Genomic DNA, 72,089 nt, shown 5'->3' with positions numbered 1-72,089 from the left:
GGAGTGAATACATAATAAGCTATTAAGGTAGGAAAACATGTACTAAAAACAAGGGTGATTTTGCACACAGATCCCAAAAGTTCTCAAAGCCTCACCCGCTGCGGTGTTTCTGGCAGGGGAGAGGATATGGGGAGGATGGGTTTTGAGGAGGACGATTGTGATGCCTTTTGAATTTTAAATTTTAGCATTTAGGTCAAACTTAACCTCGGGTCTTGAAACCATCTGCTCCTGGGATGCAGGCCAAGGCCACAGGGCAGCTTTGAGAAGTAAGCAGGCACCATCTCAGGCTATAGAAAGAGGCCCTATAGAGCTCAGCATATCCCTGTGATGTGCCCTCTCCCTACCCTGTGTTTCAGGTGTTTTCCCTTTTCAGCTGCATCCTCTTAGGAGCCAGCTTTAAAATGGATGATTGCCTGCGACCGTCGCATTAAAAGCATTAATCCCGCTCTTATCAAGCAGGGAATGATGAATTAGGAGCGTCAGCTCTGGGCTCACCTTTGTTGTCATTTGAACAGAATCAAAGCTTTAAATCACAGGGCTGCACCTGGTAATAGGAGGGGGGAAGGCGTTCTAGTACTGCGTGTGACAGAGCCGCACTGCTTCCAGCTGATTTAATAAGTCCAGAAGGAGGGGGTGGAGCTGGGCCAAATGAAAATATGTGCAAGGTTTTAAAATATATGATTGCAGGATGTAATGGCAGCTCCCTTCATTTCTCTTTCCTTTACCTTGCTGTGTAATACAAGTCGGCTGAGTTTGAGCCGTCATTCAGTCATTGTCATGCCAGTTTTAATAAGGCTTTTAACAATGCAGCATTGTATGTGCCCAGAGTACGCTACTTGCTTTTTCTTTTCCAGGTGGGCCCAATGGGAATTCAAGTCCTCTTTTTAAGATCAGAATGACATGCTGACGTTTTTGACAAGTTCTCGCCTTGTTTAATCAAGGTTGATTTGTTTAAAAGTAGAGCATGTGGCAGTAAAGGAGCAGAGAACATGTATTAGTTTCCAGTGCCAGTACGGCTGAGCTGAGCAACACTTTTTACAACTCACATCAATAGCCGGTCATACTTCTCTTCTAACAATAATGATCTGATGTCTCTAAAATGTCTCTATGGTGTGAGTTTAATATTAAATGTTGAGGGGAGTTCAGCAATTGAGCATGACAAAACATCTGAACTCTAGCTTTTTGCATATTTTAATTAAATTAATGGCTTTTGAGGCAACATTTAAGCAGCTAACTTCTCTTGTTTATGGAGCGCTGCTGTGTATTTATGATAAAAACGCGTGGAATTAAGCAATTGCTTTAATCTGAAGAGACAATGTTACGTTATTATTACAATTATTTTACCGCTTTCATTTCTGTAAACTCCCACATCAAAGCAGCTCATTACATTTTGTTAATTAAACCTAGAATAATTAAACCTCACTTCAAAATGCAGGAACGAGAGAGTAGGTTTCTGCTGTTCATTGAAATATGGATTGGATTTCAGTAGCCTAGTTTTCGGCTACATCAGAGGCAGCTAAAGGTGATTTTCCCACTTTCTAAATTATATTACTATTCCCCTGTCCCCATCTTCTATACTCTTCCTATTTTCCTTCTTTTCTCTGGCTCTGTCATTTATTTTCTGAACACCCACAAGGTCTGTAAAGCACTCAGCCAGCTCAATCCATACCCTTCAAGTAGCATGGAGACCACTATCCTTTGAGTCCGTAAATGCTGCAGAGAAATATGTGAAAAGACAGTTATGTTGCAGTGAATATTAATGGCTCTTTGAGTGCTTGCACCCTGGTAAACAGAAGGATTGAGTTGACATGTAGCCAAAGACATAATTTAAATCTGGGGAGGTCACAGGAAACATTAGCAAATTATCTAGCCAATGCCTTCCAAGATCTCCCGACAGATAATGGAAAAGCCAATCTATTTGGCTGATCGGTATCTTATCGGAATAGGCTGAGAAAAGCTTGCAGTAATTTCACTTGATATGATGGAAGATTTCCCTTCACTTTGAGATTAGGTTTGCCTCAGGGGTCTGTGCTATAATTGTAAACTCCTAACAAGGTGAAACATTGGTGGAATTCACAACTATATTTTCATGAAAAATCCATAGAGAGGGCATGGGAGTTAACATGCATGTTCTGTGGTTAACGATGAAGCCCACATAACAGGATATTTAATTTAACCCTCCTATTGTCTTCGTTTCCCCCCCCCTTTGGTGTTCGTGGTGAAATTTGACTGGTCCTGTTTTAACTGCTATTACATGAACACAAAACCATTAATCATCACCAAATTTCATTTAACACACGTGTGTGCGTGGGTGTGGGTGCGGGTGTGTGTGTGTGTGTGTGGCCTAGCATTACTATACTTGTGGGGACCTAAATCTGTTTACACAGTCATGTGTGGGGACTCGCCTCCCTTATGGGGACAAATTGGAGGTCCCCATGAGGGGAATCATTCATTTTAGGGTGAAGACTTGGTTAGGTTTAGGATTAGGGTAAGGGTAAGGGTTAGGCATGTGTTGGTTATGGTTAAGGTTAGGATAAGTCTCCAGGAAATGCATGTAAGTCAATGTAATGTCCCCTGAAGTGATGTATACATGGTATGTGTGTGTGTGTGTGTGTGTGTGTGTGTGTGTGTGTGTGTGTTTTATCTGATTCGGATGATTACTAATTCGTTTTCTTTATGGCGGTCATTTTTGACCGGGAACAAAGTTGACTAAATCATCCAAACTGCAATGAAAGTGGTGATCAGCAATTGTATATGTTCAAATGTCTACTGTGAAGGATATCATAAAGCCTTAATGCAATCGAATGTAAAACAAAAAAGTTATGAGAGATCAAAGTAGCAAATCGGTCAGATTTGACCCGAAGACAACATTTATTGTGTATACTTCCTAGTTATTATTGTTATTTCTCATAAAATTAGATCTTATATTAAGCTAATGTTATAAAGTAAATATATATCATATACCTAACATATAGTTTACACGTGTATTTTTAACATACATATATATATATTTAAACTTATTATCTAAACAAAGCTGAGCTGAGTTTTTAACATCAGCATGCTATCATACTCGCAATGACAATGCTAACTTTCTGAATGTTTTAGAATCTATAATGATATATCACAGTCTAATTTTATTGTGTAAGCATACTAACATTTGCTAAAAAAAGTAGAGCTTAGGCTGGGGGGTGTGTCATTAGTTATTTTTGTCACATAGCCAATTTGTCACATAGCCAAGTTCTTCGGATAGTTTGATCCAATAGTTGCCCAAAAAAAAAAGATCTGCACAACATTACATGGCAATCCATCCAATATTTGTTGAGACAGTTCATTTAAACTCTAACTATCTATACAAATTCAAAGGATCCCCGAAGTTTTCATCACCCGGAGAACAAACAATGGCTTTATAAAATGTCATGCTTACTATCCAATCGTTTTTCTGTTTTTCTATATTATTTCTATTTGAGTCAAGCTGTGGACCAACTGTCATCTCCATAGAGCCGCACCGCTAGCATGGCTAACATTTTGTTATCTAAAACAGATGGGAAGATGGATGGATGAGAAGAGAGATGAACCATTCATTTAATTATATTGTTATCCTTAGTCCGGCAAAATTTCATAGCAATCAATATAAATTATGTTTTACTACCATTATGGAATCATTCATGTTGATAAATGTCTGCAGTTGCTGTTGGAAAAGCCGTTGTCTTTTACCTTAAAGATGTGGAAATGAGCCATCGTTGAACTTGAAGCCATCTGTTGCACATCTGCAGGTCTACTTCCAGAGGAAGAGTGGAGAGGGAGACAGAGGGGAATCTCACCTTAATCTTATGTCTATCCAGTCAGATTCCATCAGACTGGTTTCTGCCCCATATTGCTTTGCCCTCTGAGGTTTTGTTTTAGTTAAGCCCAGCTGAGCTACCTTCAGAAACGGTGGTCCATCTTGACGGGAATGTGCTCTGACAGCTGTGGCTATAAAGTGGAAACAGATCTGAAGCCTTCTCTATGGCCTCTGGATTCCACAGCTCTCTGGAGCCAAATCAGCTGTCCTTTACACCTATCGATCCAAGGCTATTGATTCCTCCGCCGATTTAATTTGCTTTCTGGCGTCTGATTAGTAATGATTTACAGAGCCCTTTGTTCTCCTCGCAAAACAATCCTTTTGATGAATTATCTATTTTTTTTCGGTGCCCTTTCATGTATGAACCTTAAAAATGCATAGGTTATGACCCCACCCACCAGAGAGGAGTGTGCTCTGCCCTCTGGTGATCAGTGGGAATTGGAGGAGCTTGTTTTCAACTCACCACAGTAAATCTAGCAGCAGAGGTCATCAACTCAAGAGGCACTCTCACGAAAACGGGCTGACAGGTTTCTGCTGCTGCCCACTAAACTATTGACAACTGCACTCTCTTAAAACATTGGTTTAGAGACTGATTATAGACCATTTCTGGATATGTAAGCATTTCTTAATAAGAAGCAATTATTAATAATATATACTCTGGACCACTTGTGGTAGATTTCTACTTGTTGTTTCTGTATGATTAAATATAACACACCATTTTAATGAAAGCTGATTCAGAAAAGCTTCAGCTCCAGTTTTGTGAAAACAAAACAGATGAAGAGAACCACTTGAGTCAACAATAATGAGTTGTTTAAAACAAAACAATAAGCTAAAAGTAGCTGAAAGCTGCAGAGTTGGGTGCTGATCCTCAGTGGGATCAGCAGTTCTGCAACCCTTTTGATTAATCATGTTACCCACTTATAGGGCATAAGTCACAATGGATAACAAATCTTTTTCAGTAACATTCGAAAAACATATCAGTGACATTTGTGAACAAATGCTGGATCTAAGAGCATCAAGAGTGAACAGAAATAGCTTGCATTACAGAGACAAACTCGACATGCCACGCTCTCCACTCGGTGTAACCTCCACCCACCATGCGGAGCAGAGAGAGCTCCGAGGTCACAGCTGCACCATGCGGGGGATGTCAGGGCAGACCGGGTGGAGACCTGGGCCTGAGAGGAGAGGCTTTGTTGAAGGGAAGATTTAGAGATTCTGTCCTGCTGTCAGGATGGAGGGCAGTAAGTGAAACTTGTACCAAAGCATCACAGCTGAAGGCCCCCCTCCTCCCCCCCCCTGCCGTGACCCACAGAGTCCTGCTGCAGTGTTTACAGCCCAGTAATAACACACAGGAAAGACTTGCATGAGCAGAAAGTATTGACATAAAAAACAGAAAGTGCAAGTTCTGCACCTCTTAGTGAGTGTTTTTTATAGTAACCATGATGTTAACATTATGTCTGACAATCTAGGAACATCCTGTTAAGGTAAAAAAATAGATGAGAAGGTATTAATCAAATGTCTGAAAGGAATTATGGACCTGCAGTCATAAGGTGTTAGGCTATGAAAACTAAAGCCTAACTATACGGCACCTCTAAGAGTACAAATTGTGCATTTTTAAGTTTCTGATTTATTCTTCATTGTTGTTACAATATGATACACAAATGAGAAATTAGATAGTGAGTTAAAGAGGTGCTGTTTTTGTGTTTTTCTATCCTTTGGATGGCGGTTTCCCACTGTTTCCAGTCTTTAACTACAGTAACCAGCAAGCTAACTAGTCTTTAACTGTATATGTCTGCTGTTTGATGCAGTGTACAGTAGTGTACAGTAGGTTTTAGAGCATTTTTCCTGAAAAACAGCTGAATTTGGTGACTGGAAACAACTCTGTAAGAGTAGTGAGAGTGAACTAAAACAGTAAGGTAACGCTTCATTGGTAAACTATCAATGAATATTCATCAAAGCAGAGGAGAGCTGCTAATTTGGATAATCATTATATGTAGGTTTATCATTATGAGTAAATTACATCTTTCAAATTGTCATTGTTTTTACATTGTCGATTGATACATTATTAATATATTGATTATGTCTGCTTTAAAGTGCAGACATGAGGTGGATATCACAGTTTTCATCTCACTCGTAAGAAAGCAAAAATAGCTTGTTCCTTAAAATGATTTCCTTCAACAAGCAAGACACTAGCATGTGTCATTTTCTGTATAAACATAAGGAAATACCTACTGTACATATTTATAAAACGGTATACAGAAATATTGTGGAAAGATAGAAAAGCTAATTGCGCTATACATTTGTCAACCAATATACAGAATGTAATAAGAATCGACTATCACCTTTACTGTTAACTCAATATAGAAAAACAATATTGAGTTGAGTATTAATAATTAATCAAAATAATATAAATGAAAGTATCAAAACTGATTTGAAAACCTAGCTGGTTATATTTGATAACCATCCCATAGTAAAAAAAAACACGTTTGAATTATTCATGTTCATTGTAATGATATCACCAACACAGATTGTAAATCAGGGCTGACGTTGCTTTAAGTACCAGTATGTAAGAGTCACATTTCCATACGGGGCGCCCCTGATGTGAAGTAAAGGAAAGTCACGTAACCTCTGGTGTGTAAATGTGAATGTTTGCCTCGAGTCATTTGCCTGCCAACAGACATGAAGACTCGGGGGAAATGAGGTGTGACACACGGGCCCACACACGCCAGGTTGTGGCAGTCGCTGCTTTGATGATCCTGTGAGCTTATGGGTCTCCAGGTGAAACGCAACTCCTTGTCCCAGACGTTGACTGTAAATATCCGACTGTTGTCTACACCACACAGGTAGGGGTTTGACTTTCTCTTCACGCCCTTTCATGTTATTTCCCCTTATGTGCTATTCCCAGTATTCCCGAGAACTTTGCTGATTTGTTGTAGTACAAAGCAGCAGCACAGTAGATTATTATCCTTTGTTTTGTGTGTGGACTGTCTGCGTAGAACAATGGGAGGAGATTGTCTCTGATTGTTTTGGAGGCAGCTGATAATTGATTATGATATTTGAGCTTCGTCTGCAGCAGCCCAGTAGATTACAGGGTCTGTTTGGCGACCGGCTTCACGATAATCCCACACCTGGCCTGATGGTGAGATAGAAACAAAGGGAACCTCAAGATACCCCAGCTTTAAATCATCTGAGGAATAGTTGGAGAAAACAAACTTCTTAGATATGAAAACATTCTGTGTTATTGCATACCCAAACAAATCAAATACCACCTATGCCTCTTGGTATGTAAGATCATGTGCTGTGACATTGCTGAAAAAGCCAATTTGTTTTCAATCAGAGAGAACATCTTGTTCTGAGATTCCTCTGTGTTTTTGAAAAACAGGGCTTGATTATTGCTCTGCCCTTGCCTTCAAAGTAAGCTTCAATAACACTGCCTCACTCGCAGGTGTCAAAAGTACAAGGCCTCCGAATTCACACTGTCACTTTCTCTCTGTCTGTTAAATTATTTCTCTCTATCTTCGCACTTTGTTTGCCATCAAAAAACATCAAGCAGGGGGCCTGCATGTTGTTTTCAGACTTCTGTTTTTGTTTGTACATGTGATTGTGTGAGGGGGGCATTTTATGTGCACAGTGGGTGTGTGCTCAAACACAGGCTGATGATGGCTTGTGACGGTACGATTGATTTCTGTCAAAAATAAAGCAAGCCGAGGCCGCACGGAGACAGCAGGTGGAGATTTCTGTTAATGGCAGAGCAGCTCAGCCAGACTCCACTGAGGCACCTGGAGTGAGTAGAGTGCTCTTAAGGTCAGGGAAAGGTGTGTGTGTGTGTGTATAGAGTTACATGAGCTCATCTCGATGTTTCGATTGTTACAGGAATCTTTTCTTTATATCACATTTTTGTAATACAAGACATTGCATTTACTGAACAGGAAATAATAAAACAAAAACATAAATAGTCAAGGCAGGTCTGTTCCTTTCGTTATGTCCACAAGGTAAAACAGCAAGCATGGGGCTGTAGAAAAAGAAAGATCAATTTAATAAGAGTATATAAAAGAGTTTGGATGGTGGTTTCTTTTTTCAACTTTTCTAAAGTTTAAGGAATTGATTATGGATGATTGTGTTTGTTTGCAAAGGTTAGCATGTACTGCTAACTAGCTGACTAGTACAGTGATGATAGAGGGTATTATTACAAGACCTCTTCATTAGGTTATTACATGTATTGGCTAACATCACTTAAAAAAAAGCCCCTCCACAATACCCTGGGGGTGGCCTAATGATGCCGACTGTCCTTCTTTTTATGGGACTTGGGGATATTTACACTTAAGCAACCACAGCCAGGTTATCCAAGTTAAATTACCATGCGGGGGGCCATCTTTAAAAACCTGCGTCAAGAGAATAAAAAAATGTCACAATTGATGGCTTTGATAGCTTTGGTGCAGGATGTCCTATGATACACTAGTGATGTTTGTGTCTGTGAATCAATGGTTTGCAGTGTCTTACCACCACCTTCCAGCATTGTAAGTAAAAAAAAAGCCAGACTTTCCAATAGCAAACAAAAAACCGAACATTTTCCAAGAGAGTTGTGTTGGCTCATGCTGTGCCGCCACAATGCAGTAAAAATGAAGCCTAAGAAGAACACTTTATGCCCTGTCTGGGTGTGAAGCTGCTTCCTGCATCCACCCACACTTTCCCCCTCTTTTATTTTTCCTCTCCTTTGCTGTGGTGTCTGTGGCCGGGTGTCCTCTCACCTCTCCTCCCCAGAGGGTCCTCTCCCTTACTCGGTTCCCCCTTATCTGCCACATCAAAGGATCTCATTACAAGCTGTGACACCAGCCCCACCCTTAGCCAACCTGTTCCTACCATCACATTTAAATAGCTTCACATTGTATTTGTAATAGGTAATGTCATGCACTGCGGTCTCTGATGTCTCGCAGATCCTTTCCTTTCTACTTCTCTCTCCCTGTTCCAACCCCACATGCCCGACAGACGCCCCTCTATAAAATTCTCTTTTATTTATAGCTTGTTTGCTTTTTATAAGGCAGCTGTGTAGACCAAAGTCGCTCGTCTTGTTTGATGTGCACATCTCTCATCTGTGATTACGAAGTGAATCTAAAAAAAAGGACAGGCTGTTAAATGAAACGACTGGAGAGGAGCCTCCTTAGTAAAGATTATTCTGCAGGCATTTTATTTGCCTTCTCTCCAACGACAGCACATACTGTAAAGTGTCTGAGATCATTCTTCCCCTGCACTCTTTCCATCAGACAGACGTTTGGCAATCCCACCTGAAAACGTCACTATCCCATACCCTACCTGTTAGTTAAGGATTCCCAGATCTACCGCCAAGATGGTAATTAACAAAAGTGGCGTCCCACACTTTCCGCCCTCATTTACCCACTTCATTTATTTACTAAACAGAGCAGTGCCTTTGGCTCAGCATCGCACATGTTCCCGGTAACGCTCCACACCGGCGCGGCTGTTAAAGAACCAAGCAGAGTTTTCCTTGTGTGTCGTAAATAACCTCCATGGCAGACTTTACTGGGGCCACTGAGCGCAGCCCGAGATGAATCTGATTATAATAGCGGATGGGGAGCTGTCGTGAGCTGCATTCATCATGACCAATGTGAAGACAATAGAATCCAGCGAGACTGATGGATCTTTAACTTTGTCTCCTCTGCTCACTAGTTTGACAGATATCACTCATTCCCCACCAACAGGCAGCCAATTAAATACAATCCACCCAAATGCTTTCACTCGACTGACCCGCTACAGTATGTATGTCCGCTGTGTGGGTGCAGTATTGGTAGGGGAGCGGGCACATGCAGAGTTTAGGCAGAGAAAGCACACCTGCAAGGACAACTTCTCCATCTCTTTCAGACATTTATCTGACACTTGAGAGTAATAGATGAAGGTTGTAGCGTTTTTAGAAGGGGATGCCAGAGTTTTATTTCACAGGATGCTTTGTTTTTCCCGCAGAGGATTTATTTTGGCAGGGCTGTTACTCAAAAGCACTGCTCTTTCCTCCCTCCTCTCTTCCTCTCTATCTATCTCTGTCCTCTCTTCATCTTCATCCTTTATACCTCTCTGAGGCGCTGTCTCTTCCTTACAGCCTCCCCCCGTTTGATAAACTTTTGAGATTTTGTATAACAAAGCACACAAGAAACGGCAGCCACAAGGAAAAAAAAGGACAATCACACTGTCAAGGTGCTTTGAAGAGCAGAGCACTGCAGCAGCAGATTAATGTCCTCATAAAGTGAGGGAACTGATTTTGATGGAGGACTTTATAGATTTTGTAGGTGGACCACCTCCTTTGGGTGATATTTCTTTTCTCTTTTGTTCTACATACTTAAGTTAAAAAAGAGAAAGGGCGGAGCAAGCTCAGGGGTTGATGGTGACAGTGGCAATAACCAGATCAGCTGCACAGTCAGTCATGGATATGAAAATCTCCGCCCTGTGGGTGAATGGAGCACCGTTTCAATGATTATTACCTCTCAGGAACAATAGACGGTGTGTATCTCCTTTAGCTTTGCCCTCCTCACACACTCACAGTTTTCAGACAGCTGAACATGTCTACTGATATTGCACCATTAAGAGGCAATTGTCCAAGAATGATTGGCTCCTTCCAAACAATCACTAATTACTACGGAAATAGAGTCACGGAAAAGAAGAACATCAACAGCTATTGAAGTGGGCAGGTAATGAAATGATAATACCTTGCAGATGGAACGGTTGTCAAGGAGTCTCTGACCTTGTTTCCTTCCAGAGTTGCTTTCTGTTCCCTCTGCTCGGGGTTGATAAGAGCAAACACGCAGCATCAAAGATCTGTCAGATCAACACCTTTGTCTCACTACACATTTAATATGTAACACAAATATTTCATGTCTTACCCAGACCATGCAATGTGTATCTGTGTTCGATGATGAAAAACAAATGTGAGGGTCTTCAACTGCGGGTATAACTACTAAAGTGTGCACTCAAAATGGGGCTTTTTATACAATTTTAACAAACAGCATCCCTTCCTGAACATCGACTATAATGTGATTACATATTCGTCTGGAGGGCAAAGTGAGAGTCTGTGGAATACAAAAGCTTCATGCTACATCTTTCCTTTTGTGTTGATATTTGTTGATGAAATTCAATGTGATGGCCCAAACAGCAGAAAGAGGAGAGGCTTGATGGAGGGGAGACTCAAACCGGGGTAAGGAGACCTCCCTCTGGGCCCGGCAGCACAGTCCAGTTTATTGATTTTCTGTCGTCTCTTTCCACATCTGGAATGCGCCATACCCAATAGATTATGACAAACGTGCCCGCCAGAGACCAGCGATCCTCTAATTGAACTTGATGGAGTACGGTTGAAGATCAAAGGTTGGGAACATTCGGTGATATAGCAGGTTTCACTACTCCTCCCAAAGACACTCCTTCAAAGTCTATAAAACAGGCCGGGGAGTGTCCTCCGTCCGACTGTCTCTCCTCTCTTGTCTTCTCCATGGCAGTGGACAGCTAGACTTTCACCGCACCGCTGAGCACAATGGAGTCAGTGCTTTACAATAACAACCTCCTGCCAAAAGCACAAAAAAACAAGGCAGGAGAAAAGCTCAGTGCTCTATTTTGATGAAAGTAACAAGCACAGCTTGTTGTAAATAGGCTTTCTGAAGCCTGAGGCAGCTTTTCTCCCCAGGGGACGTGCTTTCTGCATCTCTCCCAGGGTTGCTGTCGCCACAAGGTTCTCTCTGTAAGGAAAAAAGAAGGCACAAACAAGAAGTTGCTTCAGCTCCTCTGGCAAAAGGAAATCATCCCTCAGTAGGGCACACAAACTGGGATTTACCATCCATTCAGATTAGGAAGAAGATGTTTTGGTTACAATACACGATTGTTTATGGATCTTTTTGTTAGCTGCAATGTTAGGATTATAGTCCAGGTGCACACAGACATTGTTAGTTGAGTGTGGCGAGGTGTTGAGCTACTGAGGAAAGAGGTAGCACACTGTCTGTCTGAGAGCTCTTCCTCCTGATCCCTGATAACTCGGATGTGTGCTTATTCAAATGGCTTTTGCTCCGGGCACCCTCTTGCAAATCAGGTGCCATCCGCAGTGGCATTGTCACACAAATTAGAAACGGATGTTTTGGGCAGAGCCGAGGTGCAACCTCTGTGGACATAGTTAGGCCCGGTTTCTTTGACGTGTTGGTCTCTCTTCACACCTCCACAGGGGGCTCAAGACTCTCTCTCCTCTTTCTCCCTTAAAGAGGGAAAGGGGGACGTAAAATATGATTGTCTCTGACTTGCCACCCACATTTGAGAGAGTAGTTTTTTCTTTTAATAAATCTCCTCAAACCTCTCTCTTCAGTTACTTTCCTCCCCAATGCCTATAAGCCCCTCTGATCCTTTCCAATAATAATGGCATTGCCAGCCAATCTCTCTGAAAATGGGTTCAGCGCATACCTAATCCCATTTAATTACTTAGACACACAGGGCTCAGGACACACTCCTCAGGCGGCGGCCCCCCCTCTGTAAGCATGCCCTGTTTGCACCCCAACCACCTCTCCTCATGAATTATGGATCCCTGGCTGCAAGGCGAGGGGTGATCATTCCACCTGCTCTGTCATAAGGCTCAGGGAGAGCCTTAGCTCAATGTAAATAAGGTGGCTGTCTGGGGTTGAGGTGCCCTATTGTGCGTGGTATTAAAAGCTCACCACTCTCCCTCTCAGTCCTTCCACTGCTGCAGTGCTCACGGCAGGGGGGCAAGGGTAATCGCACAGGCCTTCCAGCACTCTGCTCAACTGCAGCCGGGCTCACGCTGACCAGCATTATGGCTGACAGTCATCTTACCTGAGAGCAGGGGAGAAATGAAAAGGAGATGGAAGCTGAAAACTGGAGAATGGGCTGAATCAGCCCAGTTTTACTGTTGATTTGTCAGCACAAATACCGGTTTACACAGTAAGAAAACATCAACACTTTCAGTGTGATCGAATGTCATAGTCCGCCCGACCCTGTTCCCTGGGTGATGTAACGGTGATATGACTTAAACAGACAGTCCCTGAATGATAAGGGTTTCTAAATGCCAGGCAGTGGCTGTTTGCTGTTTTAACAGGGACATCAGTATGCTATCTGAACACTGCTGCTGCTGTTGATTCCAGTTGCTGCCACAGCGTCAGCAGCTGAGTACAGCAGAGGAGCACGGGATAAATCATGTTGTCCATTCCTCATGTGCTCAGCTGACAGGATCAGACCTCTGCTTTTCCAGCTACTATCAGATGCTTCAACCGCAAACACTTCTGGGCGTGATATCCCATTCTCTTGTGACAATCCGTAGTTGGAAACATCACAGCACGATTATTGAGAAGGAATGTCTACTAGAGCCTTCATCAGGGTTGTGTACGTACCAGAGCTAAATAAAGTACAAAATCGACCCCTAAGGATACTTTAATTGGGAATGTCACAGTTCTCCCCTTGCCCTAGGAAAAGAAAAGAAAGATGATGTCTGTGTCAGCTCTGAGATGGTTCGATGCTGTCTGTCAGGGCCTTGAGCACATTTCCCTGAGCTTGATACAGACAGGGCTTGTCTCGCTGCCCTCAGCAGCAGACAGACGTCTCATCTTTATCTCTCCAGATTTCTACCTAATCTGTTTCTCTCCCCTTGGCCTCTCTTCATGAATCTGTCATAAATCATTTTTGGATTCTGGCCCTGTGTGCACAGACGGTTTCATAAAGGGAGAGGAATGGGCATCAGATATCCGGACTAAATAGCGATCAAATTACACGGGATATGAAATGCTGTAGTTTGGAATCCATTATACTACTAAGAGTCTTCTCTCTGTAATATGTCAGCTCTGGCCCTGAAGGGACAAAAGCACAGATGGTACTGTATATGTGCAATATGCATATGACTGAACAGTCTAATAACTATAGTTGACAGCTGAGTGAACAAAATACAAGCTAAGTGTTCACAAGTTGTTCAAAAATACAAGCCTGCCTCAGTATTACTTTTATACATTCAAATTGGCCTGATTGCCACACATTTTGTATATTATACAAAAGAGCAAAACATTGTGTTTGTTTTGAAACCGCCCACACCAGGTGCTCTTATCCACAGATGAGGATTCATCTCATGCCTGACCTGCTCATTGGTTACATTGATTTTGCAGGTAAATAAATGTTTTTATTTCAAGGTTCACATGAAAACAACAATTACATTCAATAACAGAGTAAATTGACAATCGTGCTAAATGGACTGGCCCTATCTGCCTCCATCTGTTAAAACCACTGGCATTTTTTAAAGGGCTCTTCATTTTGACAAGTATTATTGATAAAAGTCTGTCTCCATGGCAACAGCAGACTCATTACATTTAATCCACTAATTGCTAACTAGCTCCACAATTGGCTGTAATTGCTTTGGGGACACAGTTAACCCCTCGGTTGGTTTGTAGAGCGAGGCTACGTCTGCCGGCGTGGGACAAAGGCCAGAAATAAAAGATAGTGCAATGGGAACTCCACCGACAAAATCCAACAACCCCCCCCTTCCAAAAGACAAAAAAATCTGTGCACACTCGGCCCTCATCATCCTTGCATTCCTAAATCTCCTAGTGCAATATTAATTAATGGGGAAGGTTGCCATGGTGATTGATCACCATATTCTCTGTCAGCAGTATTTAGTCAAATGGGCCCTAATGTTGTTTGTTAATGGAGCAGTAAACAATACTGCTGGAAGTCTTTTTATTACCTCCTCAGCAGCTCTGCTCGCACCTGGGCCATTCAAAAGCAAACTGTACACCCAACATCAAAAGAAAGACGGGAAATCTCGTCTCTCTGATACATTATTTTTCTCTCATGGTTAGTGATATGGGGGAACAGAGACTGATCGCAACCTAACATGACCATTTTGTAGTGCATATAACACCACTGAAGCCATTTATGCCTACAGAAATCCTACATGTAGTGACATGGAGCAAAAAGCTAGTTACAATATAGAGGACGTCACCTTTGCCATTTGAACCAAAACACTGTTTTATTAAATCAGTAATCTTTCAAACTTCTTAGGTTTTGGAGTTATTGAGGTTCAAATGAGTCATGAGACAAGTAATGATGAAAACATATAGGGTTACCATTGTGAAAACTGCTTTTAGGTTTACCGTGTGTGAGTGCGTTCACATATTGGTGTTGGAGTATGTTTTAGTGTGTGTGGGTGTGTGTATGCCTATGAGTCAGGGCACTGAACAAACCCAAACCCCTTTGAAGAGTGAAAGGCTCAAAGGATGGAGAGGCAATCTGAGAACTTCACAGGCGCAAAGGGGAAATTGCCTTGAACCTTGAGGTGTATGAAAGTGCAATTTGTGTCCCATCTGTTCTGCTTCCCTTCCATTAGGAGGAAGGGTGCTCTAAGGCCACCGAGTAGAAAATGCCCCTGTGAGGGTCTCTGGTACACAGAGGCTCTCGTAGATTTAATTTTCCAGACTAGCCCTTCCCGTTTCCTCTCTGTGTGATTAGAGCTTTGAATGTTATTACCTTGGTCCTCTTTGTAACATGAAAATGAAAGAACAATGCTTTTTGATATTGGGATATTGAGAATGTACCTGACAGAAGTAGCTTTTTGATTCATGTGTCTGCGTGAGCCAATAAGCGATTCCCACTGTAATATGCCACGCCATATTGACCGTCTTTCCAAATGGGGGGTAAGAACATTGGAGAAGGGAGAATGAAAATGAAAGAGAGACAAACCCTGCAGCTCTTTTGAAACAGGAGTCTCTCCACCTTCAGTCAATCCTAACTCTGTCATACCACTCTGCAAAGTGGCCCAATCGGCTTCCTTAACTTTTTTGCCCTTTCTTCGGAGGGATTTGCATGACAGAAGCCAGGAGTTTGTTGCCCGGGAAACGGATTGCCTCCATTTGCAGTTGGAGCAGGTGTTACTAGAGGAGTTGGAAACTATAGCATCAGAGATTAGATTAGAAGAACATTGTCAGAGCGAAGGTTGCAAAGTGGCACCAGAAAGAGCCACTTTTATCGATTCACATTTTAAATATAGAGTCGGAGGAGAGAATCTTTGAAGTATTTCTGCTGCATTAAGGTCAACTGTTAACCATTAGCTGGCAGGGATCAGCACTGGCATTTAAATATGAGCAGGATGTGTCAACGCCTTACACTTTGAACAGCATAACACTATGGGATGTAGCAGATTATTTCTGAAGAATCTATATTTTCTTGCATTAAATAGAAATAGTTCTATATGATGCAGAATTCAAAGTAAAAAACGAACCAAAAACAGCTTTTAAATAATGAATGGCCATGTCTAATTGTTGGGTTTATTGTCGTAGGACTTTTATGGCAGGTTAAGGCCAATGCTCTCTTGTGAATTCCTGTTGGGAACAAAGGAGAGCTATAAAACACTTAGAGGGCTATACAAGACCTTTCAGCAATATATTCTTTTCCATTTCTATTACCCTCCATTATTTTGTTTCCCAGCCAATTAAAGCAAAACATGTAACTATTTTTTGAAAATCGTTCTGTACATAATCAGGACAACTTGTTTTGTAGTCAGCAAGGTGAGGTCCCTTTGGTGGAAAACCAATTTAAAAGAAGCAAGGTCTTAGATCCAGACCCCTCCACCGCTTCCCCGCTGATATCCTAATGGCACCTTTCTGTGAAAAGCTTGTCTTGACAAATTGATTTCAACGTGTGAAACAAAGAACTGTCCCCGGAGACAACAGCCCCTAAAACCCTCTTCACACTCATACGCTGTTCATTTAGAGGAAAGAACATAAAATGAATATGAAATAGAAAATGTGGTTGTGTTGCAGGGGGGGATATTAACAGTGGAGGGGCGAAGGGGTGCATGCATTTGGCGATTAGCACCACAGTTTGTATAGAGGAGAGTGTGCACGGTCCCTGTTGCAAACTGTGAAACAAATGGCATCTAAATTGAATAATTCAGTCTGGGGGAGAAAGACATGGGATTTGCACACAAAGACTGACTGACAGATGGAGTGAGAGGAGAGGCAGCCAACCTTTAACTGAGCTGGAGAGAAAAGACAGTAAATGGCAAGTTAGATTAATAGATTGGCAAGGTCTCACAGAAGATGGGATAATAATTCACCAAGCACAAGAAAGGCAGCTTTTTCTGAGGTCAGAGTTGAGTGAAAAGGAATTATGAAGATGGAAATATGAATATTGAATAATGTAGTCAAGATCCTTCCTTGAAACAAAAAAAGGATTACGAGTGGTAGGAGGAGTCAAAGGTCAGAAGCAGCTTTGGAAAAAAGATTGAAATGAGTCATGTGGGTGTAGAAGTAAAATCTGTGAAGCATAGTAGAGACGGAGCAGTTGAAGAAAGAAGAGAATGTCGTGTTGGACGAAGGTCAAGGTGCTTTTATCATTCACATCCAGCATCCACTATCTACCTCGGTGCACCTTTTAACCAGCGGCTGACATGCAGACATGGGAACGGCAGACAGACATGTAAATGAACACCTGGATTTTCTCCGAGCTTCTTTTGGATTCAGTTTCTTACAGAGTAATTATGCTGAACAAATACAAATCACTTCAAGTCAATTATGTCATGGGGAAATGGGAAATGGACTATTTAATTTTTACAAAGCAACCTCTAACTCTGGCTAATTGCGTGCTGCTTATTCCAGCTAGTTTCTCTTCCCATGTGATGTTTCTATCCTGCTCTGGCTCTCTGCCCCCAGCACCTCGCTTTCAGATTTTTCTCTGATCTCATTCGTACTTTGTGCTTTGAGCTAAGATGTCCTGCTGGGTTTGTTAAGCAGCTTCCAAGACAGACTTTTAACCTGCTCTCTCATGTCCAAACCCATTATTTCTACCGGGTCTTCTTTGTCTGCTGATTTTTTGACTGACAGTGTGATATTGAAAGTGTTGCTCAGTCTGGCTTCATATGCAATTCTCTTTATTCAGATGACGTTTCGGCCCTCAGGCCTTTTTCAAAAGCAACAATTATGACAGGGGAATATAACTGATGGATCACATGGCTGCTTATCCATCAAAGGGGAGGCTTGTAGTGATGAACCCACAGATAATTATTACTGACTCTGCAGTTCGCCCAGCTGTCTGGAGCCTGTTTAGCAACTCTCAGCTTATTGTTTTGATTTGGACCACGACTGAACTGTTTACTCTCACTGTTCTCATTGCATTGTTTTTGGAGCTGTTTTTGACTAGCTGGTGTGTGAACTCTATATCAATGCTCATGTTTTACCTGCAGGACATGTTCAAATAAACCAAGTGTCTGTTAACAAGTTAGCCATATCACATTTCAAGCTAATGTTGTGTTTTCATTTCCCCAACAAGTCAGAACTTGTATCTTTAGCCGTACAGCAAACACTGTGGCCACAAGTAACACATGTTATCTTAAGTTTGTTTGTATTCGATAACAATATCCTCTAGCTACTGGTCAAGCCAGAAAAAGTTAGCAGCAAAAGATAAAGCAGCAAATTCCTGAGTGAAATTTAATAAGCTAACTGTGTTTAAATGCTTACAAACAGCATTTATTTTACAGTAAGACCATTATATTTCTTCTTAAAGTAACAGATTTCCTTTTTTTCTATGATTTATACATATTTTCCTTTACAAAAAAGCGTTAAAAACAAGCTATAGCTACAGTACATGAAGGGTAAAGAAAGCAAGCTAGGAAAGCTTCACATTATTATGGTCCTCCTTTTCATTATTATAATAATAATTATAAGTAGCCAGGTATTTAGCGGACATTTGAACCGAGAACATCTGAAAAATACAATGTAAATAAACGCTTTTTTTCGTCCAGTACCGTGTAGTTTTGAGTAGTTGGTTCATCGAGATTAGCAATAGACTGGCACCATTTGTCAAATCGTTAAACCATTATACCATTCAGTTGACGTCACAAGCTTTACATGCAACATTGTTTTTTTGCTTAATCTGTTCCAAATTACTTTTTCAAATGATGCTATAATTGAACACCATCTTTTCGAAAGCCTCATCTAAGAGTAAACACTTTTTGGAAAATGCTTCTTCGGTTTACATTTTCCTGCAGTGTATTTTCTACTCCCCAAATGAAACATGTTGAGAAAGAGAGGGATTTAAATGCACATCCTGTGGTTAAAACTTCTGAATTTATGGTTTAAATGTCTGCAATAATTTCACAATTCAGTCTCATCGAGGACAACATAGTTAAGTAATTGGACCGAGAATCCAATGAAAGAGTTTCAGCATGATGATTGCTTCCAGGAGACAGTTGTGCTTGAGTGTTTTGGAGAGGTTGTCTCTAATGTGATTAGCTGTCTGTTTCAAATTAAACACAAGCCAATAATGAAACTAGGGACAAAGTATCCCATTGTCCTAAGCATCGCTACAGATATCCTCACTTCTCTGCTTCTTTCTTTGCCTTGACAGCTTTTGTTCTGCCTTTCATTTCCAGCCCTTGTCCTTCAAGAGATAGACAGTAGAGAAGAGGTGAATGTGTGTGTGCGAGTGTGAGTGATTTTGTATATGTGTGTACGTGTGTTTTGGGGGTGCAGGGCGGGTAAAAGGAGGGAGCACTCAAATCCCAGTGGCTCTGGGGAGCTGTCAGAACTGATAGTGCTCTATCACTTGTGAGCGGAGGTGCAAAATTGGGCCAAGCTGAGCACTGTGCACAGCAGAGGATGATGGTCCCTCTGTCCACTGGAGCCTGACTGACTGAGATGGAGAGACATGGAAAGTGTTCAACCAGCTGCCTCACAACTTGAAATGAACAAGCCTAAGCAATTTAAAATACAGCACAGGGAATTCAGAATACAGTAACCGGCAACAGGGGTCACAAAATCCTCTGAATTTTCTAATATGTTTTATCCAAAATGCAAAGGAGTGACTGTGACGGCTAAGTTAAATTCTGCTATTGACATACTCACTTTTTTGTTGAGAAATTCAACACCAGTCTTATATCTGTAGAGTAAATAAGTAGATACTGAGCCATGAGATGGTTAGCTTAGCTTAGCATAAATCCTGAAAACACTGGAATACACAACAGCCCATATATATTAATATCAAAAAATTGTAAATGGGGATTAAGTAAGGTTTTTTTTCTGATTACATTTTCTTTTTAAAACAATATATAGAGTGTACCAAAGTATACAATCTACTTGTTCTGCAGTGGGTATAAAATATAGGGAAATACTAACTGGTAATGGTATAATATACGAATTATATATTTAAAAGCTGCTTCCATTTCACATGTAGAACTTAACAAAGAGGAGGCTAACTATTCAGAAAATGACCCTGGAAAAGCTTATAAGTTGACTTTGATTGCTTTGTAAAACTACTATTTCCAAGGTCAAGAATTTCTAAAGAAATCACAGCAGTTACTAAACTGCTCTTGAAGCTATTCACATTTGTTTTATTTGTTTTCTTCTGTAAGCAGCTCCTCAAGACTTGTTTTGCATTGCATTGTGGGACAATATCATCCTTCAACTCCACACTCGACAATCAAGTCATTTAGTATTTTTAGATTTTACTTAATTGTGACACTTTTTCAGAATAAACACATGACATACTTGAAACCCAGTTAGAATAATGTATCGGGAACTGGGACTCTCTTTAAATTACAGTCACATTTTTCACAAGATTAAGATATCTAATTAGTGCAGAGATCATCACAATCTTTTTTCGCTACATATTGGGGAGATTTCACTGCAGCATGGGTGGAAATCTCTGATTCAAATGAACTTTCCTTCATGTTGTGCTTGGGTTTTAAACACATATTGATTATATGTGTGCTTTTGTTATAGCTGTTTCCTGAGGGCATCTGTTATTAAGGTGCTCTTAACCTAAACAAAGTGTATTCAGCGGCCTCTTACTTGTCACAGACACCAGTGCTAATCTGATTCTGTCTTGTATTGTATACAACAAGTGAAGCTCCCAACCAACAGAACTGCCTCAACCAGCTGCTGTAAGGAGTGCAAGACTACAGCCTAAATATTGTGTGCGTATGTGTGTGTCTGTCTGTGTGTCTTTGTGGTTATCTGTGTGTGTTTGTGTGTGACTTCTGGTTGTTGTAAAATGTTGACGTTTCATATTATGATGAAACACTTTAATTTGGTGTGACATAGTATTTTTATTCAGCACAATTTCATTACTTGATAAATAACAGAAACATTTCTTTTTTTAATATAATACTGGGAGCTGCGGCTAACATTAAGGTGCTGACAAACAGCGAGTAGGTGTTAAAAAAAGTGCTTTATTTTCTAACAAGGTAGTGGCAGCTGGGTGAAAGACCTTCTGCTTAAAGGCTTTCCAAATACTGGAACATGACTTCCTAACAAATACAAATAGTTTGGGTGTCTTCTTAGTTTGTCTCCTTAGTTTTTTTATGAGGAGGAAGAGCTGCCATGAGATTAAAAAGGCCTGTGTGACCGAGGTCAAACTATCTGACCTCCCACCACTCGATTTAATGACGACACATAAAAACCTGACATTTCATCTCTGTTAATGTTTTGTCTCAAGTAAAGATGATACTAGAAATGCACAAATACATTATTGGCCTTCCTTATCACACTTAATGCAGTTACAGTGTTTGATTATGTTGTTTTTTAAATTAAATGTAGGCCTGAGGAAGGGTCCCCACCTAAAAACACACTGATCCCAAACATGAAAGCCACAACGTAACCCAAACTCAGCCTGTCTGCAACAGCTTCCTGTGTGTATGATGAGGCTCCGGGTGGTGTCTCTTAGAGACTTCTCTTGACTGGTCACACACAGGAAACCAGATGCTCTCAAGGGTTGAACCAGAACACTGTTTAAGAAAACAGCTTTCTGAGACATAAACAAGTGACAGTCTTTGTGTCAAGTCAACTGAGGTTCACTTAAACTGCACCTTGAATAGAAAACAAGGTTACAAAGCACTTCACAGGAAATCACTCTCAACCAAGCTGTTCAGGAACACCTTGTCTTTTTAAAAATATAAACTAGTGTCAGACTTCCTGTTTACTTAACTAAATCTGTATAACACATTTAACACAAAACACTGGTGCAGAGATTTAAAAAAAGAAGTAACTAATACAATAGGAACCATAACATAAAACATAGGCATACTTGGATAAAATGGTAGAAATATCACCAACTGAGCGAGGCCATAGAAAAAAATGTGTCTTATTGGTTTTCTAAAATATGAAATACCAACCTTTTTATGAAGGTTGCTACGGAAGCAGGGGGCCACGATAGCAAACACACACTTCTCCTTCAGTTTCAGTGTGGACGTGAGATTGCAAACAGCCCACTGAGGAGCGAGAGAGATGTTGTAAAGATACCAAAGTTCAGGAGTAACACTTCTTCGTCTGGGTCTGCGTGGCTGCTCTGCCCTCTGATCTTTGTCCTGGCTTCCCCTCTTCTCAACAACATTTGGCTGTCAGTAGAAAGTCTCTGGGGAAACATCTATTTGCCAATTGCTGAAACTTAAAATATTGCAAAAGACATGTTTCTTGTCAAGCCCTTGCAACAGCAGGATTTGATAAATGCTTACTCACAGTATCATTGTAGCCAACAGCCTTTGACATCACAATGAATAAACTAAAGTTGTTGTGCGTACATGTCCAGGTTATATTCATTTAAGATGATGATACTTTCAAGAGGACAGGGAAGTCTTGAATTCAACTGGTGTCTTGGTTGATGGCTTTGGCTTCAGGCCTTTTGCTCAGCGTTCTGCTTTCATGTTGATCTCTTCTCGCTTCTGTCTGAGACATTTAACGCAACACTTTAGAGACTCAACCCTGCGTAGTGTCGTTGCCATCCTCGCAACATCATCCCCTCTCATCAATCCTTTCTTCCACTCCTTCTTTCCGGTTGATACTTCATGCCCTTGCTCCCTCTCCAGTCTACTCTTCCTCCCATGCCACCTCTGGCTGCTCCCGATCTTATCCGCCACCTCTGTGTCCTCCAACCACTTGACACCTTTTCAGATTCCTCCCCACCAGTTGGCAGACAGCGTGCATTTCACCCAGAGGGCACAATGCAGCGATCCCTGGGAATCAATGGCAGATAAATCAATGCTATCTCTTTTTTCCATGCCTCTGCTGCCATCGATTTTTTTTCCTGTTACTTTGCTGTTTGTGGAGACTTGAACTTTGCTCAATTAAACTGAGTTCACTTTCAGGAACAAATTGTAACAGTGTAAGGCTTTCAGTTCAGAGACAGACACTAATGTTGGCTCTGGATGGGGGCATACTAGAGCTTTATTTATGAGATGCCCCATTCAAACAGAAGCAGCAGTGGTTTTTACTGAAGCTGAACCTGGATTTATTGGTTTTGTAAACCCTCTTTCAGATGAAGCATGCCAAAGGCTTTGCTTAATAGTGAGGTCTTTCATTTTCATGCAGAGCTGATACCTGAATGGAGACAAAGCAAATATCCTTTGATCATATTTAAGAAAGAAGAAGGCCCAATTAGCATGTGAATAACCCTTGCTTTGGTGTTTTAGTAAATGGTTCCTAGGTTTCTTGGCAGGGAAATATCTAATGTGATTTCATATCCAATCTCCAGGCTCTAGATCCTGTCATTGGGAATGATTTCTGGGGAATGCACAGACTCAGACATATTATTCAGAAAACTGCATTTAATAAAGCCGACAGAAAATTATCCCCCGTGATATTTCGCTAGTCTCCCCCATAAATAATTCATTGTTTTTATGTGCCCTCATGCTGCCTTGGGGATTGGAACAGCTGAGTGTTTTCACAACGTATTTGTGTCCAATCTTCTGCGTATTGGGCGTACTCTAATCAAACCACAGTAAACATGCCTTGAATGTTTGTTGAGTCATCTGCTTATCAGCTAATCAAATGGCTTATTTGCCTGCCTGTCTGCCTCACTGGAGCAAAACACAGCTCTGGTTGAGTATTTTTCAATTAATTGTTCATCATGTATGATTGACTATGCAGCTGCACGGCCTAGGTGATATGATTGAGCTCTAATGTATGCTCTATAGGTCCACTGCAGCACTGAGGGGGAGATGTGATTGCAGTGAATACATTTAAGGGATTGACTAAGTCAGGCATCATCATTTCGCCTCCCCTGATAGTCAGTTTTATTGTTGTCCTGTAGGTGTAGGACCACACAAAAGACCCCATATATTATGTACCTATTTTTCTTTCAAAGAACTAGCATGAAAGTGCAAGTCATAGAGAGAATTTCAAAGGCAGTAGCAGGACAGCGACATGGAGCTGCCAGGGATTGGTGAGCAATCAGATAGGGCAGAATTGATGACCTGGCTCAGGATGGATTTCTTGGAGCGGGCTGCCAGACCGAGGTAATACTTTCAGGCTCTTATCAGCACTGGCATAAGCTGAGTGCTGCATCACCCACTTCCCAGCGTCAGCTTATTATGAGAGTCCATGATGTGTGATTCCTTGTACTACCTTTGTGTGTCCCGGGGTCTGTGTGATGCACCGGACACAGTTAGTAAGAAGAAGAAGAGAACAGCTTAGGGCCTCTGTCAAAGAAAAACCTCCATTTCCTCTCGGTTTGAATGACATTTTGCAAAAGTAGGTGTTTTGCAAGGTTCCCTGTGACTCATAGCTGGAAGTGTCAGTAAAGACATTCTGCTAAGTAAAAGATTGTCTGGCTGAAATATATGTAGGTGTGTTGTTGAAAGACATTATCAATGTTGAGTTTGAAGAGATGTGCATGATTTCCCATATGGATCACTTTAGATATATGAGCTCATACAGGACAATAAATTCTGATCACACATCAGGCAATCTTTTGATAGCATAAACTGATTTTTGCCAGGCTTATTATTTATATTATGTCTCCTTTAGGAGTTTCAAACGCATTTTGCAGTCACCAATTCATGAACAGCAGATTAATTCTGCATGCTTATCACTTTTAATTGTATTCCTGTTGCCTGATAATACTTTAGTTCTCCCTGTAGACCAGCTACAGAGCAATTTTCCTGCGGCTGGATGTAATTCAGTCTCCTGCTCAAGGGCACGTCTGCAGAGCCTGCAGGTTTGAGTCTCCCCGTGAAGGGATGCTGCCTTTAACCTTTAACTAGGCTGCTGATAAGGATGAAAGCGTGATTAAAGATCTCAATCTGCATCCTGCCACGGCAATTTATATCAGAACGTTTTTTTTCTTTTTCCGCGAATAAACAACGTGGTTTCAGACGCTTGGACGCCGAGCATCTCTATGGTAACAGTCCTCAATTACTGATGATTGGCCAACCCGTGGGAATGTTTCTATTCCCTGAGTGCAGTGATTGGTCGGTGGGCGGTCTGCGCAGCCTGACTGTCTGCAGCGTTCCGGGTTATTGTCAGTCTCGGCAGCTCGGCACAAGGGCAGGACCGCATCCCGAGCCGCCTGCTCTGCTAGCTCTAGAATCAGACGTAACCATTTCTTATTTGGTTCATACACCAAAGAGAGTATCTCGGACCATTGCTATCGGGGTTACTCCACAGTCTGAGCTGGAAATCTGAGTCTGAAACGGGAGGCAAGATATCTCGTTTCTTCCGCCACCACGGAGAAAGTGACGGACGGAGCAGAGCCTGAACACCGGGATTTTATATCGCTTCAGTTTAGGATATTTCAGCCACCTCCAGTGGCCCAGCCTTGATTTCTTTCAGGGCACCTGCTATTCCATAGAGAATATTACTAGCAGTCGTTTGAACATGTTGAACTAAGGTTGTATATTGAACAGGCGGACCACTTTAAACCCATGCGTAACAGCGGTGGATTTGGGAATACTGCGTAGCCGTTCAACCAGCCAGTCTTCAGATAAGCTGTTCTGTTATCTGGAGGTATCTACAAGCGCAAAGAAGAGCAACCAGGACCTTTTACTTTGTTCCGGAGGCTAAACGTTGAAAACCCGAAGCGCTCTCGGTGCGCAGTCCTTCCGAGGACGCTCCTGAAATTGCCGACCTGCGCTTTTGCCCTCGACACAAATTGGCAGCCGAGTCGAGAAAAAGGGCAAAGCTTATTAACTTTGCATGCTAGAGGCTAGAGTGTGGAATCTAATTCACGGGGTTACCGGTGTATTTGCATAACATCGGAAGAGGAGGATAAACTTAATCAACATTTGACATCGACAAAGCGGCTGCTGGATTTTGGAGAACAGAATGAATCCTTTTTAATTTGGACCACAGAAGTATGAGGCAGATTGCTCAGTGAATGCTACAATCTGCATGGAGTTCTAGTCTGCACTACGGAGCAATTTATGGTAAATATATTTTACGGCCATTTATTTTTCTCATTTAAGTCTTGCAGATTCAGAATGGTTTGGGTCAGTTTTTGTATCCATTAACGTAGTTACAGGCATAGACGTGCTGAATCCTTTTGGGATGGTAACGAGAAGAACAACAGAAAATAATGAATGTTTGTAAATGTTCCCTTTTCCCAGGATAATGCCAACATAACGATGTCTCAGATTTAAAGCCTTTGTTTCCATGCGTGACCTACAGTAAAGGAAGTGTTGTAAAATCGACTTGTTAGAGAGCCGCTCCCGAATGGCTTTAGGAACTGCTTTGATGTGTAATATTGGTCTTTTCAAGTATGGGTAGCAATTAAGTGTATTGTCGAGGGTAGCGCACCGCAGGCACCACAGGCAGGAGTGTGTGCCACTGGAAGAGTTGCTGCTCAGAGCAAAAGGTGCGAATTTATCATCTGCACGCGTCACTGCGTGTGGGGAGGGTGGCTAGTGACTGCTGCAATTAGTGAGTTTTCACCCTGGAGTGTTAATGATATACCATCCCTTTTTATAGCGGGCCTGTATATTGTGACAGGCTTTAATCTAGGAATTTACACAATTCCTGCAGATGTGTGCTAAATGCTGTACAACTTTTCACTTGGTGCTCGGCGACATGGATGATTCTCTGTGCTGCATTGAGGTCTGGAAGGCAATTTGTCATTGTCCTGTGAATTCTTTAGCAAATATGTCTTCTGCAGCCATGGGTCTTGAATGCAAATGGGAAAGTCTGGTTATTTTAGTCCATGTTTATTTGAATATACTGGTTGATAAAGTTTAGGGCTGTTTCCACTCTTGTGAACTTTGAGCCTCATGTTGCTGAGGTTGCTCTGCAATATTTAGCTTCATCGCTCACACTGCACATAAATGAGCCTGCACATTATGCTGACTGTGCAGGGAAAGAGCTGCACACAGTATGTTTTATCATTAGACTACAAGCATCCTCAAAATGTATCTTCCTCCCTGGCTCCAGTCACTCTCTCTCCAGCCGCCCCGCAGACAGGCAGCTCTCTGAATGTAATATGGGCCCCTACAGCAGGGCAGGCGCCCCCACAGTCAGGGCACCTGCCATCCTGGCTGTATTGAATAAAACATCCAGTGATGTATGAGGCAGGGGCTGCACCCGAGGGGGCAGAACTGCCTCATTTACTTCCTACACTCTGCGCCTATGACCTGCTGAGCAAATTGTGCTCATATTAGCTCTGCGGCTGCTCCTCACCTAAACAAATAGTCTTCCCAGCATAATGCTTCCCTTAACTCAACATGAAGGTTGGACAAGGCAGAGGAGAACAGAATGGTGAAAAAGCTATAATATCTGGGTCACTGAATCACCTTTAGGAGTTTGTAGCTCTTGGTTTGCCTTTTTATTTTCTAGCTTGCTGTTAAGTCCTGTGTTTTCTAGTAACATTGGACTTTCAAGTGTCCTGCTACAAGACTTTACTCACATTTCATCTTCCTCTTGCTTTTACCATGTTTCCTATTGCTCTATGCTATCATCTGTCCAACAAATGCACAAGTCCACAAATGTACTCTTGCAAAAGTATTTTGTGTTGCATCAATCCTGATCACATCAGCTCTTTCTGCTTTACTTGTGAGAGAAAGCATTACTAAAGTAAGATCTAATATAGTCATTTATACCAGCAGCAGCTGTGAGGTGGAGAACATATTCTAGCCTCATATTGATGAAATTAAAAGCCAACACCAAGAGAAGCTATGCATCTTTAGCTCCAATTCCATATCAGCTTGATTGATTGATAGCGTTTTGGTTCCTTACTGTATTCTTCGCTTATTAAAGCGCCAGCCTGAAGTGAATAAGTGAGCCTCACTCATGAATACCGCTAAAGTCGCTGAAGTTTAATTTCCTGCGCTGTGTATTAATCTTCTTTAATCCCTGCATGGTTTGATTGTCTCAGCACCTACCCAGAGGCAGCAAAACTCATTTTGGCACTCAAGATGACTCAAATAGTAGATTCTGTGTGTGTGTGTGTGCGCGTGTGTGTGTGTGGGAGAGAGAGTGTGTTACTAACGATCTTCCCATCCCTGAAGTGTCAGCATGTCCGTTCTTGTGTGGACTCTAGTAATAAAAGCACTTATTTGTACCCACACAAATAAAATAACCACTTTTTATAACCGATTTACGATCCGCTAACTCAATTTCTAGAGAAAATATACTGGAGATGTAAATAATAATGAACAACATTTCCTTCCCCTGTCAAAGAAAAGACTGGCGTTCTTAGAGTATTTGATATCATGGAAAAGCACAAAGCTTCTTACTTCCTAATATCATCGGACACTTTAAGGAACACAAGCGTTTTCTCTCAAAGCCATGTAACCAGCAGCTCATTAGACGCCTGATCAAAGTGTATCATTTCAGGCAAAGTCTACAATAGTCCTTGTTTTAACACTTTTCATGTGCAGGCAAACAAAAGAGACGTGCCCTTCCTTGTACCTTACAATATTACATGATTTAATATAAACTCTGATGTCCCGGCAGCGAGATTTGTCTTGCACATCAGTACTCAGGATGTGGAGGGGGAAAGAGTGAAATAAAACAAAGGTATTACGCAGAAGTAATTGTGAATAAACAAACACACCCTTCAGCCAGTCAGTGTGAATGAATCGAGGTGAAAGCTGAGTTCAGTTTCCAGCAAAGATGATAGTGTTGATTGGATTTGACATGTGGAGGCAGGATTTGCTGGAAAAACATTTGGTTTGAAGGTAGCAGTACAAGTTCTTTATGCTCAAAGTAGTTAGCTGCTACAGCAAATCAAACTGCACACCACTGCTGTGTGATTGACCCTAGTGTGATTAGCATCATGTAACAGAAAATAATCGCATCTTCAGTAAATTGACTTGCATGTCATTCTACAACTTTAAACACAGTGCAGGCATCTTGTTTTCATAAACAACTATGCATTTCAATTCAAGCATGTTTGATGTGGAGTAGCGACTGAAATAAAGCCTACAGGCCTGTGATTGCACCCCTGCACCAGTGTTTCTGATGAGAGCTTCATGGTAGTGAGACGCTGTGTGGTTCTCTGCTCGTTACGCCGCCGAGGACTTCCTGTTGTTCAGACTGTAGGAAAAGGTTCACCTGACCACAGCCCTGCTCAAGTGATCTGATCCGCTGTGATGGTAGACGTTGGCAACTCTTCATCAGGGTTATCTGCAGCCACTTAGCGCATGACGGACAGCGGCGATCCCCCGCCCTCCTCCCCTCTCACCCTGTCAGACTGAGTGGAAGTCACGTCTCACAGGGCCCCCGAGGTTAATGTATAGCCTTTAATTTGGAAAGGTTAGGGCGGTCAGTCCATTTTTTTACGTCTGACAATGCCCTTGTGCGTGTGAAATATAGGGACTGTGGAGTTTATATGTGGTTAATGAGTACAGTAGTATAGAAAGGCTGAGTGCCGTGCATTTTATAGTTTACTCCATAACCCAGCCAGAGACGTGTGGGGAGGCATGCTCCTTCCAAAGTGTTCTTGGTGCAAGAAAGAGAATAAAGCAAATCTGACAAGCTCTCCAACAGCGAATTTGCTCTCCTTAAAAACAATGCCGCTCTTGCCTTCCTCATGGTCACATTGATTTGTTCTGGGTGACAGTGCAGGCTGCTGTGAAATCACCCCAGCGCCATTGATCTCAAGTGGAGGAGGAGGAGAGGGAATGAGAGCCTGGCGACAGTGAGCAACATGGGAAAATCCTCAGTGCGCCCTCTTCAACCTTAAACAGTAATAAAATGAAGGCCTTGGTTACTATCTGATCAGCCCCCGCTGTACTTCTTCAGCCTCTGTATTGCAGCCTAGTCGGCGCTTTGATTTGTTTTGGAGGCCTGTGCATGCTGTTTGATTTGCTATTGTGCCTCGCCATGTTTCACATTATCAGCTGAACTCTTTATTGCCACTGTTTTCCATGCCAGAAGCAAGGCTGTTTTTTATCTCATGCAGGCCTCTGATTAATATCCCCCTCTATGCTGGTGTACTTTAATCTTGAATGGAAGATATCTGATTCTCCTCGGCTATTGAGGAAGATCAAACTTTAATGGAACAAGGAACTGCACATCATCCTAATCTCCACCTCCCTGCATTTTGCTTGACTGCTCTCCCTCGGGCAGGAAGCAGGAAATACATCAGACAGATAAGGTATGTTCTGGTCATGCTGTGGTAATATATTCCCTGTTGACAATGGTCACTTTACATCTCAGATGGTTGAATACTTGGTTGAAGTAACAGTGGGTAAAAAAGCAAGGAGAATTGATTGATATTAACTTACAAATCCTGTATAGACTCAAACACGGAAACTTTTCAACAAGCTTCAATAGAGGTTTCTTCACAGTTCATTCCGCAGAAACAGAAAATGTGTTCGCCTCTGTATTTATCGACATGCTACAGATGAGGCCTTTTTTGACCCATGTCATCCGTCTATAATAGCCTGCAAGAGAGATACAGTCAGCTGTATGGATGTATGCAGGTTCAATGCGTCTGATTACATGACAGCCAATCCAGGAATTAGCTATTGACTGCTATTTCCACCGCTCACTTCCTCCATATCACTGAATAACGGTGCATTATGCTGACCAGCATCTGGACTGTGACTGACTAGATGGTTATTGTTGCAAATGGATAACACGTATGGAGTGTCACACCTCCCACAGACAGTTTGTGTCTCTGACAAAAAGAGACTATTACCCAATTCTAAGGCGGTTGCTGTAAGGTAATGAAATTTCCACTGACTGGAGAAAACAATGTTGTCTGGTCCTGGATTGTAATTGCAGAAGCCACCTCACCATTTTCCTGAGTTCAGCATGAATGCAACACGATTTAATAAAACTCTGGAGATTTTTATCATTTATTGCCAGGCCTGGCAGCCGCATCAGGGGGAGCAAGCTGAGGCGTGCACAGATAAAACTCATTCAATTTACTTGTTGAATTTTAACCAAGCCGCAGACCATTTACAAGAGAGCTGGCATATAAGCCATAGGGAAACGTTTATGTGTTGGTATAGGGCTGCAGCAGGTCAGCTATATTGTTAATATAAAGCAGCCATTTCCTTAATCTAAATGGAGGAGTAGCCTGGAATTTCCGTCATTTTCTCCTGTGTTATTATTTGTGTCAACAAAGGGTTGAAAATCCGTGGGATATTAGGCCCTGAGGCCAAAGGGCTTCTGTGTGCCTGCCTCCACTCACATACAAAAACATAGGCATATTGACATGAGGACATGTATGGACACACACACACACACACACTCTCCCAGCCCTGTTTTATTACCTCCTGCCTGCTGCTGGAATTGCTTTCCTCCCTCGAGTGAGCCAGGCAAAGCCGGCTTTATTGTGTTAACCTATTTGTGTGTCAAGAGCGATTGCAGCGTTCTTTATCTCTGTTTGTATTCGGACGGGGAGACGGCAGAGAGAGAGGGAGAGCAAGCGAGGAAGAGGGAGCGGGAGTGGCGGGGGGAGAAAGGGGTGGGGGGGTTTGCACAGGAGCCAGGCGAGCCACCGGAGTTAGACGGATGGCCGGTCACCTCGCTCCACTCTGGAGGATAATGACTGGTTGCTTAGCAATAACCCACCCCCACCCACTTCCAGACTTGCATCCAGAGTAATCACTTTTTTCCTCCAAAAGATTTCATATATAATTACTAGCCCACTGCCGGCCTTTGAAATCTGCCTAATGGGTCTTTTAATTTATTTAGCAGAGTGGGTTGAAGGTTCGAGCTGAAATTTGAAATGTGGTGTGTGTGTGTGAGGGGCTTATCATCTCCTGGTTACTGTAGATTTGCATTTGTGTTTGTCAGCATGTGTGTGTATCACTTTGCGTTGAGCTGTTGGTGGAGTTTGACCGGGATTACAACAAGGCCAAAGATATATTTCTGCTAGATAGCTGCTGCTACAACCTTTGACCTGTGTAATGCTGCAGTGGCAACGCTGCATTTAAACGGATGCATCTGCACACACAATCACATATTTCTGTTTTTAATGGCCGACCAGAAGCTAGAAGTGCTTCTTCTTGTGAGCTCTTAGTTTTATTAACATTTTTATTGAGTTGAACAAATTGCTGACCTTATAGCATAATTAATGGCCCGGCCTGCTTAGGAAAAGAGAGTTTTGGCAGAAGTGACTGGCGTTAATCCAAGCTGTTTATCTCAAGATTTGCAGTATGTTTATTCAGCAGGTGACAACATTTAATACTGCCGAGTGTTTTCCAACGTCTAAATTATTTTCAACTGTTTTTCTCATTTATTACTCCCCAGTCAGGATGTTAATCTACAGGCTGTCTTTAACCTGCACTGCTCTGCAGCAGGTCTCCATTATTTTAGGTAACTGTGTTTTTAAGTGGCAGGATAAAGGTATAATATCTGAACATGACCCCAATTTAAACTGTCTTTCATCACCAGCAGGCACAAAGTCCAGAGTCGTTTTAATGCTCAGCCAATTATCCTCTCTGCTGTTGAAAATAAAAAAAATGATTCTCCTCTTTTATGAAGAAGTAAAAAATGAATTTGAAATTCCCTGTGAAGTTCATATTAAACTTTGACTTGTTTATAATGATAAAAAAAAGTCACGGCTGCTCAAACAAACCGCGTGGATCAAATCAAATGTTTTGACTTATGCCAGTGTAGCCAGTTGGTGTTGCATTAGACTGTTCATATTTGGATAAACAAATTACTCGAAAAAACGAGTTTTGTTAATGGAGCTTCTTCAAATAATGTCAGCCGTGTCTGATATTTTACCATCTGTGCTCTCTCTCCATATCGCGTTTGGTGCCATCTTTCCTTATCCAGGCTCATGCACCATTGCTAAGAGTGACAGCTTTGCACGTCCTGGGAACTTCATACAGATACACTAAACATACAGCGCTATCCCCACCCCCATCTCCGTGGCATGCTTCTGTGGCTGCGTCTATAGGAACAGCTGTCCAGCTGTCACCGCAGCCAGCCAGTCAGACGCTCTCCGAGGCAACATCTGTAGAGACTGAACGCACAAGGGCAGTCTGCCATTCTCTGCTCGTCCCAAAAGACCATGAAAGTATGTCAGGCCTTTTGGCTGCACATTACCACTGACCAGATCAACCGTATCACTGGGTTTTGATTGAACGTAATCTGCTCCTGTGCCACTTAAATAGACTGCGGGGCTTCAAACCTTTATTTTGTCACTAACTTTTAGTGATCTGTCACTGGAATGAGTCAGATGATAACAACAGTTCTTTAAATGTGACCGTAGAGCCGAAAACTCAAACCACATTATCGTACCCATTAATAGTCATCTGCTACTGCATGGGTATGTGTGTGTTTGTGTGCACGCGTGTGAGTGTGTAAACAAAATCCCATCGAGCAAGGTGCAATGGCCTGGAACTGACGAGAGCCCACTGGGAGAGTCTTTCCTTGATGTAGCCCCCGCTCCCCCTCCCCACCATCTCTTCCTCCTGGCAGCGGAGCGGCGGCGGCGGCGGCGGGGGGGGGGGGGGGGGGGCACAGAGTCGTGAGAGTGGGGAGAGAAGCAGAGCCGCGGTCCCTCTGTCAGCCTTAAACTAGGATCAGGGAGATCGCATGGGACTCTCTTGGGATGAGCAAAGGGAAGAAGGGAGAAAGCAGCTGTTCAGTGTTTTTTTTCTCACTTCTTCACCAGCTTTCTGTTTTTTTTTTACTCTCTCTTTCTTTTTCTCTGGGCTATCATTAGCTTCTGTCATGCTTCTTTCTTCGGTGGGTTTGAAGAAAACGCTTAGAGTGTTGCTGTAGACATGGTTGAGATGGAAATGTGCTCTTTGCCATTATCATTCCTGTGCCTCTCCTTGTTGTTTTAAGGAACTTTTAAAGTACTTGATTTCTTCATCAGTGCACTTGATAACTGAGGGCCTCTCAGGCATACTGCCTCTCCCCACAGACAGCTGCAGACTCATACAGGCTTTGGGCGAAGTCTGATGGATCCTGTTTACTGGAGCTGAGAGAATGCCTGGGTATCTCAAATTAAGTGTCACTTAAAGCTTGTCTTTTAGTCAGCTTTCCATTTTGTTCCCCCATCTCCAGTGACAGCACTGTGCTGCCAATTGTAACAGGGATTGAGAGGAAGACATTTGGTGATTATACATTCTGTCATGATTGAGGGGTGAAGCCAGAAACTCGAGGCTAAACCAAATTCCGTATGGCTGCAGTGAAATCTCTCCACCCATAGTGAGTTACACTCAAACAGCCCTAGTCCCAATGACAGGGAAATCGCCTGCTCATGACTTATCGTTTTATCATTCAAATTTACCCCATTGATGCTGGCTGCTGTGATTGACAGCTGGGCTTGAAAGCCACAGCTACCTCAATTGAGCTGCGGCAGCCAGTTGGTAACCGTGACAATGGTCTCTCCTCTTTGCCTTGTTTTCACACTTTTTCTGCTGTCACAGAAACCTCACTGATTGTTTCTCTGCCAAGACAGCATCCTATTCATCTTTTAAATAAGGGCCTCAGCCCAGCAGTATTGTTTGCAGAAAGCCAAGAGGACCTTGTGAGACCACACTGAAAGGGAAAAGGGGGCAACTGGGGCTGAAGCCACCGCATTGTGGCAGGAAAGCCAAGCCTCCTTAAAAGCAACAATATTAGAAATCTAATAGCTGCTGTGGAGATAGATGGTGCCGAGGTCTGAATGCAGCCGGTGCTCTTTGGCCCCGCCTGATAACTCTGAGCTCTCTTGTCTTCCTGTGCTCTCAGCTTTGCTCTCCAGGTGCATTCTGTGCTTTCATCTGCATCGTGGCACTCTGAATAAAAGCCTCTGTGTGTTTAGGGCCATTTTCTCCTTCTTTGCACTTATTGATCCCTTTCAGCGCGGTTAGAATAGGCTTTATCTTGTTTTCAATTCTGGGCTCAAAAGCATAACAGCGGCATATTCTGAAATGGCACACCATTTATGTATTGTTGTCTGACCTAGGGAAGGAATAATTACGGCCCTATCCTTTGTCCCTCTGTACTTGGCAATTTCTTTGAAGTAAACAAACATGAATTTAATTACGGTGTCCTCGCCAAATGTATGTTTCTTACGACCCAGAAAAACCCTCTCACGCCTCTGTCTTGAAAAATATTTCTGCACTCTGATTTCAAGGCTTTGTGTTTAATTAGGTGTGATTTGTGAACATTTCCCATGTGGTACGAAGTCTTATTTGAGTCCCTGTAATTTCTTGTCAAGCGGTTGTTAATGGGAGTATTGCTGCAATGCTCCCGACACCTTCTGCCTCGTAATGAGAGCCTTCCTGTGCAAAATAGCCCCATAAACCAAACCTTTCAGGGATGAGGAACATGTGGTGGCAGTATTTGTCAGCTTAGTAGTTAGGATGTTAACGGAATATTATAGTGAAGTTATAGGATCTTTCTATACCTTCCTTGTGTCTTTGTCTGGTTTTTGGACATGGAAACCCAGTGAGGCAGGGCAACCTGGATGACTAATTGACTGCCAGGACAGAGCCATATGATAGCAAGACTGCTGGTCAATGGAAATGGATATACTTTCCCCTACAGGGAGCTATGACCGCTTTGTGATCATCTGTGTGATCACGTACCCGTGCATGCAACTGCATGAGCATTTCAGCATGTTGCTATTCATAGCTGTTCGGCTCTTTGTCCCACAGTTACTCCTCTACTTTAAAAACACAGCAAATGTATTCCTTTAATCACAACTTCAGAAGGTTATAACACATCTATTTGTATAGACTTTATTCTGGCATTTGCTTCTGCTGCTTGAAAAATATTGAACATTTGAACAAAAGGAAACAGTCAGGTGAAGCATTCATTTTTTTTGATGATATGCTTTAACAAATGGAAATAATTGTGGCCTGATTATGTAATACCCAACAACAGTAATAGGTGTATCCACTTGTCCTAAAAATGTCCTAAGGGTGCTGCAACAGTTTGTGTCAATAGCAAAGGTTTTACTCTCTGTGGATAAAGCCTCTGTGCAGTGCCTTTTAACAACAATGAAGTTCTCTCTTCACAAAGACAAGTGTCTGTCACAGATGGTCCTTGAAATGTGCGTTAAACTGCAAGGACTATGTTTCCTCTGAACATGCAAATGTGTGTGCGCAGGGATGTCTTTTTGTTGTTGTTTGCAGGTTAAACACAAACACTTCTGTCCCAGTTTCACACACAAGCCAGTTTCTGATCCTCGGCAGCCGGCCACGAGCCTCCACCCGTCATCCAAAAAAAAGATCCGCTCAGTTCCTCCAGATTCAAAGAGCCCACATAACTCGACTGTGTCGAAGCACGCCCCCCTTCCCTGACCCCTCCTTCTGGAGACGGCACTCTTGACCTGCTGCCCCATTGTTTCCAGCGGGGATGGATGGGGAGCCGCCTCTGCCGGCGCGATCCTTCACTCAATAGCCGCTCCATCTGTTGACTGCGTGACTCTGGGTTACAAGCGGGGATTTTGCTCCGTCTGTGCAGGGTGTGAAAGGAGCTATCTCAGGGGGCTTCCTGAATAGGGGCTTTAAAACCGCAGTAGCAGGGTGTTGTGATGCCCCTCACACCCTGTCCCCCCACCCGCCATCAGCCCCACACAGCCGGCTGGGTGTGTGCAGGATGAGAGGCCTTCATTGTGCCTGTTCACAGGCCCCTAGGCAACAGGGTCACCTTGTCCCCTAACAAATGCCGCCCTCAGTGGGATTGTTGGCACTGCATGTCTGTGTTTCTTCGTGTGTGTGTGTGTGTGTGTGTGTGTGTGTGCAGGGGGGAGTGGGTTTTTGAGTATAAGAATGCATCATCAGGAAGAGGGCAGAGGCCTTAGCTGCAAGGACATTTATCTAACATCTCTGCCTTTCACATCAAGGCCTATTCAGTGGAAGCCGTCTGCGTCAGGCTTTCAAAGGGCATCACAGATAGAGAAACACTCTGTGCTGCTTTAGGTCAAACTGCTCTCACTGAGCATTTAGACCAATAAAGCGGCTAATGTGATTTCCTGTGTCTCTTGTCAATTCAGCTTAGAAAGAAAAACACTTTTTGGAAACATTATCAGTTTTTTGTCTCTCCTGAATTTGAGTTTCCATATCCTGAAATAGTGAGAAAGCGCTGCCTAGGCTTTTAAAGATGGTCTTTTTGGGTCCACGCTTTAGTGTTTGTGAACAAAAACTAAATCTGCGGCTGTTTTGACTGCTGGTTCACTTTCAGTAATTAGTGTTGAAATTGCATTCTGCCAAACGTTTGTGCTGAGGTCCTCTGTCTATATGCGTAGGAGTCGTTATTTGCCATTTTCTCTAAAGTGAAAATGAGCAGGATACTGCCCTCTGGGATCCTTTTCTTTCTCCTGATTAAAATGTTCATCAACTAAAATAACAACCTGTGCTTGGGATGAAAATATTGTTTTAACTCAATGCAGATTCAAATAGTTGTATTTTTATTTATTTCCTGCCCTTTTATGAAACTGTTTCTCTGTTTCATGCTTTTGACAGTTCAAATAAGTCAACTGCAGTTTAATTGAGCTCACTTTCTTTTGGTTGTATATAAAGGGGGGTCTTACAAGCACCCTTGTCTGCTCTGTTTCCTGTTCTTTCCCTTTATCACAGAGCCACAGTCAGCCACAGCTCCACCACTGGGGCCCAAAGCTCTTAGCTGTGACAGGATGTCCCTAACACACCATTACCTCAGCTAAGATGATTAAAGTAGCAGGATCTGCTCTCCTCATGTCTTTGGCACATGTGTTTCACCTCCACCTTTCTTCTCAGCTAAGTGAGCAGCAGAACCGGGCAGAAAGCAGGCCTGAAGCCCCCTTACCAGACGAGACAGAGTTAAAGGAGGAGGGGGCTATTGAATTAAATGAGTGGAGGTAGAAAACTGCAGTGACAGCAGAATGAATAAATTGAAGAATTCTCTCATTGTAAATTGTCTATCGCTCGTGACAAACGATCTGATAGGCGAGCGGCCCGGGTTTCCGACGCATCCGTCCCAATAGAGCTGTGAATAACTGGTCTATCTCCACACTGCTTAGCACTGGCCCCGCACTTAATAATTCATACAGTGTGAAATATTTTCCCCGGTACAGATATGCCAAAGAGCTGCCGCCAGCAGGCGAGGGGGGTGGCGAGGGGGGTGTCCCTGCGGTGCTAATTTGGGGGATGGTGACGTGCATAGATTTCTAAGGGGGCTATAGTTTTGAAGAGACGGCTCAGACACATTTGCTCTCCTGTACGCTCTGTTGTTAGAGCTGAGCTGGAGATGCAGAGTGAGAGTGCAGATGACATTTAACTCATGGCTGATCTGCCTGGAACCGGGAACAGTGAAGGGAAATACATTTCCATTTAGGCTGACTGAACACAGTTATCAGTGACTGTGGGGACAAAGGCAGGCTGTAAATTTGCTAAGTAGTTTTTGCTGTTTGCCCTGGCGAGGGTTGTGGTCACATCAGTGGCAGCAGGTGTCTATGGACACCTGGTCTACAGTATGTCTCCTGTTTCCATCAGGTGACTCCTCCTGCCTCAGGCTCTCATGGTCCCTGACCTTATTGTCCCCTTTATTCACAGCCCTGAGCTCATACCCTTATTCTCCACGGCAACGAATCCAAAGCAATAATGCCCTAACTTGAGTGTGCGCAGAAGCTTGTGTGTTATGTGCTTGTGTGTGATGGTGTCATTCCACGTGTGTCCTCTTATGTGTGGGTTTGCCTGGCTCGTTCCACAGCGCAGTCCAGTACAAACTGGGTTTTATGGTTCGCATTCAGGCCCTGATACCAATTATGCAAACTATTAAAAATGTAAGGAGGACAGTCTTTTATAATTTAATCCTAAAGTAATAGATTCTATTAAAAATGCATGAGAGGAGCTTTATAGATGGAGCTAGAGTTAGTGTCTATCAAAGTCTCCAGTCAAGGATGCAAGGGGAATGGGCGGCAGGAGTGGTGGCATTGCCTCATTATTAAAAAAGGATATGATTACCATAGAGCAGGAGTCCCTCACAGCTGAGGTAGAGCTCGTCGGCCAGGAGTCAGGTTGGACTCTCCCCTCTCCTCGTGAAATGAACCTACATTTCCTGTTTCAACTTCTGCAAATGGGATTCAAAGTGACACGTGATTTGTTGTGGTTTAAAGCATTCTGACATCGAACTACTCTTTGTCTTCTGGCTACTCCTCCCTGGTGTTTCACTCAAGATTGTTTGGTCTTGTCCTTGCTGAGAGCATGTAGAAAGTGTTCAAGCATGAAAACAGGAAACCTGCAGTGTTGTAACTTAATGGCTCATGCAGCAAGCAAGCAAGCAAGCAAGCAGCAGATCTTTTACTGGCCTTTTACTGTTCCTTGGTTTACCGCACAGAGCTTCCTGGACAGGTGAAAACGAACCAGTGTGACGTCTTTCCACAGGACTGGGACTGGTTTTAACAAAGCACATATATTTGCACTGCTTTACTTTTCATGAATTGAATTCTCCGCTTTTCCCCCACACTGCATCGTAGGTTTAATGGAGAACAAATAGCAGGTGAATTTATTAATTACAGGTAGGAACTGCAGTGATTCAAATAGCCAAACAGCTACTGAACTAAAGGCTCTGTGCTCAATAATGTGCTGTGAGATATGTTTTGAAAAAGCCAATATAAATTGGAACCCTCGTGAAGCTAAATTCTGCCTCTGAGGTAAATTCCTTGCCTTTTTGATGTCATGGTTGCCTGTTTATGGAATAAATCCAACAGGCTTAATCGATCATCTCCGTGGAAAGGTCAAGAGGAGAAGCTATGGTGTTTGAAGTGCTTATCCCATGGAGGAGTGCCAGAAATGTGACACCTCCTTATGAGTAGGCGGCGGCAGGCAGATTAGTGACGGACAGGGTGGCCCAGGGGGATGATTTAGGGAGATTCAGCTCTAAATACTCTGTGTATATCAGAGGGAAAGAGAAACATTATAAGCTGCTTTCCCACAATCTCTATTTTCAACGGAAAAGCATATTAGTAGATTAAAAAGAACATTTCCAAAAAGAGTAGAGAGAAAAATAAAATGAAGGGGGGAGGGGTTCACAGCTGGTGGTGAAAGGTGAACAAAAGTGTATTGGTTTTAACCTCCTGCTCATGCTTCCTGTGTAATGTTGCTTGAAGTTACCAGTCGGTTTCATCCCTCTGCAGTCTAATCTAATCTGGAGTGGGTGGCTTTGGGCAGCATCTGTGCTCTGAGTTGAAATAGGGCTTTCTCTCTGCCTAATCCTCTATCCAGGGATCACTCAGTAGGGTGAAGACAATTACCAGCCTGGTCGCTCATGCTAATGGAATCTCTAACTAGATCTTACAGAAAGAGGAAAAAATAGACGGCGGAAAGAAAAGAAGCAGGGACAATGGCGCAGAAAGATGACCCAACTAAAATGGGTTTTTAGATTACCATTTAATTATTGATAGAGACCCAGTTGTTAGGCCTAAGGTCAGGGTTTGGAGAGCATTTTCTGCAAAGGAGATGGACAAGGATTATTAGTTATTTTGGTGTGTGTGTGTTGGGGGGTGTCGGGCCAGGAAGTTGCTGAGACAGGACTGATGTCACTGACATATCAGCAGCTGTGTGCCAGGTAGTCTGCCTTTCACCTTTTTATCACCTGCCTCCAGCAAGGTGTCTGGAGTGGTTTTAAATTGCATTAATATGCAGGAATTTATAGATTGCCTCCCTTGGCGTTTCAGCATGGAGGGGATGAGAGTAGTACAGTCTCCATCTGCACTAATTACTGGGTCTTGGCAGTGTTACCTGTCTCTTGTGAAGGACAAACCAAGGCACAGAAACACACAGAGCAGAAGGATCTCATCTGCTGGGGAGTCTTCAGGAGGAGGCATGTCTCCAGGGCGTTTTTAGTCTCATATGTTTGATGTGTTGGGAGTCTTGACTACCATAAACAATTTCTGCGAGCAACATCAATAGACTAAAGGACTTTGTCAAACTTCCTTTTTTCTTGCTGAGAGAGAAAAGCTAAAAAGGTCTGCACCTTATTTTAGTGACAGTTACACTTGCTCACGTACGTTTGCTCTAACTGGTGTGGTTAAATATATCAGCATGTATCTTCTGTTAATCCCGGGGGGAACTCAAATTGACTGTGTGTCAGAAGATTTAAAGTCACGGCAGCTCAAGAGTAAATCTTAACAGGTGGAGACCGGCCATGTTCTCTTTTAAAGTGTAGTGCTGAGAGGTGAAACAGGAAAGCAAGTCTTTGGTCTAACAAATAAATCATGGAAGCAACTAAATGTATCAAAAATCCTTGAGAGGGGACACGATAATCAGTCTTCACATAAACTGTTATCTATGCGATGACCTCGCTTCTCATTTCTCTCCGTGGCTGGTCAAACTCGCTGATAACAGGATCCCTTATCGGGTGCTTTTGTCATGGAAAGCATCTACCATTTTTAAATCATTACAACGTGGCTACTTTTTCACTTTCCCAATCATTGAGCAGTGACACCAAGACCTTGCCTTGGAAATCGATGCTTTAACTCTTTGCACTTCAGGCGGCCAGGCTTCTGCATCAAATCTGCATTCTGCGACTCGTCAGCCGGCTGTGGGTTTCTCAGGTTGTGTCTGTCAGGAAGACTTCTTGGATTGCTGCTGCACAACAACATCTTGCTGATGCTTGTGCCATCTGTGCCTCTAGCCAGCAGGTGATTACCAACCGCAGACTCCACTGCCACTCTGTCCAATAGATTCCTCTGCTGGCATGGTCAGCTTTGAGAGGAAGCAGGATGACAACAGCTGGATAGCACACATTACAGAGTAAGGGAAAAAGGCTTGCTGAGTCTCGGATGACAGAATCTGCAATGAGGGGAAAATGTGTGGAGAAGAATGCCTGCTTCTTTTTTGCAGCAAGCTTAGCTGTGGAGAACTTGTGTCATCCTCTCTTTTATAGTCGGTAATATCCAGCAGAGCAAAAATGGCTTTGTTACACTTGAGATATATCAAATGAGATCAGTGTCAACATTTCAACAGTGCACTATTTGATTGCCTTGTGGCAAACTAATGTTATGCATGACTGACTATTGGATCCATGACACCCTCCAGTGAAAGAAGGCGAAGTCGTCTTTGGACCATGGGGATTGGGGTCACCTTAGGCCCTGCAGAGAGCGATGTTTGGAGTCAGGCTTCGGCAAGTCAGAGAAGAAATCACATCGTTTGAATTTAATTATATTCCATTGATTTATTGAACACCCATTAATAAGCATACATTTTGAGGCAGGGCCATTTTGCATCAAGGTTTTCTCTCTCTCTCTTTTCTCTCGCCTGCTCACTCCATTTCATCATAAATTGACATAAGCCTTTCTTTGAAGTTCAGGAGCCAAGCTGAGAAATGACAGCACAACAAACAATGAACACAACACAAAAAGACAATGAACACTGTTAGAATATTCAAGTGAGCCTCCATAGGATGGGTACAGGGGAAAGAAGAGCCCTTGTTTTATTGTTGGTTTGTTAAGCCATGAATGGACCTGTCTGAGACAATAAAGGATTGTGTCACATAGGGATAAGACATGTTGCAATATCAACAATGCTTTACAAATGGGTGTGTAATAAGGTTTACTTGGAAATATGATTCCTGAGAGTGAAACCAAGAAAGCTCAGCTCATTTTTCACATTTGGTGGAAGTTAATTTGGAGGGGTTTGTGATTTATATTCAAAGTTCTACTTGTGAGGTTGCCTCTGCAACAGAAATATGTTTTTAGGCTTGATATTTGTTTTTTTTAATGCAGCCAGATGGTGGTCATTTAATTTAAATTGTCCTTGTAACAGAGTATTTCTCAACAGCAGTCCTCTGGTGTATCTGCGATCCACAGTTCAGTAAAGACTCCACAGCTACCCTACACATCTGTTCAATATGTCACAACATTCGCAGGGCTTCTGTGTGAAAGTGGTATTAGATGACAACTGATGCTGCTGCCTCGCAAAACAATGCAACACAGGCTGAGGCAATAAGCGGAGAAGAGGATCTGTTTCCCCTGTGGTTTGTCTGACAATCTTAAGCCACACTCTCATTGCTCAAAGTCCCTCGCTGGCATCAGCAGAAGCACCGAGGCTCTGTCATGTTGTAAGAGCACCGAGGATGTACTGTGCTAGAAACCAACAGATTTTACTGAGGGGACTCTCCCAGTGCGACATTAAAGGCATGTGTTGAGTTTCAAACCCAATGTGAATTGTGCACAGGAATAAGGTAACATGATAGGTGCAGGAATAAGGCCCCTATCATGCCTTATTCCTGCACCTATCATGTTGCCTGTCGTGGTGTTTAACATCTCTTTGCTCTTTGTTAAAATGTTACCTTTGTTATGGATATATCTCACATCTCAGACTGGTAAACATCTCCATCTAGTGTTATTATGGCATGGCCTTCCAACAATAACACATATTGTTTATACATTACCCATATATGCTCAGGGCACATTTCACATGTGATCAAATCATGTGATTCAACTGATTCTCTGCTGAAGCCTACAAAAATGACTTCAGAGAATTGCCATATCTAGTTGGTTCTTAAGATTCAGTGTTTTCCTCACAGGCTTTGGTATCCACTGTAGAAGAGGAACACGCCCGATACTATGTTAAAAAAAAAGGAAATGAGTAGTTTTTCTAACTAAACAAGGTAGCAGAGTATGTTATTCATGTGGCGGAAATAGTTGGGTCTTTGTAGAAATCAAAATTCCATTAATCTCTACATTTTTGACTTCAGTTCTCTGCATTTTCTACATTTTGAAATTCATGAATGCATGCCGCCTTCTGAGCCTGTTATTTACCATAAATGAATCCTCGCCCAGCACAAAGATGCAGCATTCAGATGTAAAGTCAATTAGTCCTCATTGCTATAACAGTGTTGACATTAGTTTAGGCAGGCATGTTTTGATTAGAGATGACAGACAACTCACTGCTATTGGACTGCCAGACATTCCTCACCCTTCTTCCCATGGGTGAGCTATTGAAGCTGACTGAAATATATAAAGCTAACAGCTCAGTGTTTTTTTGCCAAGGTGCCCGTCATCTGCAGAGAAACCTCTTATAAATACGACAACACGGCATACAAGGCTGTATAAGCCCCAATAACAGTGACATGCTGCATCGTATATATAAGAATCGGCTGCCAGTATGTTATTCCAACGCTGTATATCATGGCAATAATGCCTAAACTGTAGGCTTTTACACACAATGGCCTTTTGTTGTGCAGGTTATTTATTGTGCTGGTGTGAGGTTGTGCAGAGCTGGTGGGTGAGTGCATCCAGGGGCTTGTATTGTTAGGGAATCAGTGGCTCTTGTTTGTGGAGCTGGGAGGGTCTGTTAACAATGCCTTTTTTATGTCCCAGAGTGCGTGCCTGTCGGCAAACGTCCCCTCAGAATTTTTGTTTGTGTGTTTTGTTGTGTGTGTGTGTGGATCAGGGACGGCGAACATAACCCTCTCATTGTTTGCCACGTCCAAGTAGACCAGTTTTATATCAGGCACATGTGAGCATTAGTTTGTGTGTGTGTGTTTTGAATATACTGTATGAGTGAAAATTATGTTGTGCCGATGTGTGGAAAGTGCCGAGCTGAAGTGGTTTACTGCCAGTCTTTCCTAATGGGGCCTTTCACTATCCCTCCATTCATGTGACGATATGGTGACGGAGAAGGGGGAGCCGGGGATTAAGGGGGTAGAGGCAGTGCCTTGTTAAAGAAAAAGAAAGGGTTTGAGTGTGTCGATTGGATTAACTTGTTTGGGCTTATTAAGAGTGGAGACACAGCCGCTTGTTAAAAGCACTGCATGGGGCGTCCTACAGTGAGACGGCAGGGTCACCATTCAATTAGGTCGAAGCCCCGCCTCCTCCCCTCATTGTGTAGGCTGTCTGCCAGGACCTCGGCTGCTTCTCCACTGGGAGGGGGGCTTCACTGGAGACCCTTTAACTGAGATAGTCAAGCCTCCATAGGAGCTTGGCAATTGGTTTTATATAAAAATAACTACGGGATAATATTAGCTAGGACGAGATGTTTTTGCTACAGTATGCTGATGAAAGACTTGAGTTTCTATGTCAATGACAAATTATTAACTTTTCCAGCATTGTACCATGGTTTGTAACACATTTAACACCAGTTGTTATCTGTTATCTGATTCTGCAAAACCATAGATTGCAGCTATTTTTTTATTTCTTATGCCTATGATTTGAATGTGGAATGTGGAAGGCAACTGTATGATAAAAAGATGTAGAGATTATCGACGTCATTGTAAATAAACCTTGGTGGAGAATGGCTAGGGTTAGGGAAGTTCATGCAAAACATTTGTTGCAACAAAATGTAAAGTCCAACCTCCTACATATACATTAGGGCACACCACAGGACACAGATCCTGTGGTGTGAATATGTCTAATATGAGCAAAACTCCTTGGTTCACTTTCCTACAAAACCTTATTTAATTTAACAAAAGAAGCCAAAGTTCACACATTTGTTATGCTTTTTAAACACAAACAGCCTTTTCAGAGCTTTGCATACACGAACAATCTGATCAAAGAATAAGCAAACAAACTATGAATCTGACCAAACATTTAACCCATAGCTAAAATGATTGCATATATTCTGATGTTTCAATGCCCAGCGACAGTATCTGCTGCTTTATTCTTTATTTTACCTGAAACATGTAGTTTAAAACACACACAAACACACACTCCGTTTATTCACCCATGACCACCCTGCAACACCCCGCACTTGGCAGGATGCTTATCTGGGCAGACAGCTTTGGGCGCGGGGATCTCCTCTGATCTCCTCTGCCGTTTAAGAACCTTTTAACTTAGAAATAGCCCTCTGCCAAGCCCACCGCCTCTTGATTCCGGCTTATTCCCTCATCTCATGGGACTGATCTTCCACCCCCATTGCAAACCCTGCAGCAGCGTTAGCAGAACGGGAAAGAGCCAATAGACATCCTGGCTTTTGAGATATCCCCGCACTGGTGTAATAGGAGACCTGTGAGTGGATTTGATGAGTGAGTGAGGTGCAGGTGGTTTTTTCAAGTCTGTGTATGGCAGTGTGAGTGTGTGTTCTCACACCAGCACCTTACAGGGATTGACCCAGGCATAACAAGCTTTTTTGCGGGCAGCTGGATGATGGGTCACAGGGTTTTTGGTTTAGATAATTTCCTGCCTCTGATAGGTTATTCTACTACTTAGTAGATGTCTAATAGGAGGAGATGAGGGGAAAGGGAGACGTGACAAACAAGACAAACAAGCCAAATACTTGCTCCTTTTGCCTCGCTCTTAAAGTCCATAATGGGAGAAAATTGGTTCTTGAAATTGAATTGAAAAAAAGTGGGTCTCTTTCAGCGAACTCTAATGCCTCCGAATACATTTGGTGAACAGCAAATGGAGGGTAGTTACACGGTTGTCTTTCATTTCACTGAGGGGAAAACTGTGGAGGTATCCCCCCGTTAAGACTAGCTTTTAGTCTCAATCTACACCACGTGTCCTTTTACTCCCTCTCAACCACTATCTTTTCACAAATGGGCTTTGAGGATGGGGTCGTTGTGAAATTAGTATCCTCACAGAGAGGACACAGAGAAAGGATTATGTGAATAGCCAGTAATGAGCTCAAAGTGCCAGTGTGTTTGGGCCAGGCCTGCCTGTGTGTGAGAGGAAATGGCACTGCAAGCGACCTTTTTTGCTCAAGCACCTGGCGAGAAATAGAGTGGCCTCTCTCTTCCATCTGTGTGTGTGTGTGTGTGTGTGTGTGTGTGTGTGTGTGTGTGTGTGTGTGTGTGTGTGTGTGTGTGTGTGTGTGTGTGTGTGTGTGTGTGTGTGTGTGTGTGTGTGTGTGTGTGTGTGTGTGTGTGTGTGTGTGTGTGTGTGTGTGTGTGTGTGTGTGTGTGTGTGTGTGTGTGTGTGTGTGTGTGTGTGTGTGTGTGTGTGTGTGTGTGTGTGTGTGTGTGTGTGTGTGTGTTGTGTGTGTGTGTGTGTGTGTTGTGTGTGTGTGTGTGTGTGTGTGTGTGTGTGTGTGTGTGTGTGTGTGTGTGTGTGTGTGTGTGTGTGTGTGTGTGTGTGTGTGTGTGTGTGTGTGTGTGTGTGTGTGTGTGTGTGTGTGTGTGTGTGTGTACTATTTAATTAACAAGAAATTCTGAGTCTAAAGATTTAATGTACCTACATTTATCATGGAGAAGCAGCATTTTCACCATGTCAGATGTTTGTGCTAAAAAGTGTTGTATTTAGTTGCTTCTAAAACGTTTTAAAAATACATATTTTTGAATGAGAGTGTAAAGTGTGTTATACAAGCATCAGGGTCTGAGGTCAAATTAAATGTTTTGTTAAAAAATATGTGTATGAGTGAAAGTCTTACTTCTTTGAACGGGTGCTGCTTTTTTCTGTAACACCTGCTTCTAATCTTTTAACTATTCAGAACAGGAAAGTCATTCAACCTTAATTATAGGCAGTAAATTGTGTTGTGGTAGTTTATCGTGCTTCCTTCCTCCATTTCTCAATCCATACTCTAGCACTTTACTTAACACAGCATCTGTGCAGGGAGGGCTGTTACATTTAGACAATTCAGATATAAATTATATTTGAAATTGTATTATCTGTATATTCACATTCAGTGGGTGCTGAATTCTGACTAGTGAAAAGCAATCATTTATAATAAAAAAAAAAAACCCATCTTGAATAGATATGAATTGTTTGGTTCTGTGCACTAACATTATATTAAACTGCACATACACATATCCTATAAATGTCAATACTTTTTGTCCATTATGGTTTCCGGACTAGATCCGTTATTTCAGGAGTATGGTTTGTGCAAAGGTTAGTTTGATTGAACGCTTCTATTAAGGGTTTAATATATTTGATGTTTTCACTTGTGATCCATAATTTGCTATATTCCTAAATTAGAAAGAACAGGAGCTGGGGCTTTATGGACTGCCATTAATTTATCTCGTAATCATTATAATTGCTTTCTTTAAATGATAATCTATAAAACTAAGTAATGGACTGATGGCAGGTGGCTAAATGTTCATTTAGTGATTCACCGAGAAAATAAATAACAGGGGACAAGCCCGTGACAGGCGCATGAGAAATCATTTTTTCAATAATCTGACACGCATCACGGCTGGAGACGCTAGCACTGACAGCACGGATGAAATATTCGCCTCCTTTGTTTTAATATGTGAGGAGACCGGCCTAGATGGATACGATAGTGTTTCATATCGATGCATTTTGGACAAGAGACTCAAACACAAGCAGAGCTAAGATTAAAGCCACAGAGTTTCAAACAAAGACAGCCATGCTTATAGGTGAGACTGGGATTCTGCTGCGTTGTATTCAGGACAGAAAGAGCACGTTGTCTTCCTGGAAACCTAACAATATGCGCTAAGTGAACTATAGAGGGAATCTCGATGCTTATCATATAAAAACACTCTCTGGACCCAAATGGTTTGCTTCAGCTCTTCTCATCTGGCACATAATCCAAGTAGAAGATTTAGTAATCAGTCATCATTGTGCAATGTGACACTGGTATGTCGCTGATGAATGATACCTACCATGCTACTCGATTGTTGAGGGTTTTCTGTGAGGGAGCTGTGGGTTTTCTTACATATACATATAAATATATATATCTTTGTTTCCACTGGGGCTGTGATGGGCTTTTTGAGAGGAAACTAGCAACAACTGCCTCCGTGTTCCTGAGTGAAGGTGGCTGTGGGGAAAAGGGGGAGTGCAGAGCTGGAGATTTATGTCCTAGAGGGAGATTGATTAGTGCCGTCACGAGCCCTGATGTACGGTTGGCAGTCTCCCCCTCCCAACCCATCGCATTTCCCACAAACACACACACATGCAACCATACGGTTCAACACACAGCTACACATACATCCCGACACCGCTCAGTCCCCCAGGCCTTCCCTGACAGTCCCCCAGAGCTGTTGCATGTTAAGTTGTAGCAGACAGACTGCCGTTTTCTCAGCATTACCATTTTTTTTTGCCGTCCATAGATAACGCCATCAATCACCACATACACACTGCCCTGGAAGGAATGTGTCTGAGTGTTGCTACTTTCTGTGTGTGCCCGTGTGTTTGTTTTGAGGATGGTTTCTAAGACGGGAGATGCGGTTGAATGGCTGTGTGCTTGTGCTGTTTGAAGCTGCAGAGTGACTGGCCTGGACTGTGCTCTGAAACCGTCTCAACCGTGCTGTCCCAGTGCAGGTGTGTGTTTATCATTCAGCACACACAGCTGAGAAGCAGGCAGCTGTAGGCATGCTCTCCCAATTAAATCCTGGGTGAGAAACCTAGTCCATCTAGCCCTCAGCCAGATCCTGCCGCTTTTACCAGACACGGCATGGAGCTTTGACCTGGAATCATCCTGCTTAACTCACTCTCTTTATCTTTCTCTTTTCCTGCTGCAGGTTGGCCGCAGAACTCCCCACGGCTGTAGAACTGTGCCCACCTCGCCATGCTGGCCTGTCTGCAGAGGAGGCAAAACCCTCCACCCCAGCACCCGGTGTGTGCCAGCAAAACCCTGGAGCCCCCGCAAGCCCTTGGACGGAAATGTAAGTTTAAAAAGTGACAGTGAGCGACGCAGGTCAGAAGTTCAGCTCACCCAAAGCTAAGGAATGAGAGAGGCTTGTGTTTGTCGTTTGTATTTAATCGGTCATGGTGAATGATGGAAAACGGGTTGTTAACCCCGACTGTGAATAAATGAAGGAAAATAGACTTTCCGGTTCCTGTTGTTTGTCACTTGGTTCCTTACTCTGAGGAATTCTAAACAGTTTCATTCGCTCTGCACTTAGACCTTGGATTGCCATGTTGTTTGGCTACTCATTGTGAGGGGGGCTGTTTAGCTGTGCTGATTGTGCAGTCGTGGCAACAGGGCTGAACAGACAGTGTTTAACGTGCCTCACTGGCCCCGGGTGACCCTGAGGGTCTGTAAACATTTACAGTGTCTGGCCCTGGCTGTGCCGGCCGCCTGTAAAGCATGACAGCTGCTCTGTTTGCTCCCCGAGCACCACCCTCTGTCCACTCACAAAATGGTGTAAAGGGACAGAGATGAGCCAGGGCTGAAAACTGTTATAGAGCTGGCAAAACTAGTTTCAACCAGTTTTGGATTAGAGGGCTGCAGCAGTCAGGCATCTGGAAGGTGAATGTCCCCCTGATTTTGTTAAAGCTTTTGGATAAGCTTTTTGATGAGGGGAAGAAAGACCCTTCCTCCTTATTGAATGCTTCTAGAGTCTTTAGTTGCTTTTGTTTACACGGCCGGCCTACGAGCTATCCTCAAGCCGATTAAAAGGACTGGCGGGTGGAGAGCACTAACCACCCAGTTTTCACCTGTGCTTCTTCGTCAGTGGGAATGATATCAGGCCTGTAACCATCCCTGTGAAAGGCAAAGAAAACACGTTCTTTCTCAGCTTCTCACTGGCCAATTAGCTACTTCTCAGCTCAACATCACACTCCAATCGCCTCCTGTAGGAGACGGAAGTCACAAAAACAAGGTGACTGTGAGCCACCCCTGTCCTCAGATCTGGAGCTGTTGTTTTGCAGGTCTGTATGGATGTTTCATATGGAGCTGTATAGGTGTGTGTGTGAAACAGAGAGGGAACAAGAGACATGAACAGAGCTCTGAGTGCATTTGGAAGGGGAGCTCTTCAGCTGAGTGGGGTTCAACTGGGCCCACTAATGAGGTTTAGAGAGGTGAAGTGAAAGGAAGGACAAAGAGAAACTGCACAAAATAGAATTAGAGAAGATGGAAATGAAGGGGGGCAAATAGAGGGAGTCCTCAACAGTCGTCTTAATCGATTCCCTTTTCCAATTTTGCAGGATTAGCCCACTTCCTCTTTATTGAGGAGCAGCCAGTGGGAGTCAGGACTTAAATCAATAGAGAAAAGAACAGTCTCCAGTTTTCCCTTTCCCTCTTACTGACCCTCTCTCTGTTACTCTCCCTTTCCCTCTCTCTCCTTCTCCACCTGTTTAAAACCTTTGATTGAAAGACTACCACAGTGACTGAGGTTCATAATGAGGATGTTTGAACATAATAGCCTCCTTTCTGTCCTTGGTGGAGGAGGGGGGAGCAAGTGTTGGATTTCCACCACTGTGCTGCTCCTGGCCTCAATACGGCAATTGTTCATCCAGGCCCAGCAGGGGTGCAGAAAGGCAGACAGTGGGTCTGGCTGCACAAGTGGGCACACTCAGGTCACCGTGCTGAGCAGGTCCCCATGATTGATTGTTCATGTCCAAGTTTGTGCCAATGTGGAATGGCGGTTGTGGGTAAGGTGACCTGAGCTCTCAACAGGCGGCTGAATACCAGAATACACCCTCAAAGAGAGAGAGAGTGAGCGAGAGCACAGGAGGGGGATTACCTGGCAGCAAGGCAGAGGTGAGCTTTGTCATCTGCATCTGCTGTCCTTTACACAAAAAGAGTGTGTGTGTGTGTGTGTGTGTGTGTGACGACTGGGGGGGCGGAGCAGTTGGGATGACAGGGCGAGGAGGGTTTTAGCAAAAGTCTCTGCATGCAGATGCTGAGTGGCTGCACAGATCATTGATGTGACTCCCATTAAAAATCCCTCATACCCTCAATAAAAAAGGACTTAACTGGCTCTACCATCAGCTGGAAGCGTTCAGATCTGCTCGCCAGACAATCAATTTCCCCCAAGCGCACAGAGCTTAGCGGGAGAAACGGGAGGCGGAGAGCGGGATGTTTCCATTATCACAGCCCGCTCTGTGTCTGGACTCGGGGGGGCTGGGTGAGGTACTGTAGAGCGGGGAGTGCAGGGTAGAGAAAGGAGCGAGTGCCAGAGGGAGATGGGGAAAGACAGACAAGTGGAAGAGAGAGATAGGAGTCGAAAGGGAGACGGAGAAGCTGGCTTTTAAAAAAAAAAAAACGTTGACCGCCTGCCCTTAAAAATATCATATTGGATTAGCCTCACAGATATTTTTTTCTTTGGATGTAGAATTAAAAGGAGTGCAGCACATTACTTGAATTATAAATCATAGGCACTTGCTTTCACTAGGTCCAAATTCCGCGCATATGTGGCTGCACTCTCCAGCGCCAGCCCCTGTCATTTTTAATTAAATCCCCCCTTATGGGTGACATTTGTAGCTTGCCCCCTCCTCCGTCCTCCGCTCTCTACCACTGCCCTAGATGGAGACATGAAAGGCAGAGACGGCAACGGGCCTCTCATCGTGTTGTGCCCCAGAGAGAGGGCACCCATCCAGACAGATGAGAAGGAAAGGCCCTGCGAGGGTAGAGGGCTGAATAGATGCCACTGACCCCGGCCCCCCACAGCCAGCGGCACCCTCCCTCCCTCCCCATCGCTCTCCTTGATTGTCGTCCTTCACTGTGGGTCTGAAGGTCCAGGGAGCAGGGGTGAGTGGAGCAGGAGGTGCATTGGTCCAGTGATGAGTAACACTGAGATGGCTGGACAGGAGGCCCAGCAGCCCCCCCCAACACCCTGCCTCCTCCCTGGCCCAGACAGCAATTACTCTGCCACATGTCAGCTCAAGAATAACAGGTCCAGAATCCCTCAATTGACTGGCTCATGGGGATATTTCTTCCTGGCTATTTTCCAAAATGACGTCTTTCAGATTTCAGCAGGTTTTCATTTGTTTAATCAGAACTGAGTGGTTTCATTTCAGCCATGCATGACATTTTACGAGAATGTCGTTGTCACACTGGCTGTCCATGTTTGTCCTTTTTTATTCAGACCCTCTGTTGTAACCGCACAGCTTGCTGCCCCTCCCATATTTGTCCTATGATTGGATCAGACTTTGGGCTAAACCTGGGTGTTCCCCTGTGTCTCTAACACCAGCAGGGCCAGGCTGCAAATCATAAACACACACACACACACACACACACACACACACAACACACACACACACACACACACACACACACACACACACACACACACACACACACACACACACACACACACACACACACACACACACACACACACACACACAGAGAAGAATCAATTGTTGTCCCCAGTTGAATGTCTCCTTACATACATGACCTGCTCACATGTACAAACACACAAGCACACCTGCAGCCATACCCTCCCGTGACACCACCCAGGAGGCCCGAGGTGCCAATCAGCCAGGTGTAGATGAGAAGTTCCCAGAAGGCCTGATATCCCAGGTTCATGTGGTGCGGGGCAGGTTTAGCCCTCTTCAGTCTTGATCGACAGAGACAACCTGGGCATGTCACACGCAGCCTCAGGACATGACATGGGGGTTCACCTGGGGATTGTAGTTTTCCTAATAGCCCTGTGCCTCTGCCGGCGGAGCTGCCGGAGCCATTAGTTTGCTTTGCTTTTAGCAGCTTTTCTTCATAAGCCACCACACCACTGAGAGGGAATATGCTCAGGTAATGACCTCTTCCACCTCTCCTGCACTGTTGTCTGAGGCGGCGCGAGACATAACAGGGGAATTAGCTGGCCATATCAAATTGCAGTAGGAACGGCTGTTAGGCGGCATGGAAAAAAACACGTGGGGAGGGTTTTCAGTTGAATATTTAAATGTGGCCACGAGCAGCAGCAGGAATAACAACCCTTCCCCTGATTGCCTCAGTACCCTGGAGGTGGAGGGCATAAAGTAGGACTGGGGGAAAGGGAATGGAGATGGAACGAGGGAGGGAGAGACTCTGCATGCACTTGACCTTTTCCCACTGATTGAACTACCTCGTTCCTAACTCCCATTTGGAATTCCACAGAGTGCCCACAGAGACTGTCATTATTCCACAGGCTGCAGCAGGGAAGCAGAGGTCATGAGGTATTTTTCATAGTGAAAGGTGATTGACAGCTATCCATGGCCTGCCTTCTCCTGGGTGCCTGCTTATGCAATCTCATTTTGGGCATGGTCACATGACAATAGCCTTCATCACATTTATATACTGCAGATACAGGATATTTAATCGAGGTTTGCTTTATTTCAGAGGGGCAGTCCTTTGATATTTAATGTAATAGTCTTACCTCCTGCATACTACTGGCTCTTCTGTCATGTTGGCATCTCAATGCTGGCACACAGAGGATCATTTCCGGCTGGTGGAGTCCCACAGAGCCCTGCCTTCCTTCTGCCCTCTGCCTTCTGCTGTGAACACGGGGGGCGAAGCAATCTTATTGCCTTTGGAGGTGCGCTCGAGGAAGAAGCGCCCTGCTTTAGTTTTGGTCACAGCGGGACTTGGGTTGAAAAACTGGTTCCCAGTTCCAAAGTCTCCAAGCTGGCATTTGGGCGTCCCAGGTGCACGGTATCGACACCCTCTGTCTTCGCCTGCCAGAGCATGGGGGTGGGGGAGGTGGTGTGAGCGAGTACAGAGAGTCCGCAGCCCCTTGCTGTCCCACAGGAAATGACACACAGCCTGGGCTATCTCAGCGAACAGGCGTTCAGGAGGGGCTGCATACTCCTGGCACGTTCCTAGAGTTTTAGACGTCTCTACGATACCAAAACTCTAAATAAAAACGTAGATTTCGGGCAAGAGTTGGACATAAAAAGTGTGACAGTAGGAAGAAAGGTTGAATGCCCCTTTTAACTAGATTGCCAGCAATTACTCTATTTGTGTCCAGTCAGTCCATCCAAATTGTGAAGAAAGTACAGCACATTTTACTCGATGAATTACATATCTGTTTTATAACTGCAACATTTAAATTGTTTAACGTTCTTTTGTTAGAGAAATAAATATATTTTACATTCAGCCACTTTGTGGTAACACTAGGTTACACCCTTGCCCGTTTATTGTTTAATAAGAAACAGCTACGATAGCTATATCTGTTCATTTTCTATTTAGTAAATTGTCCCATACATTCTAACCTCTAGGCCTTGATTGAAATTCATAGCAGGTGAATATTGACCAGTATGTTGTAGCTGGGGGTCTCCTTTAAATAGTGCCCTTACTCTAGGAACATTAAGAACATAAAAATGCCCACAGCAGTTGAGTTTGATGTTTTCTTGGAAACCCACTTATGAACTTCACCAAACTGTAATACCAACCCTAGCTGTGGTTTTTCAGTCCACTCTAATACTGTAGAGTGTTTTTCTGAGAAAGTATGGGAGTGTAAACTGACCACAGCACAATGTTGAAATCAGCGCTCCTGTGGGACATTTTACTACAGTTTATGTGGTTTGCTCGTCAAGCCCCTTCCCATGAAGACCATCTTCACATGCATTGGTCCCATCGCCACTTTAAGTCTTGAGAAATACTGAATCACATTTGCTTGGCTTTAAGTTCAGAGGTACTGTAGGGCATGTTATTATGCTGACCTCTGGCTGCCAGTTCTTTCAGAAAACCACTTTTCACTAACCTAACCCTGGAGGCCTGCATCTGGCAGTTCCATCATGGAGCTGCAAGTTTCTCATTTGTAAAGTTGTTTTTTACTTTCTGATGTTGCTATCGGCACTGAAAATGGAAGCAAACGTATTACTAAGTTTGTCTGTTTTTATGTTCGTCCACAGTCCAATAGACGGATAAAACATCTAATGTATTCATTAGAAACAGATTTACGCTTGAAGCAATAATTATAATTAAACACCCTGCTTTTGTTAAATCCCTGCCTCAACAACTCCACATGGAATCTTAAAAGATCATTGTTCCTCTTACTTAAAATATACTGTATCTCCTCTCCTTTATCATCCTTCGTTCTCTTATCCACTCTTCTCCTGTGTCCTTCTCTCTCCCCCTCTCTTATCTCCTCCTCTCCTCTCGTTGGCATGTGTACTGCAGCCGAGTGCCTTGTTGTCTGTGCAGTGTTAAATATTAATTGGGAATCAGTGGAGGACTTGTCTCCTAAATGATAGAACAGAAGGGCCCAGGCTTGCCTCAGGCAGCCTGCGGGCGCCTTTCTTCTTCCATTTACCTGCAGGCCTGCGCTCCAGCACTTCCTCCGGTCTGACAGGCCTGCCCAGGCGCCTCCAGCCTCCCCCTCTCTCTCTCTCTCACTCCCACTCTCCTTTTTTCTTCCTTCTCTACTCTCTTCACTGGTTCCTTTTCTTATCTCTGTGTGCGTTTACAATCTCTACCTCTGGGGTCCCTTACTCCAAACCTGTGTGTGCTTGTGTTGTTACTGTGTCCATTTGAGTTTGTGCATGACTGTGAATGCAGCTTGCTCTCGGCTGTACATGTAGCCCTTTGAGAAAATAATGTCACAGCGTGGCATATTCTCTTAAAACAGGACAGGGAGGGCTCGACATGAATCTTTCTGGTTAGGATTTTAGCTTGTTGGATTTCTTTCTTGGCTCAGCGTACCGTGTGCTCTCCTCATCAATAGTTTAATCTCTGCTTCTTCTTCTTCCCGATGTTTCCACATAAGTTGCGTCACTGTTGGTCTTTCTTTCTTCTGTGAACTGGCCTTTGTTCCTCTCAATCAGCCTTGTCATCTGGATTAGTGTACCGAGACAAAACAACCGGCAGCAGCTGCTTCTTGATGCACCGGCTAGCTCTAACTTGTGGGTGACCCTTGTCGACTTAGTTAATTAGGCTGTGGAGATTTGTTTTGAAAATCAAACCAGCCTAACCTGTTGTTGTATTTCAACTCTGTTTGTGTTTGCACTGGAGCACAGCTTTTCACAAGGTTCAGTGAGGGAACATCATGGAGTGGCAGGGCTGAATGTGAAATGAAAAAAGCCTCTAAATGTAGTAGAGGGCAGCAGAGAGGCAGGGATATAACTGGAGGATAGTCGGGGGGTGGGGATGACTTTGATGCCACAGGAATGAGTTCACAGGCCCATGAGCACAGGCCTAATCGCACATGACAATATCGGCTGGTGTGCCAGTCGCAACGCATAACCACCCCGCTGCTTGTGCTGACTTGGGGGTATTTGCTGATATAGCTCTGCTTTCTAGACCATGCTGTATGCACAATGAGGGTGGCCCAGGCAGGCCTGAGGGGAGGCTCATCGGGGGCCGGGGTCCCCCTATCTATACAGAACTGTGCTCTCCACTAAGCCCTTTGGCCAAACTTCATTATTAAACAGAGAGCAGTTTTGTGATGAATATAGTTATTTTTTTCCCATTTATAATCTATAATGTTTTCCATCCAGGCCCATCAATTATTGCAAATGTAGAGAAACCAATGCTTGAAATGAGGTCGTGGCTGTGTTGACGGCATGAAATATTCAGGGTTGATATTTTTCTATTGAAATGCCTTTTTTCAGGCTGTCATGGGAACAAACATGGAGCCCGTTCTTTTTTGTTTGTCCGTTTTGTTTATGGAGTGCAGTGTGTAATATGAGGTAAACATGTTGCCCCAGATTCTGTGTTTGTTTGGGGTACGGCTGTCCCACAAAAGGCCTGACACTGGCCCGCATTCCTCTGTGGCTCAAAGAGGACATAAACTGGTGTTGTTTTCCTGGACAGTCAGCTAGATCATCAGTAATGAACACTTCCAGTCATCCGCTTTGAATAAGAGGGGATCCTATGTTTATTTCTCTTTCACTCATGCTTTGATTTGCATTGAACATGACATGAGAGGCAAAGACTGTAGGATGTCTGCCTAAATATCGTAGCATTAGTATCTTCTTAAATGCTATCTTCACAAAGGTTAGTGCTGATAAGGTTTTTAATTCCAGGGAGAGGCAGTAGGTCTCCTCTGGTGATGCTAGTGGTGTTAATGGGGCAGGAATGCAGGACGAGTGCTTTCCCACGCTGTTAGTTTTCTTCTGCCGGGCGCGTTTGAGACAAGGCTCTGTGCCGGCTAGGCTGCGCTAATGCAGCCAGAGTGCAGACAAATGGAAAGTGACACTTGTGTGTGTAGAATGGTATTTGTGGTGACGCTTTGACTACAGATAATAAAGTGTTCGCCCTGAGGTGATTTCGCCCGGCAAGCACCCCAGATGAAACTCACTTACTCAGAGAGGGAGACTGTAGACACTGAGTGGGGGATGAAGAGACAGAGAAGGGGGGCTGAAGCAAGAGAAGAGACATAGAAAATAAAGAGAGGAGGTAAAGATGTTAAGGAAAAGGGAAAGCAGCAAGAAAAGGGGATGAAATTCATCCCGGTTTTAATTGTGTATCCACCTGATTTTTTTTAAATGAAAGAACATGTATGGAGCTTCTTTAGATTAATAGACTTTGACAATTAATGGTTATTGATGTTGTATATCTGCTAAAGAAGAAAGATGTCAGGTTCAAATGGAGGGTAACATGTTTGGGTCAGCTGTTATTAGCAGGATCTACGAGTCTGTGTGTGTGTGTCTGTGTCTGTGTGTGTGTGTGTGTCTGTGCCAGGCCATGTGTACAGAAGAGTCCTTCAGGATCAATTAATTCTCAGTAATTTCCCCTACAGCTCATAAAAGCCAGGTCTGTCTGGAAGGAGCATGAGGTTGCCACATCAAACCAGCTAATTAATTTTCATGGCTGATTCAGGAACATCTGGCTTTAGAGATCAATTCTAACGAGAAAATGTAAACATGACAGTGTCCTGGTGGTATAATATTTCACGTTTCTTGGGAGGAAATCTTAAAAATTGAACCCTAATTAGCTGTTTTGATTTGACACATTGTCCACAATGTATTGCATATATGTTAATCAGTACAATTATTATAATATTGATAGACATTGTGCAGGAGGTGAACATGGATCTTGTTTTGCCTCTGTCCTTCCTAGTGTTATCTGTACCTGTAGACCTTATCTCTGTCTCGCTGCACTATATTAACCGCACACGCCTCACTGCAGGCTAACTAAATGACCTCATGCTGCAGTCTGTGAGGAGGAAGCCCAAATTAGGCACTCAATTTAGTATTTCTTCCATCTGCTTGTGCAGGAAATAGATGGATTAAATCTGAAATGAGATTGGTTTTAATGAAATAAAAGATTAGATTTGGGAGTTTTATCCAACTTTCCTTCTTTTAAAAAAAAATCTCTTTTAATGATTAAATCCATTTTTGACATTGTGCCATGTCTGCGTGCCTCTGAAGGATCAGTGTGCAGATTGCTTTAACATTCTCATTATCCTTTTTGCTATTTGTGAAACATGTTGGCAGGTTAAAAGCCCAATATGTGATTACAGCATGGCACCCCCTGAGGAAAATGTTGTCCAGCTACGGATTTTATTAACATAGTGATTCATTCGAGTTATTTAGAGTCTGATTTGATTAAATCGTAACAATATGTGACTGTGAAATATACAGCTTGTTTACTTCACAAAATACAGGTTTTTGATTTAGAAAGTTACATTAAAAATGGCATTAGATCAGTCAACCCCTTCTGAAAGTTAATGTATGGATGAGTTGACTGCATTTTCGTTTCCACTGTCTTACAATATGCATGTATTTGATGATTATGATGACACAAGCAGCCGTGAATTCAGACAGCTCTATCCTTTGAGAAATCATTGCAGTTTGATTTTTATCTTTGCAATTATAGATAGCAGAGGCCTGACAAATAATTGCCTTGATTTTTTTCTCGCTGTGTTGTTGCACAAAAAAATCAACCTTGAGATGAACAGAGGGAGATGAGTGTTCCTAAAAATGGCTTTTCTGATATCAAGCAAGCAGCAGGGTTCCCTTTCCCCTCCTGTACACTTGAATTGATTAGTACTCTGGCTGAGGGCATATTCAACATGTCTGCCCCCCTGCGAGGCTGCTGTACCCTGTTGATCACTGGCTCATACATGTGCTTCCTCTGCTCCCTCGCTCCTCAGGAAGCTCCTGTGGGGCGCTGGGGCTTTGATTGACTGGCGGCTGAGTCCACAGGACGCCTCTATTATTATCATCTCTACCTCGGCAGAGGGGTGGGGGGCTATGTCCAGGGGGTCTGCCCCACAGCCCCTGCTTTGTGTGCCCGATAGTCAATTAGAGGCAGCGCACTGCCGGAGACGAGTGGGATGCAGGGTTAATTGCAGAGGACCAAACAGCTGGCTCTATCAGGGCCCATTGTGTTTGCAGCAGTTGTCACGGCAATTGAGGCCTGGCTGTAATCGCTGACTAATCAGCCCTGTGCCAGATGACACCTCCATTAGCACAAGGCAGGTATTGTTCAGGACGCGAAGCTGCCTCTGGCTTCCCCCCGCCTTCCCGTTCCTTTTACAGCAGGCGAGCAGAGCTGGGGACAGGACGTCATACACCCTGATCCTATCAGCTAAGAGCTTAACAATAGCCACAGGTCAAGGGTCCCTCCGTGCAACAATGCTGTTGAATCTGCTCTTTCTACAGCAGGCTGCTACACATTTGACAGGTCAGACATTTTCTGAGCGGGGGGATCGGAGACTGTTTTATCCATGAATTATTAATATGAGTAACTTCATTACAATGAACTTTAGAGCAAAGTAGTGGAATATGGTACGTGTGTGGATAATAGAGGCAATCTGTTGGCCCGTGGTCAAAAACACACGGCATATCATTTAACAATTGTCAATTTCAAACCTGTGGGGATCCTTTGTTGCATACAATTCTCTCCCCAAAAAATGACTTGATCTATCTGCGGGACAGGACATACACCTTTACTATGTGATTCTCCATTAAGAGAGCGGATAGGTTTAGGCACCAACACTAAATGATAAGGTTTGGTAAAAAACATCATAATTTGTGTTAAAATATTAAAAGTATGTAACGACACAACATTTATCAAGGGAATGTGTTGTAGTGAAGTGGGTGCGTCATGTAGCCGGTGAGACTGCAGTAAGCCTTTGAAAAATAAAAATAGCATGAATAGCTGTATGCAGGTTGAAAGGATGTATGATGAGTAGAGCAGCTAATGTTTCCTCTTAGCTCAAACACATTTCACTTTGCTCTCCTCAGGGGGAATAGTTCCCAGTGAGCTGCTGTTGGACTGAAGCTGACCCCTATTCTCCTCTCCTCCTGTTGTTTGCCCTCAGCTCAGACGGCTCTGTTTGTTTGGCCAAAGTTAAACGTGCTATGCACCCGTAGTTCCCTGAAAACGTAATTGCAGTTCAACCAAACAGTCCTCTCCCTTCGTTTAAACAAGCAATTTATTCCCACCATTCACCAATATACATGGTCAGGGGGGATCAAAACATGTGGTGAGTAGGCATACAGGCTTGCAGTGAGTGAGGGAACAGTGAGGGGTGTTTGATGTGTCGGAGCGTTTCATCCACTAATCAGAAGACACTTCTCCAACCTGCTCATCATTTTAGAACACTTGGAGCACTAATACATGGAGCAAGGGCATTTCAGGCAGTTCTTCAGACTTTCCCCTCTGCTTATTCATTTAAACCTCTAATTAAAATGCAAAGCATTCTCATGGTCCTCTGGATTTGGTGCTGCACTCTTGCACCGCCTCTGACTCCCTATCTCCTCTCCCTTTTTCTCCACTCCCCTGCTAACCCCCACCCTCCTCTTTCCACCTCACCTAACTCCCTGCTCTCATATTCTCTCTGTCTGCCTTTGCTTCTTGTGATCAACACAATTTGACCTCTCACTTGGAAGAAGTGCACAGAATTTAATGGATTTTTTACAGTCTAATCTAACCAGTTCCCTCTTTATAGCTGTTTTGTACCCAGTGGACCTCATCTTTACCAGCCCTCCACCACCTCCTCCACCCTCACACCAAGAAAATTAGTTCATCAGAATTCAAACTGTACTGCCGGCTAATTAAAGGAGTGTTAATTGAGTGTTCAGAATTGGGTACCCCTTTCACCAGACGCGCACACACACACACACACACACACACACACAAGCACACGTGCAATCACAGTAACGGCACTGGGTACACCAAGGACGTTGCGCTTGGGGAGTTTCATGCCAATCAAAAATGGAGAGAAAGGAGAGTGCCCATCCTCCAAGTGAAATGGGATTTCTAGATCAAATCATGGCCTACTGCGGCTCAGCCCGGCTCTGTGCTGCCATGTTATCCTATCCCAGCCTTGCTATCTCTGTCTGACCGCTGGAGAGTGTAACACTGCACAGATAGCCTCTCTCAATACGTGCATCGTGCTAATGAGGGGTGGCATTTAGAGATGTGCTGCTCTGACACATGGGCATTGTGTGCCAGGCACTGGGCTATTAAGGACAAAGGTCAGCCCATTAATTGCCTCCCTGCCATCTCCGCTCCCTGGCGCGTGATCTCTCAGAACTAATGCATGTGTTTGCCTGAGCTTTTATCTCATCTCCAATGCAGTTCAATCATATGCTTGGTTTGTTTACATTCCTTTCATGTGTAACTGTTTCCCCTGCTTATTGTTAAAGCAGTGCTAGGCCAGGTTCTCTGTTCCTTTGCAAAAAGATGTTTCATGTGCTTGTGAGTGCACATAGACTCCTGCTCACAGGAAGGGAAAAAACATATTCTTGCATCCCCAGGGAAATAATTAATCCTTACAAGGCTGTCGCATGTCGAAATGAAGCGAGTGTGAAGCATTTAGCCCAGGAGGCATTGCAGGCTGTCGCCCGCACAGGCACCTGTTGTTGTCCCTGCCCTACATTTCATGAGAGAGAGCTGAGCAGAGGATAACAACATGCTCCACTGATGGCAAATGAGACACACAACTGCAGATGCAGGTTTGTGTGTATTTGAGCCTTTTTTCTGTTTTCCTGCAATGCGTTAGCATGCACGGCGAGGCTGGAGAGTGTGCACAGGTGCAGGAAACCCCCTACCTTATGAGGAGGTGAGGGCTCACACAAAGGAGGCACTGCTGGCTGCCTCAGAGGCTGTTTATCAGCCAGCACCATCTGTATGCTGCTGCTCATAGCTATGATCTACTGCAGCCTAAACCAATAAGTCACAGAGTGCCAGCCTAAAATGAGACTCTCTCCTTTAACCTCCATGTCCTCACTTATAGACTCACTGCTCTGGAGGAGAGAGATGTGGAGACCCTGCACATCAAACACACACAGTGTTCCACTGAATGTATGGGAGTGAAATGACGCCCCGGTTTGTGGGCATACTTACTGTAATCAACTTTGCTATAACATTTATACCATGGAACTTTTTATTGAGGGGGCTGGAATCAGAAGCATCCAGATGCTCATTTGCCTCCTCCTCCTCTTCTTCCTTTATGCCTGTGGGTTCTAATAACCGGAAGCCTTTGTGGAGCTGAGATGGGTTTTGTAGGCCTGAAAGGCCTCTAATCCCTGTGGCCTATGAAGTGTGAAACCCTTTGATGCCAGGTTGGTGTGCCAAAGGCTCTGCCTATTGACAAACAAGGGCCAAGCTGGGAAAAGACGGAGGGAGAGGGCTTTCTCGTCTCTCTCGGAAGAAATGCAGGCTCAGGCATGGAGAATATGGACTCAGTCAGTGAGAAGGAATAGAATTAGCCACCCTTAAATGAATTTCCTGGCTGTTTTTATAGTTTTTTCCTCACGTGGCAGTAATTAGGTGGAATGATGGGCATATTGCAGCTGGGGGCTTGTAGGGGCAGCAGGGCACAGGGTCTTGATATGCCTGAAAGCCAAGTATCTTTCCTCATTTAGACCATGTGATGATCAAAGATGTTTTTTTTGCCCTCATGTAAAGAAGATCAGAAAATATGCTGCCATGCCATTTGCATGTGGACCAGCAGTGTGCTTTGAAATGAGCATGTTTTTATCTTCTGAGCAAATGAAATAAGTCTTCTGTCAGTTTTCAAATGCAAGTCAGAACATCAAAGCAGATGGCAGTGCCGTCACCGGGGGAGCAGAGCTCTCCCTCAGAAAGGTTGGTTAGATCTTTGATAGGCTGGACTGGCACACTCAGCCTTGCCCATTAGGATGGCACCAGGATATCATTCTGATTTAAGTTATTAAATCAACTCTATTTCTACAAATTTAAAATATAATTTGAAGTACAGTGTCTCTGATTTAGAGATCATGTTGTCGGTAGTCAGAAATAGGTCTTGTACTTAATTTGGCTTGGGATATTCACAGGCTCTCCCCTCTGCTGTTAAATTCCCAATTTATTCCTTTTATGATATGGATCTTGTAGATTTAATCATTTTCACAGTTGGAGACCCAAAGGGTTGTTGAAATGAACTCCCCATGCTATCTGTAATGGGACCAAAGAAATGAGAATTGTGACTACTTGGCTGTGGAGTCTCTTTATAATGAATTTGCAATCGGAGAGGAAATGGAGTGAGTCGTAGTCACAGGCTGCACCCTGCAGACTCCTTCGGTCGCTTGGGCATTTGCTGACAGCACAGTTATGGCAGTTAATTTTTTTACGTTTTGTTAGCTTTTGCATGAAAGTGTCATTTTTGAAGGGGTTGCAAGTCATTTGTGGCAGCTGATATATTGCTTGTAAATTGAGTTATTTTTCCAGCCCTCCACCCTTTTTGTTACACTGAGCTAAGTAGCCATGAAATTGCCTGAATAATGTCGTTTAAATCCAATCTCACCGCGGCCTCTCACCTCCATGCCCAGCTCCCAAACAATGACACATGGTGGGGTTTTTAGAAATTGCCATTTTCCTGTTTGCCACCTCAATTCACAATGGGCAAGCCTTGGCTCATTGAGCGAGGGCCATTGCTACTCTCACTGCCGCGTTCACTTCTGAATTTAATTTTGGGTTCGGAGTGGTTTTTATATGGCAAACCGTACACAGCATTTACATGTATAGTGCATTCGTAGCAATGTCTATGTACCTGTTTTTTGTCCTTCAACCGTCACCTGAAAATATAAAATAAATACATGTACTCTTTATTATACAAACGCAAAACAACATTTATTTTTGCTACTCTGTGACATAATTGAGATATTTCATGGTCACACAAACCATTAGCATGTATTTTGTTTGATTTTACCTCAACAATTATGTGTCTTGTTAGTGTGTTTTCAATTTCAAACCAATTATTAGTTTTATCTTTGAAAACATTTAAAGATAGCAGCACTGTAGCAGTCTTGACGAGGCTTCGGTTTGGTGTAGATCACCTTAACCCGGGTCGGATTCCCAATAGATGTTATAGTGCTTTTTGTGAAGCCTCTCCACGTTCTCCTGGATTGAATACATGTGGAAATGATGTGGCCAAGGGTAAGACCCAGTAAGTGAAACCACTTATGAATCTCAACTGTGCAATTGCAATTAAACAAGCTTTTATCCCATCGCTTCGTCCCTGCTTGCCTGATATCCAGGGCTAACCCAATTCAATGCTAAAGAGGGTCCGAATTAATTTCACAATGCACTGATTTAACAGCGCCTAAGGAACCAGGCTTTGACGGAATTAGTTTTTTTAAATATCCATTTGTCTAGGGATGAACTTCCACAGGAGGGTTTGACAATGAGATGAAAGGAAAACTCAATTGGAGGAGGGAAGTGATGGAACATAAATGAATGTCAGTTCAGATTTACTGTAATTTAGTGGGAGGCTGTGGCTCAGTGGATAGTGTGCTAGACTTGGAATCAAGGGGTACCAAGTTCGAATCAGTCAGCATGTCAAATTTCTCCTGTGGGGATTGCCCACAGTACTGAATGTATGTAAGTCGCTTTGGATAAAAGCGTCTAATGTAATGTACAAACTCTGTTCGGGTTGTTTGGCACTGGGTCCTCTGTTTGCATCTGGTTTTATTCACCTGCTCTTGTAGAACACTCACATTACTCAGTGTGCTTTAGATGTAGTCACTGTACTGCTGCCGGGTTATACTGTTGCAGCAGAGAAGTGGTTATTGCAATTGATTGATTGATCTGACTTTGAGGCTGCCATTGCTCTTGGCTCCTTCAATATTCCTGGTAATTAAACTCAGGTGTGCGAATCTGCAACACATGCACCAGTCTATTTTTTCCACTCATACCCTTTTCTCTCTTTATCTTGCAGGTGAGCTGGCGGTACCCACACATTCCCCACGCTACCCCACTGCGGCAGAACTTGATGCCTTCGCTCAGAAGACGGCCAACAGCCCTCTGTCTATCAAGATCTTCCCCACCAACATCAGGGTTCCTCAGCACAAACACCTTAATCGGACTGTGAATGGATATGACACCACCGGGACACGCTATGGTCCCTTTATCTGCGCCGGGGGGCTGCTCGCCGTCCTCAAGGCCTCTTCATCGTCATCAACAGGCACCTTCTTTCCTGCAAAAGGTGTTCTGAAGAATTCCGAAGGCAGACGGACTAAGCTCTCTCCAGCCCACATAGCAGTTGCCCCATACCCGCCCCCTAGTAGTAGCACTTTAGCCAGTGGCCACGGCCAAATGGTATACCACACGGGGCCCTCGAAGCCTCCTGAAGGCCCCGTGCTGTCGGTTCCCCCAAATGTCACTGTAGCTGGCTCAGTGATTCCTGTAACAGGGGGCCGAGGCCTGCCCCTGCCCGCACAGTCCAACCTCCCCTCCATCCAGAGCATCATCTACCAGATTAACCAGCATTGCCAGGCCCAGGCTCTGCAGCAGGTGTGCCAGGGGGCCGCCGCACCGTCTAACTCTAGCCCCTCCAAGCACGGCACAACTGTCATGGGGGTCTCTTCAAGCTCCTCAGGTGGAAGCTACGTGGTGGGAATGGGTCCCCAGTCTAACATGCTGTACACAGGGCCCGGGCTGCCTGCTCAGAATGCAGAGGCGATGAAGACGGGCATGTACGCAGATGGTATGGACTACATCCTCTGGCAGAAGCATCAGCAACAACAACAACAACAACAACAACAGCAACAACAACAACAACAACATCAACATCAACATCATCAGCATCAACAGGCTGTGCTCCGTATGTACAGCGGAGGGAGCGGTGGAGGGGGCGCCATCAGCAAGTCCCCCGAAACTTGTGTTCCAGGGGGAGGGATTATGGGGCCGCAAATGTCCTCCTCTTCCTCCAGACCTTACCACCTGACAGCCAGCGGCGGAGGCGGGATGGACAAAGTTAGCTCCTCCCCTTTGAACTGCGTGGGTATGCATGGTAATTTCTCAGTGGGTCAATACTTTGCTCCGCCGTGGAACAGTGTGCTGGTGACACCTGACAGTGACTGCTATAACCCCCAGGAGCTTTTGGCTAACTCTGCAGGAGGGCCGGTCACAGGGCATAGAGAGATGGGCTACCCCCACCACCATCACCACTACCATCATCCTCACCACCCTGCTATAGACAGCGGGGGAGGTATGTGCTGCAGCCTGCCCAGTAAGAGCATGTGCAACACATCGGTGCTGAGCAGCAGCTTACAGTCTCTGGAGTACCTGATCAACGACATCCACCCACCCTGCATCAAGGAGCAGATGCTTGGCAAAGGCTATGAGACTGTGTCAGTGCCACGTCTGTTAGACCACCAGCATGCACACATCCGCCTCCCTGTTTACAGATAGAGGGGCACGTTGAAGAGGAGGAAGAGAATCAAGAATTGTGAACTTTTGAAGAAAATCAAAGTTAAAGAACCAATATGTTTTGTTTTCTGGGTAGAGATTATTAAGAGTGGCACTGCTTTAACTAGTGTGGGAGCTTAGAGAAGAGCAGTTGTTGTGCTGTGCGACCATTTGGTTTGGTGGTTTACAGGCAGACTGTGGGAGTCCCCAATATGAAAGTTGGTGGTGATTTGGGAGAGAAAAAGGGATTTCAAGATTCTCCAGATGTTCCATTGTGTGGTTTGCCAATAGGAATTTTGGGTTGATTTATTATATTATTTGTATTCAGTTTTTTTGATGTTGTTTTACTTGCCTGAACTTTTTGATGAGAATCATAGCTTGACATGAAGTGCTTACGTCACTTGTATCCCCCTTCCAAATACTAAGGATGAAGCTACTGTGTAGGTTGTCACTGAAAGGGTCTTAAGGACCAACGTTTAGGGCTGCTTTCAAAATCCAAAACTCTGTAACGGTACACACAGATACACACATACATAAACACAATGTACTGATAAGTGAGGGGTCTCAAATTATACTCGGGTGTGTATGTAAAAGGATCATAAGGTTGAATTAAAAGGATAGTACAATATTAGTTATTATTGCTGTTATAATTGATTCATAAATTGCACTGCTTGAATCTTATTGACTTTGAAGTTTGAAATTCGGTAGTTTGGTTATGATATATTTAAGAAACTTGAAAACTTGAACCTATTTTTTGTTGTTTTATATATTTGTAGGTATATTATATGCATTGGCTGCTATGGGGAAAGTGTCTCAAATGCTTTTTTTCTTCTTTTTTTTCCACTTTTGATTTTATGATAATTCCTCCACAAGCTGATGTGCAGTCTCTTATGTCCTGGTGTAAGGCAAAGCCACTGCTTTGGTTCTTTAAGGACCTGGTCGAACCTGGAGAGCTCTTTTTCCTAACCAACACTGGAATCTACAAAAAATCTTGAAACATTTATTTAAAAAAGAAAATGTCGCAAAAAACATGAAAAAGAAATGTTACCATGAAGAATGTGATTGGGAGGTTATTGACATAACCTTATGTGTATGTTTATGCGTGTATGTTGCTGAGTGCATGCGCGTGTGTGCATTTTAGTTTGTGTTCTTCAAAATCCTCAGACTTTGTTTATTTTTATTGTGTTCTTATAAGATTTCTACCACCAAGACTGAAAAACTGATTCCCATAAACATCATATCTGAGTAATGTACAGGAAATATTTAGCAGATCTCGCTCTCTTTTATCGAAGGCTTTAGGTATTCTCTGGAGTTAGAGTAGAGATCAAGTTCTCACATGACTCCTAATAGGAGTTACTGTGCTAAATACTTTTGTCAAATGTTATCAGAAATGACAGAAAGAGGTGGGAACAAATGGAAGTCCTATGTTGGGGGTAATATTCACCCCTGAACCTACAAACAAATACAAAATGGAAACAATCATGCACTCTGGCATCACGGGAAATGAGAAGAGGCTCACTGCTTCCCCTTGTCCTTTTTAGACCCTGGTTGTGATACATTTAGCCAGGGCCAGTCTTAACTTGATGATTCAGAGCAGTGAAATATTTATTATGACTGTGAGATTCCCTTGAATGTACTGCACTTAAATTACTGCGATGTTTTATTGCCTTGTGGGACTCAAGCGAAAGAGAAAAATTGGATCAGTGCAGCAGTCCTCTGGTCTTAAATTAGCATTTCTTTTGTCCATCAAATTTCAATGGTAAATTGAATTTAGTAACTGGAGAGAGGGAGCCGGAGCTTTGTTGTGAGGAAAATACTGGCATCAGTCTAGATTTATGAAGTGCAATTATTATGACTGTATTAACATTTTTCTCTGAGCTTACACCAAAAAATGTAAACTACAGTTGTCAATACATTCCCAATGTACCACATCCCTAATCCCTATCCTTTTTTCTGTTTTGAGGTGTAAAATAAATTTCTTTAAGAATATATTCAGAAGCCACATCCTGGCATTGAAGTCTGTCATTTTTTAATGTATGTCCTCTAGACGTCAGTGTGAAATTGGGCCCTTGTGTCCGCAGCAGCTCTCTGAGATCCAGAGCAGACGTGGTGTGTGATGTAGATCCTTTAATGTGCTGTAGCGATTAAACCTCTGTCATTAAAAACTATATTTCATTATTCATATTTTAAATGTTTACACTTTGGTCATCCAAGGAAAAGGACAGACAGAATTGTTCAACAAATAATGGATTTACACATAAATATTAACTCGAAGCATCAAAATAGTGACATTAACATTAACATTTATAAACAGACCTGTTTTTCCCTTAAAATAACTCTCGCTTAATCCTAACTATGAGCCTTAAATGTTGATCCAATTGTGTTTGTAGACACGCCACTGTCTTTGAAAGCTGACAAAGATTTTAGTGGAAATAATACCAAGCCCCTTGGCTTAAATGTGCACAGTAAGCCTCCTTAACATTCCAGTGAAAATGTTTCATGTTGTTTCAACAGCTTAATACCCCAGCCACACTGTGATTCTAGCATATTTTTTGTCTTGTAGAAATATTGTGACAGATTTACAGATACATCCCGTTACTAAATCCCCTCCGTTTGGCTCCTGCATCCATGCATTAAACCCTGTCACATGATGTGGAAGTGGAGAGGAGACACTTGAGGCAGTGGAGCTTCTGGTGTCTGGCCTTTCCCACCAGTGGAGGTCTGAGGCACCAGGCCCCTCTGCTAATGGGAATATTGGGTGACGCCTGGCTGCTGGACACTGCCAATAGAGAGTATTCATTCACTCAAAGGGTTGAAATAAAACCCTTTTCAAATAACAAGGGATTTCCTATTAGGCACTGCAAGGAATCTGGCCATTTTAAGCCCATTAGAATGCAACAGAAAAAAGACGACTCCTAAGAAACCAATTCAATTTATATTTCAGCAGAAACATAATAGTCAATTTGCACGTATAACATATAGGGCTGCCATTTAAATACTTGAACCATCTTTGCTTTGTGGCAACATGTTTTACTGTACTGGCTCCAAACTGTCTGTCCCCCTGGTCCTTTACACACATTAATGAGCTCCTATTGATGGGATGCATCTTAGCCCTGCAACTGTGCTCCATTCCACAATTCCTGATTTGGACAATGGACGCTTAGCCCATATTAGGATAATAGAATTACATTTCAAATAGATTTTTGCCTGAGCTGATCCATGCACGGCTCACTCAGCTGCAGAGGCAGAGTGGCATATGGCATGTCATTATCTAAGCCCACCCTCCCCCTGTCCGGGGCCAACAGGGTTCAGCAGTGCTTAAACAAACTGAAGGTTAGGACTGGCTGGCTGGCGTTGAAGGGGAGGACAGCAGGGTTTTAAGGGGGGGTGGGGGGGCTAAATCACAGCCTCCGCAGCGTCTCGGAGGGCCTCAGCGCCGCACCATGGCGCCTGTGCTCAGAGGCCTGCTTTAAAAAGCTGGGCTGTGTTTGATCGAGGGGATTTGTTTTCTGTTGGATTATACATGGTTGCTCCCTGCCTGGCTGAGGGGCCCTGTGCGATGTGACAGATCTCAGCAAAAGAAAGAAAGAGGGAGAGAGATACAGGGAGGGATTTGGGGTCAGAGGAGCCTCGAAGCATCAGTAATCAGGATAATTGCCATGTTCCTGGTGCTGGTTTCATCCGCCCCTCCTCAGCTCTGCGGCCTCATATTCAGATTCAACCTCTGAGGAATCACATGCCTCCCTGTAAGACTTATTGTGCCTACATTTTTATTTGTAATTCAGTTTTTAATGCTTGGAATAAAAAATGTAGAGTTACGTTGCCCAGGAAATGATAGATTACTCAAATCAGACATCATCTGGTGAGGACATTTAGATCTATAACTTATCTGTGTGGCTACAGACTATCGACTGTTAACACGCTTTCAAGGGCAATGAGACGCCTGCGCGAAAGGCCTGAGGGCAAAGTGGAGGGGAATTGACTTATGCTGGTTGTAAAAATCCCTTAGTAAATCCCAATAAGTCCATGATAGATGATAGACCTTTACCCAGTGCAAAGGTCTAGTCGCATATTATGCACCTTAAATACTGCTGAGCAGGAGAGACAGCGTTCAGAGCAGGGTCAGCTCTTTCAGTCTCACAACAGACGGGACGGGAGGGTGGGGAGGGATATAGAAAATAAAGGCAGCTGCTCGCTCCGTAGAGTCTTGGCGCTGCTTCTCTAACCTACAGATGACAGAGGGGGGGGTTGATGTCCCCACCGCACCGCTTTGGTCATCCTCAGTCGTGTCCCCTGGCTGCCCTTGGGCCCCTGGGGCTCTCATCTCACAGTCCTTCCCAGCATCCCTCCCTAGCGTCTGCAGAAGATAAAGTCATTGGCTCCTACCTAGCAAGAAAATACTTTAATCAATACTGTAGACAGTCCTGAAGAGGCTTGTATAGTTGGCACCAGCCTTATAGCTGTGTTGCACAATATCAAAATATGTGTTTGTGTTTCGCTACAGATTTACAGCACATTGCCATCTCTTTTTGTGCTAGTGAATAAAACTGAACGGGCTGTGTGTGAGTAAACAAATTCATGTTTTAAAAAGGTAAAAATTCAGCACAGGTCACAAAATAAATCAGGATATTTCTTCAAAGGCACAGACCCACAGCCGTTTTCTAAAAGGCGATGCAGCAGGTTGTAATTCCAGGAGTTTACAGCTTTTTATTTCTTCAGCGTCACAACTATGTATGTTCAGCTGAAAAAGCGTATGGCCTCCATATTCATCTAGTTTATGTGCTGGATATATTGCTGTATCCAATCCAAACACAAAAGTCTGGGGATTTTGCTTTTTTTCTTCCTGTTTCCTTTTACTGTTTGTGTGGCTCTCAGAATGTTCCTGTGGACAAACAGGGCTGTTTTTCCCAAATTATCTCAAATGCACCAACGCTGCCAAAGTCTGAGGGTGCCGCAACCTTGAGAAAATAATATATATGGAAATGGGAAATCTTATTGTTCTCCCTGCAGTGTTGTATTTCTGTTTAAAAAATGATTTTGTCTCCT

General features: G+C 43.5%; 1 protein-coding gene across 2 annotated transcripts; it reads left to right on the top strand.

Moving 5' to 3' along the window:
• Positions 1-25,116: 25,116 nt before the first annotated feature.
• fam222a (family with sequence similarity 222 member A) lies at positions 25,117-69,032 on the top strand. Of its 2 annotated transcripts, XM_034200315.1 has the most exons (4): positions 25,117-26,003; positions 48,996-49,114; positions 49,315-49,458; positions 65,572-69,032. In XM_034200315.1, the coding sequence occupies exons 3-4, from the start codon at positions 49,362-49,364 to the stop codon at positions 67,044-67,046; spliced, it is 1,572 nt and encodes a 523-aa protein (XP_034056206.1). In that variant the 5' UTR covers positions 25,117-26,003; positions 48,996-49,114; positions 49,315-49,361; the 3' UTR covers positions 67,047-69,032. The 2 variants fall into 2 exon arrangements, with proteins under 2 accessions (XP_034056206.1, XP_034056205.1); XM_034200314.1 differs by lacking the exon at positions 48,996-49,114.
• The last annotated feature ends 3,057 nt before the right edge of the window (positions 69,033-72,089 follow it).

This window comes from Gymnodraco acuticeps, unplaced genomic scaffold (assembly GCF_902827175.1).
Source record: "Gymnodraco acuticeps unplaced genomic scaffold, fGymAcu1.1, whole genome shotgun sequence".
Classification (NCBI taxonomy): Eukaryota; Metazoa; Chordata; class Actinopteri; order Perciformes; family Bathydraconidae; genus Gymnodraco; species Gymnodraco acuticeps.
This window is presented reverse-complemented; position numbering and strand designations above follow the sequence as displayed.

Coding starts and splice junctions, on each gene's coding strand:
- fam222a (XM_034200314.1), top strand. CDS start 49,362: ATGCTGGCCTGTCTGCAGAGGAGGCAAAACCCTCCACCCCAGCACCCG. Junction 49,459..65,571: donor GCAAGCCCTTGGACGGAAAT/GTAAGTTTAAAA, acceptor TTTATCTTGCAG/GTGAGCTGGCGGTACCCACA.